At 36.7% G+C, this 72089-nt stretch overlaps 4 protein-coding genes across 14 annotated transcripts; 2 read left to right on the forward strand and 2 right to left on the reverse strand.

The window, feature by feature from the left end:
• Positions 1-23631: 23631 nt before the first annotated feature.
• On the forward strand, positions 23632-29655 carry LOC132616908 (uncharacterized). Of its 2 annotated transcripts, none has more exons than XM_060331664.1 (5): positions 23632-23787; positions 25159-25330; positions 25509-25708; positions 28073-28302; positions 29154-29655. In XM_060331664.1, exons 2-5 carry the CDS (start codon positions 25239-25241, stop codon positions 29430-29432), a joined length of 801 nt encoding a protein of 266 aa, XP_060187647.1. In that variant the 5' UTR covers positions 23632-23787; positions 25159-25238; the 3' UTR covers positions 29433-29655. The 2 variants fall into 2 exon arrangements, with proteins under 2 accessions (XP_060187647.1, XP_060187649.1); XM_060331666.1 differs by lacking the exon at positions 23632-23787 and adding an exon at positions 23790-23928.
• A 1490-nt stretch (positions 29656-31145) lies between these two features.
• LOC132616906 (F-box/kelch-repeat protein At3g23880-like) lies at positions 31146-34320 on the reverse strand. 9 transcript variants are annotated; one of them, XR_009573477.1, is made up of 4 exons: positions 32765-34320; positions 32165-32221; positions 31972-32069; positions 31146-31763 (listed from the first exon to the last, which is right to left on the reverse strand). XR_009573477.1 is itself a non-coding variant. In XM_060331663.1 (2 exons), the coding sequence occupies exon 1, from the start codon at positions 34127-34129 to the stop codon at positions 32777-32779; it is 1353 nt and encodes a 450-aa protein (XP_060187646.1). In that variant the 5' UTR covers positions 34130-34319; the 3' UTR covers positions 31146-32221; positions 32765-32776. The 9 variants fall into 9 exon arrangements, 1 of the variants encoding a protein (XP_060187646.1); XR_009573476.1 differs by having other exon boundaries at positions 31950-32069; XR_009573475.1 differs by having other exon boundaries at positions 31972-32072.
• A 10676-nt stretch (positions 34321-44996) lies between these two features.
• Positions 44997-47103, forward strand: LOC132619575 (uncharacterized). Its single transcript, XM_060334434.1, has 2 exons — positions 44997-45833; positions 45904-47103. Exons 1-2 carry the CDS (start codon positions 44997-44999, stop codon positions 47101-47103), a joined length of 2037 nt encoding a protein of 678 aa, XP_060190417.1.
• An 11876-nt stretch (positions 47104-58979) lies between these two features.
• Positions 58980-69911, reverse strand: LOC132618716 (histidine kinase 2). Of its 2 annotated transcripts, XM_060333717.1 has the most exons (15): positions 68787-69911; positions 67702-67734; positions 67343-67615; positions 66474-66968; positions 65721-65996; positions 64498-64667; positions 64164-64376; positions 63895-64081; positions 63657-63708; positions 63306-63535; positions 63061-63159; positions 61606-62249; positions 60720-61217; positions 60027-60500; positions 58980-59599 (listed from the first exon to the last, which is right to left on the reverse strand). In XM_060333717.1, exons 1-14 carry the CDS (start codon positions 69177-69179, stop codon positions 60251-60253), a joined length of 3813 nt encoding a protein of 1270 aa, XP_060189700.1. In that variant the 5' UTR covers positions 69180-69911; the 3' UTR covers positions 58980-59599; positions 60027-60250. The 2 variants fall into 2 exon arrangements, with proteins under 2 accessions (XP_060189700.1, XP_060189701.1); XM_060333718.1 differs by lacking the exon at positions 67702-67734 and having other exon boundaries at positions 68787-69907.
• Between the last annotated feature and the right edge of the window lie 2178 nt (positions 69912-72089).

Consider the following 72089-nt stretch of genomic DNA (forward strand, 5'->3'; position numbering starts at 1 on the left):
TTCCCTTGTTAAAGCCAGGTGACCAATTTCCTCCTAAAACCTTTCCTGAAGGTATATTTTCTATGACTTTGAATATCTTGCTCACAAGTGATCCTAAGGTGACTGATGTGATTGATATCGAGAATGGAATTGAATTAAAGAACTATGTGAATGGCTTTAGTATGAAGATAATGCAGAGTGTGACTGTATTTTCTGATGAGACAAATGATGATATGGATAAGAATTACTCTGTTGAATTTGAAGAAACAGATTGTGAGGAAGAGTTTGCATTAATTATTAGGCAACCATCATTAAGAGATATTCAACTTACAGTTTGGGGTTACAGAAGAATAAGTGACTATCATAAATTATCTTATAAGACATTAGACAATCCGGTTCAGTTTGGAAATTGTTTCTACCTTCCTTATATTATTATAACAAGAACAGATGGTCGCATTGTAGCTCTTATTTCTGGGAAAGGGCTCTTTGTTATGATTCATGTTGATTTATTCTTGCACAACAATATTGCGGCCATGTTACTTATGTTATTTCAGTTCCTATTTGGTATGATTGGCTCGACTTTGCATAAATGTGCAAAGGATATGTTGATATTGTCGGAAGAAAAGGCGGAAATAGTGCTGAGGGCTTGTCATGAAGGTTTTCTAATATGGCCAGACACCAGAAAACATAAGGAGCTATTTAAGGATACTTTTGTTAAAAGCTTGTTCCCTGTTGATGATTGCTATTGTGCTCATGACTTTCAGTACAGGCGAGCTATCTCTCGAGCTCCAGTTGGTGTTCTTTTTGTTCTTGAAGTAGTCTCGTGGCGGAGAAGTGTTCTACTTTGGCAGACATATATTTATGAACATGGAAAAGGAAAAGAAGTTATACATTGCTTAGTGATAATGCAAGATGCAAATGGGGTCAATCCAAATATAGCAACCTTAAGTACAGTTCTGCATGTTTGTAGCCATTCAAGTATGGTTAGTCCGATTGGAAATCTTAATGATGTAGACTAACTGGTACAATATAATCATGTAGATAGAATTTATGTTGCCTGCTTCAAATATAGTTCATGTGTTGCTTGTTACTTGTGGGCGGCATCTTTTCTTAGTCAAGAAAATTCAAGTGGCGCAATGGTGCAGTGGTCACATAACGCAACAAAAACATATCAAGTACTGTCAAAAGATATGGATATGAATTTGTCACAATTGACGATAAGTAGATTCATGTCGAATCGATTGAAATGGATTATGGAGGCGGGGGGTCACTGTTTGTTAAGTTGAAAAGGTTATGTGAACTACAACTATCAAGGGAGAGAATAATGTATGTTCTAATGACCTTCCGACACAATTGGAGGAGCATTGCTGAAATTGGGCTTAACCATTTGTTGATAATGCTTGAGAATTTCCAGAATTCATTTTGTCCAACTGAGTGTGGTAAGTGGATTAAAATATTAGGAGATGCAGCAGTGAAGATTCTTGAACACTTTAGAAGCATTGAGGAGGCACATCAATTTGCAGTATTCATTAGACTAGGATATTTGCTTGTTGTTGGGGTTGCTAGGGAATATATTACTCCAATTACAAGAATTCCGGGAATTGTTGATTCCATTTTTATTCCCAGTAGATTTGAACCTTGTGGTTTCATGCCCTCACATTCCATGACATATGTGGCAGTGTTTGATCCTGGAGGATCTATCCATGAGTTTGCATTGAAGACTTGTGTTGAAGGTGTATATGTTAATCATTCGAGACAGAACTTTAGTGTCTTTGAGGCTAGTGCTTCTACTGATGCCACTGGAAAGGGTTACACGAATTTTGAGGAAATTAACTTGAAGTGTAGACTTGCCCCTGCAGAGCACTTCTATGGAGACCACGGCTATCCTTTGTCACTAGTTCGGCAGTCACTATCTCGTTTCCTAGACAACCACGACAGGCCATTTATTTTAGTGACAGGTCATGAAATACAACGGTTTGCTTTCAATTTTTCTCTATCTTTCAACCTATGGGCTTATGAAAGTGTGGTCACTCATGGTGAAACTTTTGATATGCTGATTCAACTTCCCAAGGACATTATTTTCACATTATCACACCCTTGAGGACAAGGGTGTTTTTTAGGAAGGAGATCTGATACGATATGGAAATGGGTTGAAAGTGAGCTTCTTGAGAAGGTTGTATAGGAGGTTGTCAAGGCTTATACTGTTGTAGTTAGTTGTTAATTTCAGAACTTACAAATAAGTCCCTATAATTTAAAATACTGGTTTGGTTATTTACATATTTTCCCCAATTGTAAATTCTTATTTTCAGTTTAGTCTTCTCCTTGAGAGGGCTATTTGTAGTCACTTTCAGCTCATTCGGAGCTTATGAATGAAATTGCCCTTATTTTCCTTAGCTTAGCTTAGCATTACTTCTTCAGTTCTTAGTTCAAATTCTTTACGTAATCATATACATACTCTATACATATTCATATACATATATTCTGTCCGGCATCATAAGCTCGGGGTCTTATTACAGCCCTTCATAGGCACACATACATATAATAGCTCGTAGGCATCTTTACTATTAGCATCATTATCATAATCGTCATCATTATTACCATTATAGTCGTCATCAATATCGTTATCACTATTATCGTCATTCACCACATCTATCTCTATAGGCTTACTCGTCATACGAGGGATTTAGTACAATTGTAGCAAATTAAGAATCGTGAGCTTACAAGCTCGGAAGATCACATCATTTGAAGGATATCATAGTCTCATAGAAGATTTAGACGTTTGGCCAAGGAAACATGCCTTATGAAAGAAGGGTTAGCCTTACATACCTTTTCCGTTCAACTACTCTACACTTGCGCGCTCTCCTCCAATGCTAGCGTTTCTACCTTCATTGAAGTCATACTATCATTAGAATGAATAGCTAGCATATATGACTAAAGCTAGAGAAAATCGGACAACATCTCCTCTATTTATACGACATTCCTCCATAACGTATTTCAACTCCCAAACATCAACAATACATTCACGATCCCATAACAATGGCCATTAATCATTTACCTTAACCACATTATCTAGATTTCTCAATTTGCTCCCAATTCACCCATATTCACGGTCATATCACCCGACTTCGTCCATTCATATACAATTCCCATTTTCATGATCTTATCATCATTTATAACACATTCATATCACAACACAACAAGAATCACAATTCAATTCGAACTATTTCTCAAAATGTCACTATTCATCATTCATGACCCATTTTACCATACCCTTCTACAATACAAGTATTTCAACTCTTAAGTACCTTAAACAACATGGAAATATCATGAATATTACCTTAGATGTTGTAGGAACAAGCCTTGGTTGATAATACTCCACTTGAGCAAAAACCCTAGTTTACCTCCATGAGATTTCTTGACTTGGAATGATCTTTGATGGTTTTCTTACACTTGATTCACTTGGTTTATGTTGTTGATCACCAAATATCCTTGAATTCTCGTGGAATATATGTAGAGAGATGTTTTAGAGAGAAGGGGTGTCAAGGGAAATGAAATGAAATATAACTTGGCCTTTTCATTTATTGAGCCAAAATCTGTCCCGACCAAATATACGGACCAACATACGGTCCGTATAAATTGTACGGGCCGTATGTTTGGTCGTACATTTGGTCCAGAAACTTTTGCCTTGCTGGGCTGGTTATACGGTCCCAAACATACGGACCGTATAAATTATACGGCCAGTATGTTTGGCCGTATAACTCCCAGGGGTTCCGAAGTTCGTTTCGTCGTCTCGCTTGATCTCCAATCCTTATGGAACCTTCTTAACACTTGCTCAACACTTCAATACCAATCTAAGGGACGTTATCACTCTTCTCCAAGACATGCTTAAATCCTTGCTAACTCGTTACTCGTATTTCCTTTCCGATACTTATCAAATACTTTGCCTTCTCTTGGCAATCCTCTTCCCCCATCTCTAACCTCTTTTTTTAAAAAAATCTTATCTAGAGTCGTCGAATGTCATCGCTTACTCATGAACATATCGTATACTCATACCCTTCGCTAGCCCATTCACTTATGCATTAACGGAAGATTTTTCCGAGGTGTAACTGATACTTGCCCACCAAGTATGTGTGGCCACCAAGTTGTTGCCTTATTTCCTTCTATAAATAGGATTTTACTTGTAGAAATTATAGAGACAATAAAAATCTCTCTCTCTCCCAACTTCTTTGGTTATATCTTTTGTGTCGTGTACTTTTAATATTATTTCATAACACGTTATCGGCACGAGTCTCTGCCATCTTGAGCAGATACTTTGAAAGCCTCAAAGGTGCAATTCTTGGAATTACACTGAGTAGAAGTCGTTGCCTTACTGGAGATAAAGTAAAGGACTTACGGTACTTATTTAGTCTAAACAGTCCAGGTAAAAATAATCCAAGCCTTCTTGGTTGCACTACTATGTTTGAAGTGGTAACATGAACATCTGGACTATTAGCCAGGAAAGTATAATGAATTGCAATGATCATATTTTATGGCAGTAACATATGGTTAGTAATAAGGATGGCCCACAAAAAGGATATAGCTATCACGAGTTTGCTACTAATAGTATGACTCGTTGGTTCGTTTGATCCATGGGAACCTAATTGGTTCTGGACCATTTATGCCTCAAAGTGTTCTTGAAGAACAGTATTGTTACAAGGGATTATGGTGTTAATTTTATATCCCTTAAATGACTAAGAATGAGAGTTCACAAGACACTCGAAGTGATAATATTTATTAAATCTCATTATGATTAAATTCATTTATGTCTATAACCACCAGAAGTGGGATTATTTTTATGGGCTTATTGTTGGGACTAAATATGTATGCCTCAATTTGCTCCTGCAGTAACAATATCTTAAAAGAGGTTATAAGCTATCACGATTTGATATGCTTAAGGCACGTTCAGATAATTATATTTTATTCCTGAAGAATGAAAACTTTTGATAAATGTTACAAATACAGATCCATTCTCTGAAGTGAATGTGATAGTATGCAGTAAAACCTATAAATATGAATGTGCATTTGATTGTGAAAATATCATGATTCATCTCCACAAGAGGTAGAAATTCTGAATATTGTACTAAACTCATAAATTTGCTTCTCGAGTAGCAAACTTTGAACTCTACTCCCGAAGTAGTAGAACATTGAGCTCTACTCACAAAATAGTAAGACTCTGAATTCTACTCCAGAAGTAGTAAGACTATGAATTTTACTCCTGAAGTAGTAAGGCTTTATATTCTACTCCCGAAGTAGTACGACTCTGAAATTGTAGTACAACTCTGAAATCTACTCCCGAAGTAGTAGAATTCTGAAATTTACTCCACAATTAGTAAATCTTTCTCTCGAAGTGATAAAACTTGAAACTTTACTCTCGAAGCAGTAAAACTCTGCAACTTTACTCCTGAAGCAGAAAGAATTAGCAAAATATCTGAGAAATACTCTGAAGCAATGTCTTCTTGTGTTTGAGCAAAATAACGAGCTATTGATGAGCGTTGTATTTCAAGCACATTTAAATAATTAGGTTTCGTTCCCTGAAGTGAATGAACAAATACCACAACTTATCTCCTGGAGAGATAAAATACAAGGAATATACATGTTATTTTTGTGGTATGAAATTAAGACATAGCAACACGTACCTGTCGTACGCAGAAACATCTTTAATAATTTTAGCATAGTATCTTTTTAAGAAAAAAGAAAGCAAAATAGAATGTTTCTAGTATAACCACATTGATACATTATGGTTAGTTGTTATTGATTTCCTTGAAGGAAATAACAATTAATGTATCTCTTTATGAAGGATGTGATTATTATGTGGTTGACGCTTAGATACAAAATATTCAGTTAATGATGAATCACCCTGAAAGAGATGTTTGAAATAATGAAGTTTAGAATTCAATGTTTATTTCGTGACACCAGTAGTGTTGAAATTTGCTTTCATGGTACCAGAAGTATTTAAGAAATATTTGGTAATAGAAATTAATGATCAAAGGCTCCAGAAGAGCTAATTATTTATTTAGAAGTATCATGACACTAGCAGTGTCCAAATAATATTTGATTATGATAAATAAATTGAAGTCTCTTGAAGATGTTATATATGATAATACCATTCATCGTAGATCGTAATTGGTACGATCGGAACACTGTAGTAGACCTGAAGTTTACTAATAATAAAAATGGTTATCATATTAAGATTACAAATGATCGGAATATTATATATCTTCAAGTTACTACGGGTAAGAAATATACATGTGAAATGTTACCCGAGCATGATGAGATCACATACCACGATAAATCAGAAGTTTATTGATATACAATTTCATGCAATAGTAAACCAGAAGTTTATTAAAATAAATAGCACTCGTCTTGGTAAACTTGAAGTGTACGGGTACAGATAATTTTATCAGTTGATAAGACCATTTTGATCGTCCTGATTTAAATCTGATGTGCTAATTGAGTATTAAAAACATATTGAAGAACTAGAAGATTCTTCAAAAATTTATTTGTGTTTCTTGTTCTCATGATAAGTTGATTACACCAGCTAATGTTGGGATTGAATCCCCAAAATTCTAGAAAATATAAAAGGTGAATGTGGGCCCCTTCACCTGCAATATTGTTATATCCCGTAAGTTTGCGTAGTCGTAAAGATTTGAAATAAACTTGACTTATGAGAAATGAGGCCATTTCTTGGTTCTAGCCAATATGTGTGTGCAACTCATGGAAAATATTGGTGCAGGAGTATGGAGGATGGCCAAGGGCCAATTTGGGATTTTGGAAATTTATTTCGGGAATTACTAAACGAGATTTTTAACGAATTGGGCTCAACAAAAATAAAAGGAAATTGAGGCCCAACTCACTAAGGTGGCCGGCCATGGCCCAATTTAATGGCCCAAATCTTGAATTAAGAAGTCATGTGATTTACATGTGACAAAATATTAAAGGGGGCAATATTATATATATGCAAGCTTATCTTTAGAAGGTTCAAGAAAATCAAATAAAGCACAAAAATTGAAGAACCCCCATTGAAGGAGCTCTCGGTCGAGCATCAAGGGGAGGAGAAAAATAATTTTCCAAGCTTTGTTTCCAACTTAAAAATCCTGTTCTTCTTGTATTCATGATGTATACAAGACGCTCTCCGACGTGATACAATTAGTTCGGCGTAAGAGCGACGTTTGCGGCAAGTCGGAACTTTAAGAAAAAGGTGAGATTTTCATGTTTTTATGTTATGAAATGGATATGTATGTGTTAGTGATTAGAGTTGTATGAAGATTTCGGAATTTGTGTTGTGTTTGGATGTAGCCGTGTAGGTGTGTGAAGTAGTGTTTGGCCGTGAGCCATGGATAGTGAAGGGGAGGCGAAATGAAGTTCATTTAGTTGAGTAGTTGCGTCGTTGTGGTATGTATGACGTAAATGAAAGTTTAACGAGTTGAATTGGCATTGAAATTGGTTGTATGTCATTATGGGAAATTATGCGATTTTATATAGTTTTTATATAATTGTGAAAGTAAGATCATAGGATGTAAATTGATGTTGTTGTTAGTGAATTTGGAAGGAAACGATGTGAGTTAGTATGTTCGTCGTGGTCGTAGACGCTTCGGATGGAATATGGAAAGCGACAAATCATTCGAACTCATTTATATTGTTTGGAACATTGTTGGAATGTGTTTGAATAATCTTGAATGGGTAAATGAATATGATAATGTTGATGTTAGTTTGACATTGTAAAGTTTGTATGAAAGTTGTCATCTTATGTAGAAAGAAGGTCATTGATGTTAGAACCTATTTCGTTGTGAACTTGACGTCGTTTGGTATTGTTGGCTTGTTGTTGTTGATGTTGTGAGCCGAGCTAAGCCTCGGGGGTGTTATATATATAGGGGAAGTGCTGCCGAAATTTCGGTAGACAAATATGAAGTTAAATGAATTCTTAAAAGTCTTGCAATTCCTAATTGGTAACTTTGACCATTTGTAGATTTTGAGCGAAACGGGATTTGATTTTGCGCGAGCATAAGCCGCGACAAAGGTATGTAAGGCTACCCTATTTCTTCTTTTGGCATGTCCTAGGAAGTCTAGGTCGATACTTGAGCCTCGGGGGCAATTCTGTTCATAGAAATCCGAAATTGAATTTGAGCAATATTCATTCAATCTAATTGAACTATAAATCTCACGTTTTGGTCGGAAGGAAATCAAACGTCCGAAACTTTTGTAAATGTGATCAAGTCGACTCGAAACTTCCTTGGATGACTCTATAGCCCTTAATGTCCATGATTCATGTCCGTCGCCTCGACTTGATCCGAGGTGGACCCACTACTCCCGAATCTTCCCCTATTGTTCTATTTGGCTTAATTCTGTACTATAATTAAAGGAAACTCTCGGCTATCGTTCCGATTACTAAATGATAGAAGTATACCTGACATGACCCATTTCACGACATGATCGAGTAACGAAATAAGTATAAAGAATTTGTGTCGGAAAGAATGTTATGAGTCATATTGTCCCCAACTTTCGTGAAGCATGTTTTAAAGAAAATTTTGTAAGAATGATAACACGAATGATGGTTTCACCGAAGCTTGATATATTACGATACGTACACATGATTTCGAAAGTTTATTTGATTTCATACATATGAAGTTGGCACGATACCTAAAGACCTATTTGATATATTCCTTAGTTGTTAATAAAGAAAACAAGTGATATAATTAATACCTTGATATGTAGTGGTGTGTGTGCGTATGAATCTAAGTTGTACTTAATTTGCTATATACGTCATCCGAAAGATAGCTGATATGACTAATACTTTGGTTTTGCGAAGATTGACTTCCGAAACATTTATGGAGCGTTCCGTACTTCGAACGCTCGTATCTTTCGTATACTAGTTCCGATCGACCCGAAACTTGTTTCTGGCCCTCCAGACATCGATATTGTGTTTGCATATAAGTATGTTTGTATCTCGGGTCTTGATTGAGTGCACGTGGTTTCGCACTACTCTGTTCGTGCAAGCGTTGATTTGGATTTCACTGAGCCCGGGCCAGGACATGTTCTCGTGCGTATTTCTCTGCATTATTCACCGCGTCCCTCTCACTTGTGGGCCGGGGCATGTTACGTATGATATGATGACATTATGATATGATGACGGGGTGGTGGCCAGGATGGCACATTCACCGCGTCCCGCAAAAGAGGGTCGGGGCACGTTACATGCATGCATGATACATGACATTGACATACATGAAATATGATTCACCGCGCCCCTCGCTGAGGGCCGGGGTACGTTACTTGCATATATGTTACATGACATTGGTATATTTGATATATGTTTCACCGCGTCCCTCATCAAGGGCCGGGGCACGATACATGAATATTTGATATATGATGTTAATATATATGATTCCATATACCGCGTCCCTCACAAAGGGCCGGGGCATGTTATTTGACATATACATATAAAATATACGATCCTGTCATGCACACCCTGAGTTTGGTAGGTAAGCTTTTGGTACACAGGATGATTCACGTATTTATTGTATTTCTTCTGGCCTCCGACATCGACATATGAATATATAGATGACTTGTGTGTGGAAGGTAAACGCTCTGGTATTTTGGATAGCGTACTTGTTTTGGTACCGTTGTTCGGGTCATGTTTCTATTTTCTGTATTCCATGCTTTACATACTCAGTACATATTCCGTACTGACCCCCTTTCTTCGGGGGCTGCGCTTCATGCCACGCAGGTACAGACGCTTATTGTGGTGGTCCGCCAGCCTAGGTACACAGCGGGCTTTTGGGAGTGCTCCTTTGTTCCGGAGCCCACCTTTTTGGTACAGATCCTTCAGTTGTACATATTATTGTGTTTATGATTATTCTGGGGTACGGCGGGGCCCTGTCTCGCCATATAATTCTGTTGTCTGTATTAGGGGCCTGTAGACATGTATGTGGGTTACGGGTCATGTTTGCTCAGAAATGTGTACTTGGTTTCTGTTTGATTCTCCCCTGCACTATGCTAACATAATCGGGTCACGTGTATGTTATAAGTATCGGGTTAAAGGATATGTTTATAATTTGTACGCACGAGGTTCGAGGAAAAGAAATGTAAGTGTAAGCGTGATTCGGTTGGTAAGTTTGTACGGGTGCCCATATCGGGCACTAGTCACGGCCCACGGGGTTGGGTGGTGACAAATATGATGTCTTAAATAGATGCATCTATGAGACGGTCACATGTATGTTTATTGTCAACTGCAGTTTGACATTTACAAAGTTGCTTGCTCAAAATAATTGAGTTGGAAGCACAATTTTCAGAATATGTAATCAAGACAATCATCTTGATAAAGCTGGTTTATATCTAAGCTGGTTTGGCATTAGATGCCTCCATAATACAACTAAACCATTTCTTATGAGAACAAAGCTTCAGATGTTGGTCTGAGATATGATATATTGCATACAACAACACTTGTATGCTTCAGATCAATAAATTTTGATAAATTCTCCCCTCATATTTGGTTCAAGGTCAGGAACTAGATATTTCCATCTTATAGCATTTGATGTGCGGTATATTATTAATGGATATACCATGATGCACACAGATGGATTTTCCCAAAGAAAATGGGGACATATGTCACTAAAATAAGGGGAAGAGAATAAGCAGCTAAGAAATATATTGTGAATTATCATCAGTATGATCCTCATATAATTCAAGTCAAATGCTGGAAGCATTTGCTGACCCAACTATTTCATATTTCATCTGCAAAATGCTCTTAATGTCCCTGAAGGATAGATTCTACAGCATGCATGGAGCATGGTATATTAATCGGTTCCAAATATAATAATCCTTGAAAAAAGAAGGAGAAAATTATCATAATAAGGAGGCAATGTGCTCTTGAAGAGCTACGACATAACACTTCATAAACCTTATGAGAGGTTCAGGTACCTGAAAATAATGAAGTGATGAGATCTCAGTAAGTTATGTCGAATTGCGAACCGATACGAGATGATATCTCATCGACGATATCTTTGATACGGTATGGCACGCAATATTGTATAAGATTGTGAGGATATGAGTTCTACGTCTCTTAAAGCATGCTGACGTAAAAATAATTACCAAGTGATATGATGCATCTTGGTAAGCGATTAGACATGTAGTCCAGACATTAGAAGATGTCACAATTTATAATGATAGAAGTAGTCACAGCCTATATAGCTTACTTGACAAAATTTATACGAAATTTTTTTAAGGATCCAAAATGCTTGAAGCATATACAAATTCTTGGGAAACTAGTTTATAATCCTTAAATGGATTAAATGAATCAAGGTTGACATACTGAAATCGCCTTAATGTATATTCATTGACGAATGGTACAAATATACTATGTTTACCCTTGTCTCTTTATGATAGTCAGAAACTTTCATATGAATATTATTGGAGCTCTTGAAGAGTTTACAAAAGCAGTACATTATCTGCTGAAAGAAGTTTAAATAAGAAAATTGAAGTACCATATCTTTATGCAATTGATGCACTTATATATCTTGCTATAACTACGAGCATGATATAATTTACTCCGATATGGAGATATTGAAATACGATCAATTGCATACTGCTAATGAAAGTATGGCATGAATGTGTTTATCCTAACAAATATTGTCAAGTGTTTTGGATATACAGGGCATTCATTTGATCGACATAAGAGTTCGATCCAAATATGTTATCTCTTTCCATGAAGGATTTCTATCCAACCATGTTATTATACATGACAGTCAAGCCATAGAATGATAACATCAGATAGATTATGAAGCAAGTCAAGAATGTACTTGAAGTGATTTTAACAATATTATATGGTGATGAATGATGATGCAACTCTATCTAAGGAATGAAGATACAGATTATCAGCCAGGTCTTTTGACAGATCTGATTACAAACACAGTACCAACCTCAAGATATGATAAGTTAGTATATACAAAATCGGAGTACATCATCTTCAAGAATTATGTGTACTATCATCAGGGGGAGTTAAATATGCGTTGTACTCTTTTTCCCTTAACCAAGGTTTTGTCCCATTTGGATTTTCTTGGTAAGGTTTTAATGAGGCAGGTCTCAAAGCGTATTACTAGATATGTGTATGCTTTTTCCTTCATTTAGGACTTTTTCCCACATAATTGTTTCCTAAATAAGGTTTTAACGAGGCACATCATCTAATTAGTGGACATCCAAGGGGGAGTGTCGTAAAGTGGATGCCCATCACATGAACTTGGGCACCAAGGATACTTGCCCACCAAGTATGCGTGGCCACCAAGTTGTTGCCTTATTTCCTCCTATAAATAGGAGTTTACTTGTAGAAATTATAGAGACAATAAAAATCTCTCTCTCTCTCTCTCTCTCTCTCTCTCCCAACTTCTTTGGCTATATCTCTTATGTCGTGTACTTTTAATATTATTTCATAACATGATTGACTTTTCATGCTTTATTTATAAGTTTGCTACGTAGGTCTTTTGGTTTGATTTTTGTGCCAAAAACGGAAGAATAGTTTTTTCTCCAAGTGGATTGCAGAAAGGTACTTTTGTTTCCGATTATCATCTCTTTAAAGTTGCATTTATCCCCACAAACCTCACCAAGTCCAGCTTTTTTTCTTTGTTTTTTTTTTAAATGAAAAATAGGGCTCTGAAGTTCCAGCAAGCCATTAAGTGACAATTAATCAACTACCTGGGAATATAGGAGTCCGCAACTTAAATAATTCAAAAAGTGTCAAAAGACACCAAAATACTCCACTAAAAAAAAAGTAACCAAACTGCCTTTTGCACACTAATTTAGTGCGCAATAGGGGTTTACTAAAAACCCCACTCGTCTTTCCCCACCCGACACAGTTCCCACCATTTTCATTAAAAAAATAACGACGTTGAATTTCATTTTCAGTGGTCTCCACATTAAAAAAAAAACAAAACATCGTTTTCGTGTTATTTTTTAACCCAAAAGTCCATATTCTTGGTATATTCAAGGCAAAGAACAAGTTTCAAAGCTTTGATTTTGGAATAAAGCGGTGTAAAACTCTATTTCAAAAACTAAAAACCACCTTCATTCTAGGTATTTCACTACAAACTTTGTATTACATTGTTAAATATATTACTATCATAAGCATGATTGTTGTGTAATGGTTGTGGATTACGATAAAAAAAAAATATTGCACACTTTTTGTGTGTGCAAATGGGCAGTCCACTGCCCTTTTTTCGTTTTGTTAAAAAAAAAAAATTAATTAATTGTTAATTGTTTGTTAGGTAATTGTTTATTTGTTGATTATTTATTTCGTATTTCTTAATTGTCGTATTAACTAATTGTTTATGTGTTAATTATTTATTAATTAGTTATTAAATATTTGTTAATAGTTTCATTAATTAATTGTTTATTTGTTAATAATTTGCTAGCTAATTGTTAATTGTATGATAATTAATTGTTATTCTTTATATTTTTTAAGATACTATTTGTTAGTTAATTGTTAATCTTTATATTGTTAATCCTTAAGATAATATTTGTTAGTTAATTATATTTAATCCTTAGGTTAGGTTTGAACATCCTTAGTTTAAGATTTAAAATAGCATTAATATAATATTAGTTAGTTAATTGTAGTTAGTATAATAATTAATTAACAATTATTAATTCACAAATTTAGATAGTTAATATAATTTCCCGTTAAAGTCTTAGTTAGTTAGTATAATTGAACATCCTTAGTTAAACCTTAATATCCTTAAGATAATATTTGTTAGTTAATTATATTTAATCCATAGGTTGGGTTTGAACATTCTTAGTTTAAGATTTAAAATAGCATTAATATAATATTAGTTAGTTAATTGTAGTTAGTATAATAATTAATTAACAATTATTAATTCGCAAATTTAGATAGTTAATATAATTTTCCGTTAAAGTCTTAGTTAGTTAGTATAATTGAACATCCTTAGTTCAACCTTGATATCCTTAAGATAGTATTTGTTAGTTAATTTTATTTAATCCTTAGGTTAGGTTTGAACATCCTTAGTTTAAGATTTAAAATAGCATTAATATAATATTAGTTAGTTTATTGTAGTTAGTATAATAATTAATTAACAATTATTAATTCGCAAATTTAGATAGTTAGTATAATTTCCCGTTAAAGTCTTAGTTAGTTAGTATAATTGAACATCCTTAGTTAAACCTTAATATCCTTATGATAATATTTGTTAGTTAGTTATATTTAATCCTTAGGTTAGGGTTGATCGTCCTTAGTTTAAGATTTAAAATAGCGTTAATATAATATTAGTTAGTTAATTGTAGTTAGTATAATAATTAATTACATAATTAATATTACATGTTAATGATTAATTACAAATGCGTAAAACATATACGACACCTCTATAGATCCCGCCCCCTTCATCCGGGGCCCCTCTAGCCAGAGGTCCTTCACCTACAGCAGCAGCATAGGTCCCAGCTAGTATGGGATACATATGTAGATCTCACCCGCTTGGTCCGTCCCAAGTTTATGGAGCAAGCATGGGATATTTTAGCAGCTCAGCCCCCACATCCTCTCGTCTTAGATACTATATCAGGGCGGTATCTACCGTTGCGTCGCTACTGATCGTGTACAGCATGACAGGGCTCTTATGACGGCCATGATTGAGCAACAGAGACCGGAGACCCATACATGTCATCTCCGCACTAGTGAGGCCACAATCACCCTTCAGGACATGGAGATCCTTTACGGTCTCCAGGTCGATGGACGCGCTTTGTATATTGCGGAGCCTCAGCAGATAGCGTCGTATCGGCAGGAGTTGACTAGGCTCACTGCTTTCGTGCCGGAGCCGCATCATATATGGGGATAGAGTCGGTTGTCGATGCATTCCATCTTCGAGCACTTGCGCCTCATATACATGCAACATCCGATACAGAGGACCTCAGGTTGATGTTGACCGACGTGCTCATTTGTACCTTCTTGTTATATTCAGGGGCATCCTGTTCTCGAACACATTGGGTTCCCACATGAGCTTGAGATATTTGCTTTTTCTGGAGCATCTTGGCGAGTTGGGATGTTACAGTTAGGGCGCTATTGTTCTGGAATTCATGTATCGCGGATTCTGTAGAGCGTCTATAGGCGCAAGGACCGATGTCGCTGCATTTTTCCCTCTCCTCCAGGTATTATATTTAAGTGTGTGTAATTTTATTCTAAATATAGCTTTTTGAAACGACGACTGATAAAATATTTTTTTTTAATGACCCTTTCAGATATGGATGTGGACTAGGATGAGACTTTTTCAGCCCAGAGCTGCTGACCCTCCGCTCGACTATATTGATGAGGCGATGCCATACACGCGGAGATGGACAAGAGGAGGCATTATTCGAGATGTGGATACGCACCGCAATATTCTCCCGTTCAGGGATCAGCTGGATCGTATGACGTCAGACACAGTAAGTGTTTTTTATTTAAAATTAGTATGTTATTTTTTTATTTTTTATTTTTACTATTTTAGTCTTTTATTGTTAACTAATTCAATTCTCTTTACAGGCTTTTATATGGACGTCGTATGATCAGATTTTGGATCAGCTGCCGGTATTTTGTAGGGCTGGTGAGCCCTCATAGAGGTCGTGGGGTCCATTGATACATATGGACATCGTTGAGGAGCACGCGCCCGATCGCGTCTTACGACAGTTCGACCATGTACAGAATTTACCTGAGCAGGCTGCTTTTGAGCATGACCATTATACGCGGGACGAGCGTATGACCGTCACTAATGCATGGCGGGCCTTTATGCAGCTCCAGGTCCACTGTTGGGATCAGAGGGTGGGAACACTAGCGGTGGTCGGACATGTGACTCATGTCCAGACATACATGCAATGGTACACGCGGATCACTCGCAGCTTGATTGGCAACCTCGCGAGGCCTCGTGCAGATGGTCGAGGATATGCAGCTCTCGCAGGACAGTATGAGACGTTGGTACGTTTTATTAGTCTTAAACGTAATTAATCGTTTTATGTATTAAGTTACAAATTTATTCAATCGTTAATATTTGCAAACAAATGCAGCTACGAACTGTACAGATGATGCGCTGGGAGAGCTTGGACCATATGGATGCCCCCGAGATAGCGGGATATGTAGCGCGGATGGTTCAGCTAGCCAAGGGTGATATGCAGCAGGCGCAGGAGCTCGGACGTGTCGACCAGCTTGTTCCAAAGGTCTTGCATCAGGCAGCGGGTGGTCGTGGTCGTGGTCGTGCCGGAGAGGCTGGTGGCTGAGAGGGTAAGGGTAGAGGCGATGGTGGCCGAGGTGGTAGGGCCAGAGAGGCTGGTCATAGATGGGATGGGGCCAGAGGGGGTCGTAGTCTAGTAGATGAGCCTAACGACCATATACTAGTTCCAGCTCCAGCCCAGCAACCTCCGTCGACTTCACAGATTCCGTCGACTTCAGAGATTCCGTCGCCTTCGGAGCGTCCGTTAACACCTGTATATACGTCAGATTTATTTTCAGATCACATATTCTGGCCATCGCCTGCACAACCACCAGTTCGTCATCCATAGGTGAGCGACCAGCTCGTGATCTACAGGGCGGCACGGTGCTGAACTTCAATTTCTTATTCGAGGAGTTTGGCATGTCTCCGGCTCCAGGGCCCGCTTAGGCGACCGCTGAGGAGCCATCTCAGGAGCCCTCTAACCAGCCATCTCGGGAGCCCGTCGACACACAGGTTTGATTTTTTACAATTAAATAATGTATTAAATTAATTGTTTATATGTTATTTTATGTTTAGTTTAGCATAAAACTAAACTATATTGTTTATATGTTATTTCAGGTTCATTTTTCAGCACCTGTGGACCCGTCTCCTACTCCGGCACCATTTACATCTCCGGCTGCGGGCCCTACTCAGGACACCGCTAAGGAGCCAGCTCATGAGCCCTCTAAGGAGCCCGTCGATACACATGTTTGATTTTTTATAATAAATAATGTATTTATTAATTGTTTATATGTTATTCCATGTTTAGTTTAGCATAAATCTAAACTAAATTGTTTATATGTTATTTCAGGTTCATTCTTCTGCGCCTGTGGACCCATCTCCTACTCCGGTACCATTTACATCTCCGGCTGCGGGCCCCACTCAGGACACCGCTAAGGAGCCAGCTCATGAGCCCTCTAAGGAGCCCGTCGACACACATGTTTGATTTTTTATAATAAATAATGTATTTATTAATTGTTTATATGTTATTCCATGTTTAGTTTAGCATAAATCTAAACTAAATTGTTTATATGTTATTTCAGGTTCATTCTTCTGCGCCTGTGGACCCATCTCCTGTTGAGATTGATTCATCTCCTGAGGCTCACATTTCGGCCACCGTCGTCTCCCATAGGAAGCATGTTTTGAACAAGCCCCCCTAGGAAGGGAACGCAAGATGATCACGCCATAGAGCGTGTACAAATTAAGAGGAAAAGGGGGGATGGAGATGATGGTGAGAGTGGTGGGGGTCGTGGGGTTCGCCTTAGGCCTAAGGTTATTTTAAAGCCCCCCACATGTGGGACCTAGGGGATGGAGATTGTGTATTTGTAAATAAAATGTACATGTTATGTTAATTTTTTTTTTGGTATTATTTTCTTAATGATAATTAGTTATCTTAGTTTTTATTGTCGTTTAATAATAACTCGTGCGACGTCCTAAATTAATCAAAACCCTATAAAATAAAACACTTAAACCTAAAGATAACAAGTTTCCAAACAAACAAAACTTACTTCGGACACTTTACAACCCCTAAAACAACTATCCAAACGTACATGTATACTTGATGCGTTGAGCCTACATTATTGTTCGCAGAAAAAGATATCAGGTTCTATATATAATATTGATATTCCGGCGTTTTTAAACATGACTAATCTTTGGTCAAAGTACGGAAAAAACATGAATTTCAAAACTATTTTTTTGAATAAAGGGCTGGGGTTTTTAGTAAACACCTATTGCGCACTAAATTAGTGCGCAAAAGGTAGTTTGGTTACTTTTTTTTTCAGTGGGGTATTTTGGTGCCTTTTAACACTTTTTGGGTTAAAAAAGTTGCGGACTCGGGAATATAGATTAAATAACGGGCGAATAACAAATCTACGTTAGGAGTTAGTTTTGTTCTGCCCTTTTCAATATATGCTTTGTTTGGCATAGCTCTCCTTAACCTAATTTATTTATGGTAATTATGAGATCCTAATTAGGTTTTAACGAATTTCCTGTTTCCTTCTTTGTTTTGGTGAAACTAACCAACTAAAAAGAAAGAGGCCAACTGATGGTTATTTGTTTAATTAGGATCTTCTTCCTAAAGTAGCACTTTTGCTGAGAGAATTAATCTATAAAAGATTCAATAGACTACAACAAAAAGTAATTAAGAAAAATACTAAAGTCACTATCTTATTTATTAAAATCTATATGAAAAAATTATGTTTCTATCTCAAATAAATCTGTAAAGAATAAATTTTAAATTTATTAAAATTCTGATATATGGGAGTTTAGACAATAAAGTTGGTGAAAATATGCAATAGCTAATCATGGCTTTGAAGAAAAAACTGTTGTACAAATACATATCATGTATATATTGATTTGGCGTAAATACCCTATTAATTGTCGGGAAAAGGACATATATGGCCGGTCTGCCATAAATAATCCCACCCTCTAACCCAATTTTTTTCAAACCCAAATTATACCCACCAAACTAATTTCATCCATTAGCCAAAACTTAAATAAGACAATTTTCAAACAAAAACCCAAAGACAAAAATGTTTGAGGCAATTTTTATATATAATATGTGTCATTTATGTATAAAATTTGTATCAGTACCTATCTGAAATGTATAGAAACTGTATAAAATATGAATCGCTAAGGTATGTATCATTTTTGTATATAATATGTATCATTTGTGTATATAATGTGTATCAGCACAGTGCAACTGCCCTGTATGGGATAGAAAATTGTATCATTTTTGTATATAATATGTGTCATTTTTTGTATAGAAAGTGTATATATAATTCGAGCATGTGTATATAAACTGTATCAGTCTTGTATAGAAAGTGTACCATACGTATAAAAAAAGTATAATAGAAATCGTATCATTGTGGTATATAATATGTATGTATATGTAAAAAAAAATATCATATCATTATTGTAAAAAATATCATATCATTATTGCATAATATGTGTATAATAAATGTATGATTAACGTATAATTTATGTAAAATAAATGTATGATTAATTCCAGCATATGTATATAAGATGTATAATTCTTGTATGTAAAGTGTATATATAATCCAACATATGTATATATGCTGTAGCAGCCTGGGCTGTTGAGCCAGCCAGCCTTGACATTATTTTGGGCCGACCGGCCATTTTTTGAGATTTTTTTGAGCCGAGCGGACTCCTGAGAGTATTAGGCCCAAATATTGGTCAAATGTGGCATTACTTTGGCCCATTAGACACATAGTATCTTTTTCCCTTAATTGTACTCCTTAGCTTTTCATTAATGAGCTATCAATTTTCAGTCCGCCACCTTAGTAGCTTGAATTAAAATTGAGAGACGGAATTTAAGTTAGGTAAACGGATAAACAATGAGAAACCATATTAACTAGTTGAGTTTTGAAATAGGGGCGGAGGGAGGAAGGGCCAAGGGGTTCATCCGAACACCCTTCAGTGAAAAATTACATCGTTTATATATGGTTTGAATTATTTTTTATGTGTATGTAGTAGACGTTGAACTCCCTTTGACTTCTTCGTGTGTTTACTTTCATATTTTGAACCCCCTTAGTGAAAATTTTAGCTCCGCCACTGTTTTGAAATAAACAATCATACACATAGTCATTAGTGTGGCTGTGTGGGTGATATGATATTTGGCTTTATTTCGTTGGGAAAGTATAATTGAGATGAAATAGCTAGTAATTGAAAAATTATAGTAGAAAAATAAAATTACAGTGCTACTGTGACAAACGATTTGATTAATAACAAGGCACTAAGTGGGATTGAATATGAACGTGTTAATTAATCATAACTACTATAGGAAAAATCATTACCCTAGGTATTTAATGATTTAATCCTATAAAATCCAAACATTTGCTTCGAACAGTAGGTAATTAGTTAACTTGTGTTCATTTAGTGATCTAGTCCCATAAAATCCAAACATTTGCTTAGAACAGTAGGTAATTAGTTAACTTGCATTCATTTTAATATTATATTAGAATTAGTCCATGGTCCAAACAATAGCATGTTAGATCAAGCTTTTGAGAAGTCAAGGTTATTTTACATAATTTTTAAAAGTATTTATTTTATAAAATTGAGGTGTTTGATCGAGTTTTACAAATAAAAATGAATATTTTAAGTAATAGCTGAAGCTGGGAAAAGTATATTTTTTCCTCAAAAATACTTTTGGCACCCTGATCAAACATAAATTATTATTTTAATATTGACAAAAACGCTTCTTAAATTGATTAATCAAACACAAACAACTACTCTACAATTTTTTATTTTTTTTTACAAAGCAATAAATATACTTTTCAAAATAAATAAATTTTAGAAGATTGACCAATCATACTATAATTTGGAAAAGTTGGGCCTAACAAAGTTGACAAATTCTCGCTAGCAATTTACACCATTGCTCTCAATGGAATTTATTTCGAGCTCTAAAGCCAAATTATATTTGCAACGATCATTTAAAGTTGTTAGAACTTTAAAAGCACATCGTAAATTGATGGTCCAACAATAGTAGTACTAGTCTACTACGTACTAGTGGGCCACTGCATTTAATTCAATGCACCTATAACCTAACTGGATGCTATCTCAATCCGTCAGAGCTTAGATAATTCAATTTTTCATTCTAAATTCAGCAATTACTACCCCCTCCGTCTCAAAATAGGTGTGCTTTAACTTATTTCACGTCCATTAGAAATTAATAAGTACTATTTCATTTACTAAATTAATCATATTTATGAGGTGTTTATGGAGAATTGAACACTACTTGAAAGTGGGCATAGTTTGAGCCAACCTGAAATCCAAACATTTTTGAATATTTGGTTTGGATTTTTGCATGGATTTCCCTTAAAAGACGCTGGTCTTTAATTCTTGCCCCTCAAATTTCTGATCTTTAATTTTTGTCCTTCGCTTTAAAAAATATCCCAAGGTTCTGGGTTCGAACCCTCGCTCAGTCAAAAAAAAAAAAATCGCAAGGCAAGACTTTCCCGAAATTTATGCCTTAAGGCCTAACTTTTGCTCAAAGTTAGGCCTATCGGGGCCAAAATTAGGCCTTAAGGTAGAGGTTTACCTCAAGGCAAACTTTTGCCCAAAATTAGGCCTTAAGGCAAACCTCTGCCTGAAGGCCTAACATTTGCCGAATAGGCCTAATTTTGGGCAAATGTTAGGCCCTAAGACAGAGGTTTTCCTTAAGGCCTAATTTGGGCAAATAGGCCTAATTCTACTACAAAACTCTGCCTTGTGATTTTTTTTTTTTTGGACTGAGCGGGGGTTCAAACCCAGAAACTCGGGGTATTAGCTGAAGGGCAAAAATTAAAGACCAGCTATTTGAGGGGCAAAAATTCACCCCCCCCCCCCCCCCCCCAAATAAGGGAAATCGTGCAAATTGTCCTTATGAATTAGACTTTAAATTTTATGAATTTCGGGTTGGATATCGAATTTTGTTCTACGGATTTTCGAGTATTAAAATTTTTATGCCTTATATTTAACCCTACTCATATCACATGCGTCCAATACTAATAAATTTAATTTCCATAGGGCCAATAGATTAGTACTCGAGGACCCTACCCAATATAGTATTAAGTCTAATCTGGAATTACACTGTATGAGCGGCAGGTAACCTCAATCTTTGTTAACTATAGAAAATTACATTCTAAGGAGCAAACTATTAAGTGAATTGAGGCTGTTAATTGTTATGGCATGTCTTAAAGATTCAAAAGTTAAAACCGAAAATTTGAAATATCCAAATCGATTAATCCAAAACCGAACTTAAAAATCCAATCAAATTCGAACTTACTTTGATTGGATTTGGATCGTAATTTCTTCAATCCGAAAACTAAATATCCAAATTAAAATTTTCATATCCAATTCGTACATCCTGAACGCTTACCCCTAGCACTACTATGGAGAAGTAGTTCTTTATTGTGAAAGTATAGTTGGAAACAACTACTAATTTTTCTCTTGAATTCCTAAAGCACTGAGATAATGTTTTTTAACTAATACGTCACTCGTTTTAGGAAGAAGGGAGTACTACATTGGTTCAAACTTTAAAACGAACTGATTAATTCAATTAGAGGTCGTTTGGTAGGAGGGTTAAGTTATCCCATGTAGATGGGATTGGGTGAGATAAGATGGACAACTTATCCCACCTTTTATGGGATACCAAAGGAGTTATTGTATTGAGCTAAATTCGTACAATACAGTTGGACCAGTATTGTTATCCCACATGGCTTAAAGGATAAGTTAAAAATGAGTCAGCATTGAGTGGCACCGGAGGAAATGCCATTGCATCGGAGGAACCTCAACGGGCTGCCGTTACGAATCAAGTTGAATGTTATATACTGGTGTTATTAGGCTTAATGGTCCTCTTTATTGCTTATTATTATTACCCAATTAATACTCATTATGGGCTGGGGCGTCATACATGGAATGTGTGTCCGTAGCTCCTAGTATCAATAGAGATTATCATTCCCATTGTAAGGACACGAAATTCAAGAGGAATACACTATTCTTATACGCAATTGCTTCGTTTCTTAAGTTCTTTATCGTTTTGTTAAGTGCTTAATCACAAACTTAGCCGGAGACATTAACACCGGGCTCGATCGAGGCTCAGGCTATTCTCAACTTTTCTTTGCATTATTTCGTTTCCATTCGATTTACTTGCATATTATATTGATTTACTGGTCATTTTGATCTACGTGTCCTTGACCACGAATACAAATTCAACTGAACCGTTTTCCAGGTAAACAGTTATCCCACCAACCAAACATGGGATAATTCCAATTCCATGGGACTAATAATCCCATCTCATCCTATCCATCCTACCAAACGATCCCTTGGTTTATAAGTACCACCAAAGGATGTGGTGCAACAGATGAAATTGCTCCTCCCTTAATCAGAGGTCTGGGGTTCGAGTCTTGAATATGAAAAAATCCTTGGTAGGGAGCGCTTTCCCCTAATGAGACTCCACGCAGTGTGAATTCGAGTATAATCGGACTCCAATGCGGGTACCGGATGAAAATAAAAATAAAAAAATTTATAAGTACTATAATATTTAGGGACCTCATAGGTCCAAATTGGAGGCAGCCCAAAAAGGACGTCGTTACTCCAAACAACTACTGCGCGACACACGTGAAAGACCGAAGACGTTGTCTTGTCTTCAACGAACCTATTTTTGTTTTTTTTTTATGGTTGATCCTAAAGTCTAATTTGGTGAGCTACCTAATTAGTATTTCATGGTTAAAAAAGAATGTTCATTTGATCATTTGCAGCTTTTTAAGAAAATATTAATATTTAATTAAGTAAGCAGTAAAATTTTTTCACTTAACAAGAACAAATCTGAAAAATGAGATTAATTATTTCTTAATTTGGGTAAGTGAAGGCTTTTTTGAAGGAAAAAAAAAGGGAGAAGTCTAATTACCTCTCTTTTTCGTGTATAGTTGATTATTAAACGGGCCTACCCACTTCACACTTATTTGGTCTACATTTATAGTGTACTTTCTTGACTATTTCCCAACAAACTTCCTACTTGTACAACTTTCAGTTCAGGTTAAGCTGTAGATCGCTGGAGCAACTGGTAAACAATTCATCTTTCGTTTTTCTTCTTTCAATTCAAGATTCTTACTCTGAATTTTATGTTCTATTTAGTGAAACAAAGGGGAAAAAAGAACTGCCAACCAACATGCTTCAATTTGCTTCTTTTGAAACGACTTGATAGGTGTTTTTTTTTTTTTTGGTGATTGATCTGTGTGTCTTTTTTATTTTTAAAGGAATTTGATGGGTGTTTTATGATGTGGGTCAGTGTTTTTGGTGTGTATGCCTGCAAGACTACCAATTATTATTATTTTAATTGGCGTTCGAGCCAGTTTTAAACAGCCTCTCTACCTCCACGAGTTAGGGGTAAGGTCTGCGTAGACTCTGCCCTCCCCGGACCCCACATGTTCTTGTTGTTGTTGGCATTCGAGCCAGTTTGCTTGCAACTCGACTATTCCACCTAGTATTTGTTACCTCCTACTGGCATAGGTTACCGGATAACTCTACTCACTAATTTGTTGGGATGTTGAACCCTGGTCTCCATGGTTTTCGTTCACTTTATTGATCACTAGGTCACATCGTTGGGTGCATGCTAGACTGCCAATTACACTAGATGACAAGAAATTTGTTTTGCTAGAGATTGTTTAATTAGCGTCTAAGAAGGAGGTAATGCATTAAGTAGATATTAGTTTTAGTTGGTCACGCGGCGCCTGTTTATATAAGTGATCTCTTTGTATATGCAATAGCTTTTTGAGTTTCTGAAGGGAGAGGAGATTTACTGGGAATGGATGTGACTGAACCATAATTAAACCCACTGGTGCATATAGGTATATGTCATGGATTCTTGTGTATCTTTGGCTTTGTATTGAAAGGGGATTCTATTGACAAAGAATATTAGTACAGTGTATTTGTTAATATATTATTGCCGAGCATATGAGCTTTGTTTAAAACTCCAAGACCTCAAGATTGACTAGTTGATTTTAGTGGTTTACTCCAATGTTCCCTTGAATTATGGTGAATGTCTTCTGTACCAACATTGTTGAAGGTTATTTTCTATGGTTGTTGAAATCTGGAACTTTCTGTTTTTTTTTTTAGGCGGTTGCCCCTTTTGATCAGTATAGTGATCTTATGTATTTCCACCACATTAATCATGGGTCAAATAGGTCAGAAATAAAGCTTTGCTTTCTCATAACAGCAGTAGCTATTCCCATACTATGAATTAAAGACTTTTTTGTCAATTTGAAGACTAAATCACCCAACATTCTTAGTGAAATCACACTTTTAACATGACCCACCATGAAGATTGCTTTTCTTTAGTGTGTCTAAAATTTTCCATTTTAATCATGTTTATAGAATCTAACATTCAGTGATCTTCCCTAATCTTTTCCTTGCTGTATGTATTGTCCCTTTTCAGGAAAATCTGTTAGCTTGGAAGTTATTGTTCTTTGCCTGAGCTACTATAGTCGGGTGCCTTCTTCTTAATTTGGCTTGAGAATGGCAAATCCTGGAAAGAAGGTGTTGCTCACTTCCAATGGTGATGAGATTTGCAATAACATTGCTTACCATTTAGCTCAGAGGGGTTGCCAGTATGTACTTTCCCTGTCTTAAATATGCATAGAAGTCATGCTCTCATTCACACACACATACGCATGCACACACTCACAAAATTTCAGCAGTCTGATACTCACATTTCATAGGCACAATTGCTCCATAAATGGCATAGCATAAACTCTACTTAATCCTTTTGTTGCTTCTACCACTTAGATTGGTTTTGATGGGAAATGAGAGCCGACTGAAGAGTGTAGCGGAGAAGATAAAACAATCTCTAGAGGGCAGCGTTGCAGTGGAAGTTGTGGGATTGGATATGACGGAGGATAGAGAAACTGCTTTTGATGAAGCTGTGGACAAGGCATGGAAGATATTTGGAAAGTTGGATGCTTTGGTACACTGCTATTCTTATGAAGGTACAACCTGACCTTTATTTCAAACAAATATTGTTATTCTTTAGATACAGAAGGATTTAAAATGACAATGGAATTGGTATTGTCTACCGATAAAACAAGTGGTATTTGTCTGTTCCGTCCAGTATATGGTGAAGTGAAAATAATTATCTGTGAATGGCTAACTAATTTTGTGAACTTAATAAAACAATAAAAGGTTTGGCAAATCATAGAAGATTAGGATTTGATTAGATCAGCGATTATATTGATAGAAGGTATCCTTATATTATGAATAACTATTTATCCACGTGAGTAGTTGACCTACAATCTCGGTTAATTAATCGGTTTCATGTCTTCTCGGAGGTTTTGGCCAGAGAATGTAAGTCATTGGGTCCTTATCAAACTGACTGCCATCTATTTTTGGCCGTGACCCGTTAGAGCAGCTTCTACTTCTAATAGGCTATGAATTAGATTAGAATCATCTACTGTAGCTTGGAAAAGACATAAAGTTATCTCAGGAGAAGCTATTATAAAATTAAAGAATTTATTTTGACATGAAGTGGATATATCTGTACATCTTAATCAAAAAAATGTGAGATGATAAAATGTGGCAGACGCTATACTGAAATTTAGTTTGTATCACAAAGGATGTAAAGAAAGTTAGAAAGATCAAAAAAGCGGATTCAAACTAATTGAATATTCATGCCCTTATCCCGCATTCATTTGTTAGCTGATCCTTTTGGTGTTAAATACATTTGTTGGTTTGCTATAGGGAATGCCATTTGTTAAACCGCATAGTTCGAAAATTTTGAATTTGTTAAATTGACTAATTACCTGTTCTGCATTTGGTAAATACCCTCCTTATAAAAAACTATCTTGGAGTGTCCATGTTGTGCAATTCTAAACGCATGCGTCCTGCTAACTAACTTGGTTGAATCAAAAATTGAAAATCTATCAGATTGAAGTAATTGTAAATAGTACTTGAAAATCTCTGATTCGTGAAATTTGTTCTCCATGGATTTGAGATTAATATACTTTGAATGTCAAGTTTCTTCTGTCTGTGGGTGTAAATAATGTATGACATTGTTCATTCGTGTTCTGAGATTATTAAGTTGTTACAAAGTGAAGATGTAACTTGGTTCTGAACTCTGGAAGTAGCCAAACTATTAAGAATAGATTGGTTTTCAGTATTCAAAGTCAATAGCTGCTATCATGGTTGTGGGAATTATTAGGTGTTTTAAATTTCTTGTATACTTGAACCTGTACCAATAGATTGTGATGTAAGGTAGATGACCTTTCTTCCCCATAAAAAAGACCATTTCTGTGGTTGTGCATTATTTGTCGCCACAATATTACTTGCTGAATCTGTTGCATATTTATTGAAGATCAGAAAAATATTTTGGATTTGCAAATATATCAAACAAAAAGATTTCTCTGTCCTTGTAATGTGTTAATATGAATGAAGGAAGTATATATTCTATTATCTTGAAAATTACAGTAAACAGCAGGTTCTGGATTTGGGTTTGTATGTTCTACTAATTTTAGACCTGCTGGACTATGAAGTTCTTTTCTTTCAAAGAGTTAAACGACCTACCGTGACAATAGTAAATCTTATTTTACCTTCCTAGACTTAGAAGTTTATCTCACTTCCAGTTTCATGAAAAGAGAAAAATAAATATTTGGGTAATCCCCTGTTTCATGTGTTTTATGCCGCTCCTTTCACTTAATCACTTGCTGAATGAATTTCCACCCTTCTCTTTTTATCTCTCTGATATCCCAATGTTAGCTAGTGGAGATATTAACTCTTCCGGGAACCCATAACGCGTAAACCATGTCAAACCAAGACCAATCAATATCCGAACGGATTCGAACTTCTCCGATTCGGGCAGAGGAAGATTGATTTAGAGGGGTAGGTATTCCCGTCCGCCCTTAGTATACCAATGGTGGACTAAACTTTGTCCATTAAGGGCAGTGTTAGTGAAGTGTGTAAAGAACACTTATTATGTGTGGCTAGAAAATACAAGTTGCAATCCCTATATCTTAAGCTAGGAAAAGCACTCAGGGACTGTATTGAATAAAAAGTTAGTTGGCAAGAAAATTTATCTTAGATATATTAGATTGAGTGGGTCCAAAAGCTTATTAACTGATACTGTCTCATACAGTTGACCCCATAAGCAAAACTAACTACTAAGCATGTTGCCACCCGAAGAACTCCTTGTTTCATGTAGTTAATATATGATTCTTTTTAGTATTATGTTACTAATTGCTTTGGTGCTTGCTGGTCTTTTCATACGGACACGTTAGTTTATAGAAGCGTCATTGGGCCTTTGTTGAGAGGTGCAGCATGTTTGACATAAGCTTCTTAATACCTGTCATGCAATGAAACAGGGAAAATGCAAGATCCGCTGCAGCTAATTGAAGACGAGCTCAAAAAGATTGTCAAAATAAATTTTATGGCGGGATGGTACCTGTTGAAATGTATTGGTAAAAGAATGCGAGATAGTAAAGCCGGAGGATCCATTGTATTTATGACCTCAATCATTGGTGCTGAGAGAGGACTATATTCAGGAGCTGCTGCTTATGGTTCATGTTCGGCTGGAATTCAGCAGCTGGTTAGGGTAAGTACCTTTTTAAATTCTCCTGTATGTTTGGGATGCATGATCAGACCATGTTACATGGGACAAGAGATTACACCTCTTCATAAACATTTTCCCTTTATTGTTTCTCCTCTTGATCACCAGTCTTTTCCGTCTAATTACTAATTTATTCTGTTTGCTATGGGAGGTCGTCAGGACATGTGTTATATTATCTTGTATTGCTTCATGCCTTTGAGGTTGTTTGGGCCATTTACCTATTGTGTGGAAGAATAGTCAAATTGGGACAACTAATGTGGTCTAATATGGTATATAAGTTTCTCTAAGTTTACTATCCTTTACTCAAGCACTTGAAGTAGAACACACACCATGACATGTCTTCAGATGATGTAATATGTGCTTATGGCCCTTTTTCCTTGGGTGAATGGGAAGTCTGATTGCCATGTGGGATATTCTATTTTTTGTATGTTTGTCGTTACTGCTTGTCTTAATTTAGATATAGCCATTTTTTATTTTTATTTTTGTGAGGGGGTGGTAGGAGTTGACTATGCGACGTCCAAGGTAATTGGAAATTCGAGGATCATCCATTTAACTCTGTAGTCCCTAGATAGAGAGGTTTGTGAATGATAGGGGAAACTTCAATTTCCATGGTATCTTTTGAATTATTCTTTGATAAAGCAATTCTTATACTAGTTCTCTTGTTTTCCTTTTTCCTGAATTATTTTTACATTAGTCTTATACGCTTGTTGGAATAATCAACTCAAATTCTACCATTAGCTGCTTTAACTTCGGAACTATGCCCTCCATTATATTACCATTTCTCGTCTCGTTGTGCTTATTTTGATAATAATAATAATAATAATATCTGTACTCAGATATCTGCAATGGAGATGGGGAAGCACCAAATTAGGGTGAATGGCATATCGCGTGGCTTGCACCTCGAGGATGAGTATCCTATATCAGTGGGAAGGGAGAGAGCAGAGAAGCTGACCAAGGAAGCAGCGCCTCTAAATCGCTGGCTTGACGTCAAGAAGGATCTTGCTTCCACTGTCATCTATTTAATCAGTGATGATTCAAGATACATGACTGGAACCTCCATCTTTGTTGATGGCGCCCAGTCTCTAGTAAGGCCGCGAATGCGCTCATACATGTGAAGTTTCTATACATGTATATAATTGAATTATATACATTAATGGAGCCATAGACACTGGAATTATATATGGTCCAATGGGACATTGTATTGTTGTGCAAAAGCGTACCCATTGGTGCAAGTACTTTTAAATGTTAGTCTGTTAAGGTGGAATTGCTACTGTAGACTTTTGTTCGTGTTTTTAAAAACTTAGCAAATATAACTCCAATCGCAGATCTCCTTCCTGATATGATTTAGTCAAATTTTAATGTATTTAAAGTGAGAATTTGCTACTAAATTTTAATGTGTTTAAAGTGAGAATTTGCTGCAGTGTTCTTCTTCCTGTTGTGATTCAACTCAAACGTTAATCTATTTCAAGTGAAAATTTACTACGTATCTCCTTGATTGTTGTTTCTCACTCCTTAGCCCAATAGTAACACCGCAATTTTTTTTTTTTTTTTTTTTTTTTTTTGTTGTGTTAGTTTTTTACTGTCAAATTGAAATCTTGCTCTCCTTTCTGCCATTTGTTAGTAGTGGAATAGCAGCTAATCAACTTCTCCTTGTTTTTTTTTTCTCTTAGTAGCGAATATGAATAACCTCCTTATAGTTTTAAAAGATCGGAGATTATTCCTTGTGGTTAAATCAATGACACAACTTCTCTTTTAATAGTTACCTTCAAAAAGGTTTGACACCCTTTGAAGGGTGTTCAAAGGAAGAAAACAAGAAAAAATGGGAACTTACAGAGAGAAACAGCAGCAAAAAAAAAATCACTTCCAAGTAGTTGTGCCATGGCCATCCATTCACGTCTTCTCAGTCCTCAAATGATTCAAGAAATGTAGTGCTTTTTTTTTTTTAATTGCAACTAGAGCGCTTGACTAAAGTCAAACTGATATTATTGAACTAGAAGAGACAGCTCTGGATGAATGTTCGGGTAAGAAAGCCGGGAGTGAGAAGTGAGGGTCTACAAAAAAAGGATGTCATTATATGGCATTGAGAGTTACATCTCGTACTAAAGTTAATAATATACTACTTGGACGAATAGCTTGTAATGTTACATCTCTTCCTAGACCATTTATCATAGAGCAAAAGAATAACAATTTATTCCTATAATTTATCCTATATAAAATCTAGTAACAAAAAGATTTAATCGAAAATATTGACTAATTCTTGTGGAGTCCCCAAAAATGACTGTAAACTAGAACAAATAAACTCCCCACTAGTCAATATTCAGAAGTCGCATACTTACTAATCGTAAGAGCTGTATCGTCTAATTTCAATAAATAAAAAAATTAAACTTAAGCTACAGAAATGGCACCATAAATTTAACCGGCAAACATTCAACAACACTCTTTTGTAGGAATGGCCAAAACCGCACTGCACAAATTTAAGCCGCAAAGATTCAACAACTCTATTTTGTGGGAATGGTCAAAAATACTCTTTAACATTATACATACAAATAGTTGTACTTAGATTAAAGAGAACTTGTGAAGCTTGGCTTCAGCAGAGAGCAACGTAACCTTCTGTACATCTTCTTTTATAAGCTGGTTAGTTATTCATTACTAACTCCTCATTTCTTGATCTTTTATCCGTTTTAATTCAAGTTCATTTTTATGCTGTAATGGTGACTTTTGACATGATAACGCCTTTAGGATCATGTTCCAAAAAATCTTGCGAGCTCTAGTTTTGCAACAAAGTTATTCTGTTTTAGATAGGTAATAAGAAAACCAAAGTCATACACTCAAAATCGAAATCTTTCTCGTCTATGTTATCCAAGGAACTATGTCAAAAAACAAGTACTCATTGACATTAAGAAAACAAAAGGAAGCATTGGGAAGTAAAAGATAGAAAACAGTATGCACTCACTGTTATCCAACCATACATTTTTTTGTTTGGCAAGTATAGGTACCCCACCCCTCTAAACACCTTCTCCTTTGAGGAGTACAGACTTTCTCCAACCGCACTCCTTGAGCGTCCAACAAGAGAGATTTTTGTCAATGTCATGAGACAGGATAAGACCCTTGCCAAGGAAAACAAGCATAGGCATAATAACACACGAACAAGGACTGCAAGTGGAGAAGGATATAGTTGGCTTGTCAAGATACTGATTAGGCAGTAGCCCCTACTTATCTTGAATTTCTTTATATTTATGAGGGCCAGAGGCTTATAGAAAATCTCAACTGAGATATTAGTTCTTTGCACACGATCCTCCAATTCCTGAAGGGCTTGTAATCTGAGCAACACTGCTTCCGTCAACATCTCCCCTAACTTCACACCAGTCTCTTCAGCTTCGTTTACCCTTCCGCTCAATGAGGGATTGGACACAGCAGTATGCTGCAGAGGCGCAGGAAGAAAGCTTCTGCAATGGAGTTTCAGGGAAGAGGAGGTCATGATACATGACAGGTTACTTAGAGAGGTGGGGCAGAAAAGGCAGATGGATGAAGTGTGACAGGGCATCCTGATGTACGTTGAATCGCCACCCAAAAGGGAAAAGACAAAAAGAAAACAAGAAAAGACTGAGATAAAAACAATTGGTACATTTTACCCTTAGGATAATGTGCACCAACCTCCGGTTCTATGCCTCTTCAGAAACTATCTCAAACTCCTGAGTTTTTGGATCACTACTGCCTCCTTAGATTAAAGACCGAAGTGTCCTTTATGTAACCTGCTGCAATTGTTTGAAGCCACATGAGAACTGCAATAAGTTCCGTGATGTGAAGTCACCAAAAGTATAATTTACTATATGAACCATTGATTTACATGCATTTTAAAGGTTCCCCCCAGTATGCGTGCACCTTCTCCCTATACAAAGAGGATCTGTAGAACAAAAAGATATAAGTCATTCTTCAACCTTGAAAGATCATTAGATCATTTCACGCTAATAATAAATAAATAACAAAAAGATAATAAGTCATTTTCAGCCTTGAAAGATCACTTCACACTAATAATAAGTAAATACGCATACACCAGATAATATCATAATCATTTGCACAACCAAAGAAGCAAATATGCCAATGTCTGGCAGCTATGGGTTGGATAAAATATAATTTTCGATCGTCGAATGCCCATTGGCCATTACTAGACTATCTTCCTCTTAGGTAGCCCACAATGGTAGAGATGGGCATGGACTATCCCTACAAACCATGACAAATTCCACGAACTGTCTAATCTAACCTTATGACCGCTATTAAAGTTAACATCTACAGGAAAACATGAGTATTTTCATATAAACTTCCTCTTATAGGAAGTCCACATTGTACGAGATGGCATAAACAACACCTCTACAAAATCATCAAGTGATCTAGAAAATGTTTCATTAAGGCCATTTTACTCTTTGATATCACTATGAACATTGTTTACCTGGATCAACTATTACGTATGTTCCTGAGTTCCATCTTCACCATTATCCAGTACAGATCCAACTTCTTGAACAACATTTGTAGTCGAATCTGCCTGCTGCACAAATCTATCTTCTTTACCAACTAAAGCCAGGCTCTCGAAAAAAGGCTCACCGTGAAATGAGCGATTGGTTCCATGGATTCCAAGATAGCTTATGTTTCTCTTCTTGGGGTTGTATGAAACCATCCCTACCATTCTGGCAGAAATCAATAACTCACCGTGACTCCTAAATCCCACAATATTCCTAAACCCTCCTCTCAAATCAATGTTATGCAGTCTACTCCAAGACTTCACCTCACCATACTCTTTCATCACCCATACCCAACAATAATCACTCTGCCAAAACTTTTCATATTCAATTAGCGCAAGCGACGGGCCCGTAACCATCACATCCAACTTCATTACATTTCTCTCAGCAACACTCTCCGGCAAACTTATTTCACTAAAAATTTCAGTCCCCACATCAAACGCTACAATAAAGCTACCGTCTTTACTATTACCGCTGCTACTAGTACTACTACTATCATCATTGCTACTATCCACATTATCATCATCACCCGAATTAGACGCAATCCAATGAATACCCCCATTTAAATAAGTCGAAACAGAATGATTTTGATGCAAAATATACGACGGACAAACACCCGAAACACTCCTCCAAGCCCCACTACTCAATGAATAAACCTCAACACCAGGTGGAACCAAAAACTTAACAGCCCTTAATTTATCAAGAAACTCAACAGTAGGTGGAAACTGCAATTTATAGTCTTCAGTAGCAGTACTATTATAAACAACTCTAACAACTTTATAATCACATTTCACAACATCAAATCCAAATCCATAAATACAAGAACCACGTCCATTATACCTCAAATTAGGCCTAGGCAAATTCAAATGTTTTCTAACTATAGGGTTCCACAAAACAACAGTATCAGTATACTTATCATAATCATCAGATAAACAAACAACACCCTTACAACAACCCACAATCCTTAAAAACTCGCTACGAGTTGTTTCAGGACATTTAAGGTCTAAATATTCATCGAACGAGTCACCATCAGATTCCGACTCTACTACTCCTTCTTCTTCATCGTCAAAGTGTAAAGCGTAACGTTCGACTTTATCGAACATGTTGTAATGACGAATGAAGAGTAAAGGACGGCGATTAGGGTTGTTGTTAAGGATGTTGTGATGGAACGATATGAAATTCGGGTTTGTTATTATGGAATACCAGGTTTTGCATACTGTGGTGAATTGAATTAGGGGTTTTAATGGGAGTTTTGATAGGATTTCTCCAAGAACATCTTTTGGAAGATAATCAGACATTTTTTTTTTTTTTTTTTTTTTGAGCTTGGAAGAAATGTTTGAGTGGGGTACATGTGTTATAGGAGTTATCTTTTAGGGGTAGCAAATGAGTGAATTACAAGTAAAGGGCTGGTTGCTGGGAAATTGTTATCTTCATTAATCAGCTGTAATCTTATCCTCCACCCACTTTCTCATTATCAGTACTATTACCGCGTTTTTCTGGTAACTTTTGTTATCACTTGTGCTTCTTATGCTTTGATATTCCATTATCTTATTGTTACTGTTCTTTCTTCTAAATGTTATGTATTTGTTAAAATCGAGACATGGATGAGAAATTAGAGACACAAGAATAATGAAAGAATTCTTTCGATCTTGTATTTATCATAATGACCTCCTTATATAGAAGTAAGGTTTTCCTTCTTTTAGTCTAACAAGGTAATCCTGTTCTAATAGAACTATAATTCTTATATTACCATAATTATAATTGTACTATAAATAAACTATTATATACTCTCAATACCCCCTCAAGTTGGAGCATGAGGGTCCCGAATGCCCAACTTGCCAAGCAAATATTGATGTTGTGATTTGCCCAAAAACTTCGTAAACACATTGGTCAATTGCTTACTGATGGACACGTGACTGGGAAGTATTAGACCGGATTGGAGTGCGTCCCGGACGTAGTGACAGTCAACTTCAATGTGTTTAGTCCGTTCATGAAACACCAGATTGCGTGCAATAGATAATGCCGCTTGACTATCACAATACATTTTCACCGGAGATTTATGGTCAACGCCCAAACTATGCAAGATTCCCTTTAGCCATTTCAATTCACAGACTGTCATTGCCAGTGACCTGTATTCCGCCTCCGCTGACAAGTGAGAGACAATGTGTTGCTTCATGATTTTCCATAATATGGGTGAATTCCCGAGGGAAATAAACAAACCGGTAAGTGATTTTCGAGTCAACGAACATCTGGCCCAGTCCGAATCACACCATCCGTACAACTGGAGATCACAATCTTTTCTCATCACAATACCTTGTCCGGAATTCTTCTTCAAGTAGCGCACCACACAAAGAGCTGCGTTCCAGTGTGCTTCCTTCGGTTTCTGCATGAATTGGGACAAAACATGCACGCATACGACAACTCAGGTCTCATAAAACTGAGGTATATGAGTCTACCGACCAGACGTCAGTATGGTTCCGGATCTCCCAAAGGGGCTCCTTTGGTCAACACCAAACTGTCATTCTGCTCCATAGGAGTAATGATTAGTTTAGCTCCCAGTAAACCGGACTCAAAGATTATATCCAAGGCATATTTTCGTTGACAAAGAAATAGCCCAGTTGGTTCGCTTGCAACTTCAACTCCGAGAAAATACTTCAGAGGGCCCAAATCCTTCATGTGAAAACATGTGCGGAGATAGTCTTTGAATCGTTTAATGATACTATGGTCGTTTCCGGAGATAATCAAGCCATCCACATAGACTAAAACGTTAAGCTGCATACCTCCCTAGTGCATAATGAATAGAAATAATCTGAGTACGACTGTTTGAACCCATATTTCATCAAAGCACTTGACAATTTCGCAAACCAACACCTCGGAGCTTGCTTCAAACCATACAAAGATTTCCGGAGTCGACATACTTGCCCCCGGATTAGGAACACAGAATCCCGGTGGCAAGTTCATATAAACCTCCTTCGCAAGGTCACCGTGCAAGAAGGCATTATGCACATCCATCTGATGCAACTCCCAATTTCGCGCAGCCGCAACTGCCAGGATGTCCGAACGGTTACTACCTTAGCAACCGGAGTAAAAGTTTCGTTGTAGTTAATTTCTTCCTCCTGTTTATTTTCGAAGATGACCAAACGAGCTTTATATCCCTCGATTGTGCCGTCAGAGTTGTACTTGATTTTGTACACCCATTTACATTCGAGTGCTTTCGGTGGCAAAGTTTCTAGTGTCCATGTTCCATTATCCTCCAACGCTTGGATCTCTTACTGCATGACTATTTTTCAATGTTCATTTTTCATTAGCTCCGAAAAGGTTTTTGGTTCGGTTCCTGTGGTAATTGCTTCAAGGAACCATTAGTGTTGCGAGGAAAAAATTATCACAGGATACATAGTTAGCTAAAGGGTAAGATTGTTACACCCCGGAAAATTTCGCGTTATCAAACTGTAGACGGCTTAGCATGGGCCAAAAGAAGAGTAAAGTTACGCCAGGATTAAGGAGGTTAAACTTCCGAGGCTTTGAAAGAAAGTTAGGCAAGGACTGACACGAAAATTTTGGTCTAAATGGAAGAAATGATATGTTTTAGTATATTAAGAGTTTTGGGGTAAAACAAAAGTTTAAAGTGAATTTCGGAAAGTCTAGTTTCCAACGGAACAAGCGGCTCCTCAATCGGACATCGGGGTAAGGAGATATGGACATTACAAGTTGGATGGGCAAGCCAGGAAAATGGTCTGCGCGAACGCTCCAGCGAGTGGCGCGAACGTGCAGAAGGCCAAAGGGCCGATACAGCGCGAACGCGCTGAACAAGAAATTTGAGAATCAAGTTCGGAATGAAGGTTGTGTTATAAGAAGGTAATAATAACATATATATGACATTTGGAGACCATATGGTGTGAATTAGTTCATATGTTATTTGACGAAAAGCCCTTGCCGCTGCGAGCTAAGTGGGACCCACATGTTGGAGTCTTATAAAAGACGTGTGAAGAGACATATGAATAGTATATGGAAAGTTGAGCAAGTCCTAAGAAGGACCCTTAAGCCAAAAATGGGCATAAGCCCTCCAAAAGGACGATTTAAGGAAACATTTTCGGATGATCTGACTTCGAGGGGAAAAAACGGCATTATAAGTTTGGAATTTGGGAAAACTCCCAGAAATAAAAGTTGTAGATAAGTGAAAGAGCTTTCCAACCATATATCGTGGGCCCTCACACGATGTCAGGATCAAGAGTTATGACCGTTTTACTGAACGAAGGTGCAGTCAGAAAAACTGAAGCTGCGCGAACGCGCCCAAAGGGGGGGGCGAACGCGCAGAAGGAATTTAATGTCGGTTCCAGCCGAACTGAAACGATTATAAAAAGGGGGAGACCCCCTCATTTTCAGCCAAAACACACAAAAAACACCCCAAATATTCCAGAAAATTCCCCAACTTTCCACCACCAAATTTTATCCCAAACCAGGTATAATTTTCCAATTCCAGTCCGGATAGCGTATAGTTTTGCTGCAAAATCCCATACAACAATAATATGGGATTATTTACGAAGAAAGCGTGATTAAATGATTGTATACTGAGTTAATTAGTTGTAAAAGTTGGAAAACAGCGTGTGGGTTGTTTTATGAGATATTTTGGAGTTGGAAACATTATAATTGATGTTGGTATTGTTGTTGTTGTTGTTGGTTGCTGAATTGAGAATTCGGGCTAGGCATATAAACAGGGGAGGTGCTGCCCGATTTTCGGCAGAATATAAAATAGTATAATTTGAAATGTGGTACAGATGTACGATGAAAAGGCTAACATTAGTGTGAATCATCTTAAATGTAGACTTACGAGCTCGGACACATAAGCATAGCCAATAGGAGGTGGAACAGGTATGTAAGGCTTACCCTTTCTTTCTTTGGCATGTCCTAGAGCCACATAAGGTATGATATGATATGCACTTTGGGGAAATTCTACTCTTGAATTCTGAGTTTTGTCCCTAAAGAGTTCTGTATGCGTAAATGTTCAAAGTTTTGTTTGATATGTTTCTTAATGGCATTCGAAAGACAATTGGTACGATTAACATTTTGATTTTCAAATGATAGTACGTTTAACTATTCCATTGAGTCTTTAATATATTTTGATATGTACATATGATTCTAAGGGTTATATTTGATTTGATCCATATGATATTCGGAAGAGATTTGTTTCTGAAGTTCTATTTAATATGTTTCCGAGTCTGCCTATGATTCTGATTCACTTCTGATATAAGTATGTCTGATATGATCCAGTTTGTTATACGATTGAGTAACGAGATAAGTATAAAGAGTTTTGTTTATGAAAGAATTTAGTGAGTCATAATGTCCCTAACCTTCGGAAAAGATCTCAGATTTGCTCTAAAATGCTTATAGAACGCTCTGTACTTCAAACGTTTGTACCTTTCTCATACGAAGTCGGATTGACCTGAAACTTGTTCTGAGCCTTCAGATGTCAGTAAGTGTACGTATCTATTGAGTCTTGATTTATGTGCATATGGTTTCGCACTACTCTGTTCGTGCAAGCTTCAGTTTGGATTTCACTGAGCCCGGGCCAGGATATGTTCTCGTGCGTATTCCATTGCATTGTTCACCGAGACCCACCAGTAGAGGGCCGGGACACGTTACATGCATACATGATATTTGGTGTGACATGCATGATTTTATTTACCGAGTCCCTCGTTCGAGGGCCGGGACACGTTATGCATATGTGATATACGATGTTGACATACATGATTCTATTCACCGAGTCCCTCACTCGAGGGCCGGGACACGTTATTTGCACATGTGATATGTTATATGGATCGGGCTGCACGTTCCGTAGCGATATATATGTATATATATGTAGGGATCGGGCCGTACGTTCCGCGGCATTATTATATTACGTATGACATTGGCATCCATGTTTTGTGTCTGGAAAAAGAAACAAGCATCTTGATATTCTGGTGTTTTGGTATTTTGGGTCTGTACTTCTTCTGATACATGATTCGCGTTTGGAAATTAAGTATTTGGTGTTCTGGGTAATGTACATACCTTTTGTACTGTTTGTTTCGATTATGGTTCCGTTTTCTGTACCTTATGCCTTACATACTCAGTACATATTACGTACTGACCCCTTTTCTTCGGGGGCTGTGTTTCATGCCACGCAGGTACCTACGGATGAATAGAAGAATTGTCAGAAGATGTTTCAGCAGGATTGGCGAGCTCCATTTGCTTCTGGAGCGTTGCCGAGTCAGAGTATATGTATGTTCTGATTTCTGGACTGATGTTAGAGACTTTGCAGACAGCGTCGTGGGTATTGGTTGTCAGTCTGTAAGCGGCTCCATCAGCCGATATGTCGATCTGTGTTATGTAATAAATTTTGTATAATTACAGATTTTGTTAAGTTTTGAGAACGATAAAAGAAAGATTTCGAAAGCTTAATATGTATTTTACTTTTATTTGATTTTCAGAGTCCGAAGAAATTATGTGCGTAATAAGAATCTGTGGGTTCGCTCGGCTCCGGATATGGGGTCGGGTGCCCATCACACCCTAGGGGCATTAGGGTGTGACAAAGATGCATCTTAGAGTTGTTGAGGATCAGGCGGACGCGTTGATGGACCTTCTTTCTGGATGTTTCAGTGACATAGTCGCTCAACCGAATCGATTCATGCTTCTGACGTTTATCCCGACCCAACTATTCCTCCGGTGGCATTTCGCTGGTCCGGATACCTTCAGTCTGTACTTCACCCATGCTTTCACCATTTGGACCGATATCTGTCCGGTCTAATTCTGGCTAATCCGTAGGTTCGGTATCTGGTGTTCGTACTTCTTCCATTCGAGTTTCGTTCGTACCTACATTATCAGTCTGGTCTTCTTCAAAATCATGTTGGTTTCTTTGTTTCTCAGTTTCATCCGAGATCACTTCTATGTTGTCGACTAAGTTAGCTGATCCTTCGGCAAAGGGGAACTAAGTCTTGTAGAACTCCACATCTCTTGAGACTAAATATTTATCGTTCTCTAAGTCATACAATCTCCAACCCTTCTGTCTGTAGGGGTTTCCCAAGAAGACACACCTACGACTCCGACTCTCAAACTTGTCCCTCTTTCTTCCTTTTGTGTGTGACTAGTAGAGTGACCCTATTGCCTTTAAGTGATCATACCGGGGCGCATTCCCGTATAAAATTTCATAGGGGGGTTTTCCATTCAAAACTGAAGACGACGTTCTATTGATCATATACCCCGCAGTCAAAACACATTCTCCCAAGAATTTGATCGGAAGATGACCCTGAAATCTCAATGCTTGCGCCACATTAAGAATGTGACGGTGTTTTCTTTCGACTCTTCCATTCTACTGAGGTGTTCCTGTGCAAGATGTTTGAAATAGAATTCCATGTTCGAAGAAGTAAGTCTTCATACACGTGAACTCAGTTTCGTTATCACTTCTAACCATCTTCATCTTTTTTTCCGAACTGCCTCACCACAAAAGCGAAGAAATTCTTCAAGGTTTGGGACACTTCTTTCTTATCAACTAAGAGAAAGATCCACACGGCTCATGAACGGTTATCCACAATAGTAAAAAAATATGAAGCACCTCAAAAGGAAGGGGTTCTATATGGTCCCTATAAATCGCAATAAATCATCTCAAAAGTATCCGAAGCAATATTATCACTTAAAGAAAAAACACTTCTCGTTTGCTTTGCCCGTTGACATACATCACATTCTCTATCCAATCTATCACCACTCTCCTTTAAGCCTAATGTCGTAATAGACTTCGTTACTTGTGCTGAAGGATGATCTAACCGTTTGTGCCAAAGATCGAACCAATCAACTGCCTATGCCTTCATAACTCGTATCAGCAGCACATTCTGAAAATAGTAAAGTCCACCTCGACGCTCACCCTTTCTAATCAGCTTCCTCGTGGTGGAGTCCAGTATAGAACACATAATTCTATTAAATGTCACATCACAATCTAAATAATTAACTAGTTGTGATACATAAATTAAATCGCATGTTAATTCCGGAACATAAAGGACATTCTTCAACCATATCCTATCATTCAACCTCGTTGTTCCGTCTTTTGTAGCCACTGAGCTACTTCCGTCCGAAAGAACAACAGGACACTTAGAAATGTCTCGCTTATTTCTCAGTTCCTCCGAATTACCTGTCACATGGTTGGTAGCTCCAGAGTCTATGATCCAGGATGAATATTCGGTCTTATTATTGATCTTCCGATTCGGGTTTATTTTCTTAGAATTCAACATGTGAATCACAGTTTTATGAATCTCATCGCTCAAATTGTGTAGTTCTGTGCCGCCTGTGTTCATCGTTTCTGTCTCCGCCTGAGTTCCTTCTGTGACAACCACGGTGTTAGCTCGATAATTGCCTCTTCTACAACTGGATCCGGTCTACCACTATGTTGTTGTTGCTGTCCTCGTTTTCTTCCTCCGATTTTCTCGTCTCCTTTTTTATTTCCTGGTCACCAATCCAGATTACTAATGAGTCGAAAACATCCATCCGCAATGTGTCCGGATCTCTTGCAATGTGTGCAGAATGCACCATTGTTTTTTCCTTTACCTTGGTCACGGTAAAGGTTTCTTCCTTATACGGCAAATGCCATAGTTTCACTCCGGTCTTCTATTTTTCGTGTGATTCCTCTCACACTCTGTTCTTGCACCATTTTCGAATAAACCTTGTTTATAGATGGCAACAGTTCCTGGGCCAGTATGTTTGACCTCACCGTTCCATACGTTCCCCCATCCAATCCAATGAGAAAAAGATTGCGCTTTTCCTTCTTCTCTTTTGGCTTCTAGGACCGTTCCTAGATTGTACATGAAATTTTCGCACCTACAAGTTGGGATTTGTTTATAATTCGTCAATTCCTCCCACAGCTTAGTGAGTTTTCCATAGTAATCTACTATGGTATTTCCCTTTTGCTTGCACTCCGCGAGTTCCGCCTTTATTTGTTGCATTCGAGGGCCGTTAATAATGGCGAACCGCTCTCGGATGTTTGTCCATAATTCTTTCACTTCCACTTTATGTGTAATCGCTGAGCGAAGCGTCAGTTCTATGGTGTTGCGAATCCGCGACACCAACAATGAGTTTATAGTCCACCAATCTTCTAATTCTGGCGACTCTTCTTCTGGCGTCTTGATTGTACGATCAACGAAGTCGAATTTCTTCCTTGCTCTTAGGGATGTCCTCATGGATCTAGCCCATTCTTCATAATTTTCATCCTTCAATTGGACTTGTGTCACCACAATTCCAGGGTTTTCAACAATTCTAGGGTTATCATTCGACGTAATGTTGCAGGGAGAGATTATTTTTCTTTGGTTTTGTTTTCTTCACAGGCGATTCCTTTGCTGGTATTGCCGGTTTCTTTATCGTCACCCGCCATGGTTTTAGAGGTTTTGTGTTATTTTCAACATGGCTTTATTACCATGTAAAATCGAGACAGAGACAAGAATAATGGGAGAATTCTTTCTACCTTGTATTCATCATAATGACCTTCTCATATAGAAGTAAGGTCTTCCTTCTTCTAGTCTAACAAGGTAACCCTATTCTAATAAAATTATAATTCCTATATTACCATAATTATAATTGTACCATAAATAAACTATTATACTCTCAATATGTATTGCTTTCCATTTTGCATTAGTTATTATTACTGCTTTCATTTCAGTACTCTCTTTTTTCAAAAAAATTGTGCAATGTTTTACTTGAGCCGAGGGATAAGGGTGTATCGAAAACAACATCTCTATCTCTATGAGATAGGAGTAAGATTCGCACATACTCTATCTTCCTCAGTTCCACTTGTAGAACACGAGGTATATTGTTGTTGTTGAATAATAGCATTTTGGTTCCTAAGTTATTAGTAAACTCGCTTCGATCCTTGTGTTATAGGATTCAACATAGTTAATCTTTAATTAATAAAAATATATATTTTTGGTCCTTTTTTTTTGGTAACTAACGAACTTGTATTAATCACCAAGTGAACCATTACAAAGCTAAAGCTGATTAACACCACCGGTTATCTCATATCGAACAAAACCATCAACTTAGACTACATCCTTCTAGGCAAAATACAATCTAAAACATACACTGTCTCAGCAAGGTACTATTATCAGGAGTTGCTATCACATTACTAGTATACGCAATCTCCTTGGCTAGAGTATCAACATTTCTCTCAACTTTCTCAAGATTCTGTCATTCTTCTCGATTCAGACTGATTAGACAAAGTATGTGTATATTAACTTAATCCCTTTAGCAGCAATGATTGTGTAATACAAATGTTCATCCCATGAGGTGTGTTGCACTGTTGGTTTCCTGAGCCATTGCTTAATTCTCTGCCATAGAGCCCTGGTGTAAACACGTTTGATAAATAAGTGATTTCTTGATTCATCTTCATTGTGACACAGAGAGCAAATTTTATCCACATACATAGCCCATTTTCTCAATCGATCAGCAATACGCACATTCTCATGCATCAACAGCCAAAGAGTAAACCTAGCCTTTGGCCTAGCTGCATTTTATACGTTTTGGGTCCTTTCATGTAGAAAATATGTAATGGAGCGAAGTCAAATATAAAGCAACAAAACAAATTTAACATATCACATGAGTAATTGAGTGTTGAAACGGTTAATAATTATGTTAAATTTATGAATATTCATAAGCAAGGGGACTAAAATTGCACAACTCAATTAATTAGAATTTAATGTGTTTAGTCGGATATTATAAAGATGGAAACCAAAATCTTTCAATAAATAAGGGATCAAAAATGTTATTAACCAAAAGATAATGGAGAAAGTTTTAGTCAGAAAAAAATAGCATTATCCAGTGTTGGTTATCTTAAATTTTGTAAAAACAATTTTTTCGTCTTTGTTGTGTGAATTTTACTTTAAAATTTAAAGTATCATCAACGTATTTGCTTTCCGTAATAGAACACCTTTCATCAATTTACTAAGTGGACGAAATTGAGAGCAGTTGCCAAACCGATTACCACAGTAAAGAAAAGTCGTAAAACTTAATATGTGTTTCAATTGATATTGATGTGTATAATTGAAGAAGGAAACATAGTAATTAATTTCTTTACGTAATAGACGAAATACTTATATGAGTTAGAAGTTTTTAATAGGAATATTTTATCATATGTTCATGTGTTTAATTGAAACAAATCATAATTTAATTATCTAAATAAAATTTACTAATAAGTTTAAGAGATTGTTAATGTATTAAGTCATAATTTTAGATAAACTATTTTTTATCAAAAGCATATCTAGATTCTAGAGTATACCATGCACAACTACTAGAATAAGAAATATAATAGATAATGGCCTTTCAAAAATAACAAGTAAAGAATCAGATGCCAAGCTGAAGGGCAGATCCAATCGGAAGTCAGCTTTCCACATCCCAATTCATGTGCTAAAGTTAAAGGTAATAACGCGTATTGTGTTATCCTTTGTGACCAAAACAAAAACAAAAAAATCCTAACAACCGCGTTGAGCAGTGATAGTTTGAAAACAACGCGTATATCTACCGACGAGGGTTTGTGGTGTAGTTGCTTGTACTACTTCATTCTTAACCAAGAGATTTTCGGTTCAAGATCCCTTGGGTACGGATTCACCCTTGTTATGATCTATATTAGTACTTAGTATATTAGTACTTAGTAGTTTTCTAATTGTGTTGCTGCCGGGGTTCGAAGCTGAATCTCGCACAGAGGAGTATTAGTTAAATTGCCCAGATGGACGGCTTAGATTAAAAGCTCATTAATGAGCTTGGGTGGCAGAGATGAAGCCACGTCACTTGGTGGTTATATAACCAACTTCTAGAGAGAGAAAGGGCAACAAAAATCTGGTAAATTTTCCTCCTTCTTCATGCTCCTCGTCTGATCTCTTCCTCTTTCTAATTCTTATTCTCTCTCCTCCAAATTCTAATTCTTCTCTCATCTTAAATCTCAAGTGCCAATGGCTGTGGCGAATCACTCCCAATCTATCTAGTTTAGTTTTATTCAGTTTAATTTCCTTTTGTATTTGCATTCCATTTCAAATATATAAAAACCAGAAAATTGTCCCAAAGGTGCTCGATTCTATTTCAATCTAATAGATAATTTCATATCCGTGTTCAGATCCTTACACTTGGTATCAGAGCTTTGATTCTGCGACTTGTGTGGTGGATATGGCAGAGGGAACTCGTTGGAAAGTAACGGATGATAAGCTTGCTAAACATGATGAAGTGTTGACTGAGTTGTTGAACAGTCAACAAGAGATGCGTGCTACTCAGACTGGGATTCAAGGAACCCTAGAACTGATTCTCGAAAGGTTGCTAGCTTTGGAAAGGGCACCTGCAGCTCAAAATGGAGGTGGAGGTTTACTTCCACTTCCAGTGCAAGAAAACAGACAGAATAGGAACCAGACACCACCACCTAAGTGGGAACTACCCAGTTTTGAAGGCCATGAACCCAAGGTATGGATTAGAAAATGTGAAAGGTACTTTAACTTGTATAGAACACCTGAGGATCAGAAAGTAGAGGCTGCTGCTCTGTACTTAAATGGGATAGCTGAAGTATGGTACCATTCCTTAGTATTGAGTAGGAGCACCTTGAACTGGACCGAATTTCAAGAGGAGTTGATCAGTAGGTTTGCAGAAGTACTAGCTGAGGATATAGTAGAGGAATTTAATAAGCTGTCACAAGATGGGACTGTAGATGAGTTCCTAGGGAAGTTTGAGGACCTCAAGGCTCAAATGTTGGTCAGGAACCCTTTACTAGATGAATCTCATTTCATATCTAGTTTCATAGGTGCACTTAAGGAAGAAATCAAATTTGGTGTTAAGATGTTCAAACCTGACACATTGAAGTTTGCCATTGAACAAGCTAGGATGCAGGAAAAGGCTATTGAAGCTGCTCTCAAGAGAGAGCAAGCTGAGGCCAAGAACAAGCCCACAGTGAGTAATACCTTGGCTGTTAGGAAACCTCCTACAATTAGAACAAATGCTTTTAGGCTGAGTCCTGAGGTTTATGAATACAGGAAGAACAACAAATTGTGCTACAGGTGTGGTGAGAAGTTTGTTGTGGGGGCATCAGTGCCAAAGGAAACAGTTAAATTACCTCTTAGGAGAGTTGACTCCTGAACAGCAAACAGAAGGAAATGAGATTATTAAAGTACCCACTGGACTGATAATTGAAGGAGGGCTAGAACAAGAAGTACAGGAAGCTATTTGCATGAATGCCTTTTCTGGTAACAACAGGGGTGAAAATACCATATTAGTGGGTAGAACTGTGAAAAAAAGGCAAATTATATTGATGATTAACTCAGGAAGCACTCATAGCTTCATAGATGAGCACACTATGAAGGAAACTGGCTACCAAGCTACTTATTGTGCCCCAGTAAGGGTAACAGTAGCTGATGGGAACTATGTAATGTGCACCTCACATTGTAAGGGGTTCACATGGAAAATGCATGGCAGATCATTCCAGGAGGATTTACTTCTCATACCAATTGGAGGATGTGATTTGGTATTAGGAAACAACTGGATGAAAAAGCACAATCCCACTAAGTTTGACCATGAAAAGAAGTGTGTTACTATTGGTAGGAAGGGTAACAAGCTGGTGCTGCAAGGCATTACTGAAGAGGGGAGATTAAGCATGATGATTAGCAAGTCTATAAGCAAGGTTTTGAAGAAAGGTCATACTCTCATAGCTCATTTGTTTATGATGAGTGTGGAAGTACAGCAAGGACAAGAACAAATTGAAGAAGTCATTCAAGATGTGATCAGCCAGTATCCAGATGTCTTTGCAGAACCTAAAACACTACCACCTATAAGGACCTTAGACCATTGCATACCTCTTAAACCTGGTGCTATGCCAGTTAGTTTAAGACCTTATAGATATAATTTTCACCAAAAGGATGAACTGGAGAAACAGGTTGAAGAAATGTTGGGAAGTGGCATCATCCAACCCAGTCAATCTCCTTTCTCCTCACCTGCTTTGCTAGTCAAGAAAAAGGATGGAACCTGGAGGTTCTGTGTGGATTACAGAGGCCTTAATGACATTACTATTAAAGACAAGTATCCAATTCCCATAGTGGATGACTTGTTGGATGAATTACATGGTTCAACAATTTTTTCTAAAGTGGATCTCAGGGCTGGATACCACCAAATCAGAATGAAAATGGAAGATGTTTTCAAAACTGCTTTTAGGACTCACATGGGCCATTATGAGTTTAGAGTTATGCCTTTTGGACTTACAAATGCACCTGCCACATTTCAAGCACTCCTGAACTAGGTTTTTCAACCTTATCTTAGAAAATTTGTATTAGTTTTCTTTGATGACATTCTTATCTATAGTTTGACCCTAGAAGACCATGTTAAACATCTGATAGTTGTATTTGACACCTTGAGAGAACACACCTTGTTTTCGAAGAAGTCTAAATGCTCTTTTGGGCAAGTACAAGTAGAATACTTAGGACATGTTATCAATCATGAGGGAGTCTCAACTGATCCTAATAAGATTCAAGCAATGGTAGACTGGCCTACCCCAAATTCACTTAGGGCTCTGAGGGGATTTCTTGGTCTAACTGGATATTACAGAAAGTATGTTGCCAATTATGGCACCATCTGTTGACACTTAATTTTGGCTCGACGTGCTTAAAATTAACGTTTTGGGGGGCCCTAAATCGTTAAAGAGCACGAAATACATTTTTCACACATTTTTTACATTTTTTGATGATTGTCCTTATTTTGGGAATTTTATTAATTTATTATCATTTTTTCAAGAGTCATTATTGTGCATAGGTATAGCGTAATATTACCATTTTCGTGAAAATTAATAATTGTTTCTTAACTTTATAGCAATATATTTTTTTATCCTATACATTACTATTTATATTTTATACTTACATTATTATTTATATATGTATTAATCAACTATATTTTAGTACAGCTCGACAGTGCAGAGAAAATCGGAGTAATTAATTTTTAAACGCAGAGTAAAATTTGGTGAGGTCAAGATCTCATCACTTCTTTTTTTTAAAAAAAAAAAAAGAGTTAATTGAGATGATGGGTTAGGGACAAAGGGGTATGGCTTCATTATTTTTGGGCATAAAAAGGGGTGTTTGTTTATATTATAAGAAAAGGGGGGGTTAATTTAATGATGGGATCCAATGCATATTGGCACAACACACACTTACACTTGTCAGATTTTTTCTTTCTTTCTTTCCCCTCATTATTCTCCATACCTAAAACATATCAGATTTTTCTCTCTCTCTCTCTAAAAAAACCTAAACATTTTCCCCCCCATTTCTCTCCTAGCCGCCGCCGACCATCACCCTCACTGCCGCCGACCACCACTCCGGCGAACACCACCTTCAGCGTGCACACCAACCTACCCAATCACAGCGCCAGCCACGACTCCTAACCAAACGACACCAAAACAGTCCCCACTTCATCTTCTTCGCTACTCCGTCGAGGAGCTTCAAGCTCCGATGAACCGGAGCAGCCAGCGAGCAACCACACCTCCTTCTTCGTCTCCCAATCACACCAAATAGCCATGAAACCAGCCATGCGACCACCAACGCTTCCCTTCCCCCTCTTCTCCCCACTGTTATCCCATCACGAAAACACTAAAAAAAAAAAATCCGGTCACCATGAGCTCGTTACCATCGAAGCAACGCGGTTTGAACGGAAAAGAAACTCCGGCGTACTACGCCGGAAAATAAATGGTTGACAATCTACGGTATGCCCATGAATTCGTTTTGCTCTAATCAACAACCCCTTTTAGCTGAAAAATGAACAAGGGACTATATAGGCTCTTTAATTTATCTGCTTCTGCATACTACTAAATTTGATATTTGCAAATAGTACTTTCATGTCCCTTTATATTACAAGGTGGAAATGACACAATAAGATTGCTGCTTTTTAAGAGTTCTGAACCTTAGTGTTTTATTGATGTTGATTGATCTGAAAAAATGGGCTGCGCTTGCTGTATATATATTTACCAATATGTCCTTGTTTGGCCATAACACTTGGGAAGGTTGGGATTGCTTGTTTCTTGTTGCTTTTATTCAGCAAAGCCCGTGGAAGTTGGGATTTGTTGGCTCTCTCCAGTGTATAAGAAATCAGAATGACCTTATTAAGCACTGAGTGTGGTTACTATTTCAAATTGTTATTTAAGTATGCCTTTTGTTTACCACTTTATGCCTTGGATTTTCATGGTGCTTAATATTATTTCTAGTTAATTAATTAAAGTCTTTGTATGACTAGAGTTAGTGTTAAGTTCGGTTCAACAGTATGCGTTAAATTGGCCGATGAAGAAATCTCCGTCGATTTCCAAGGCCTTCCATGTACAAAGACGGATTTTTATTTTAAGTTTATTTATTATTTTTTAATTCATCCGATAATTATTTATTTTCTGACTAACATTTTTTATTAAGTCTCATGCAGGTATCTGAAGTTATTTTTTGGAAGATGGCACTCAAAGAAGTTCAAATAGCTTCTTAAATTCTTTGTTTATATATATATATATATATATATATATATATATATATATATATATATATATATATATTTTACATTCTTAAATTATGCAAGCATAAAATATAGTGAAACTTTACTTTTTAGGGTGTAGGCTAGTGGTATTTATTTATGATCTGCTTATGTGATTTAAATTTTATGTGTTTTAGATAAATTAATATTAGACAGTTATTATTTTTGTAGTTAATATTCTGATAGTTATCATGTTTCGCTAGAGTTTTAATTCAATAGCTTAGCACACTTAAGTGAATAAATAGGGTGATTTGCCTCAATATTTAGGCTTTAGAATGTACTCTCATAATTAATTGATTAGGCGTACATACTTAACTAGTTAAATTAGTTAACTCACTTCGAGTGCAAAATAATTTCATGTCCATTTTCTTTTTATACCTTTGTCACATACCCAAGTTTCTAAGTTGCACATAACTTTTTTTTTAAAAAGTAATTATTATATCACATATGTAAAAAATACATATTGCACGATTATTTATGTGAATAGTCATATTAGTTATTCTTTAGTCTAAATTCTACTAATTTTTGTAAGTAATAATCAAGCCTTTTTACACATCCCTCGAATAGTTAAATTGGTCCAGCCGGGAACCACATTTGTGGATTCTGAAGGATGCCTAACACCTTCCCTTCGGAATAATTTGAACCCTTACCTAGAATCTCACTTATTTTCGTAGACCATGTTAAGCTGCATATATTAATAATTTATAGGTACCCTAGTATACCTTAAATGCTAGGTGGCGACTCTGTACATAATTAATTATTTTCGAGTTCCATAAGTTGTGCTTTGTTTAGCCTTGGTAAGAATGAGGTGCAACACCATCTGCAGACCACTCACTGATTTACTAAAGAAAGATGTATTCAAATGGAATCCAGAGGCTGATCTGGCTTTTGCAGCACTCAAAACTGCTATGGCTTCTACACCAGTCTTAGTATTGTCTGATTACACTCAAGAGTTTGTGGTGGAGATTGATGCAGTCATGGTGGTATAGGTGCAGTCCTTATGCAAAGGGGCAAACCAATAGCTTATTTCAGCAAGGTATTGGCTCCAAAGCACAGAGGGAGATCTATATATGAGAAGGAATACATGGCACTATTGAGTGCAGTTGACAAGTGGAGACATTATTTACAGTTCAAACATTTCATAGTAAGGACTGATCATCATAGCTTTGAAGTACCTCTTAGAACAAAAGGTTACTTCAGCTATACAACAGAAGGGATTGACCAAGTTGCTTAGTCTAGATTATGAAGTACAGTTCAAAAAAGGGGCAGAAAATAGGGTTGTTGATGCCCTTTCTAGACAATTTGAAGGCAGGAATGATCAGACTGATTCTGATAATGGTCATTTCTATGCTATCAGTGCTTCTGTTCCTACATGGATGCAGGAAATAGTTACAAGCTATGAAGGAGATGTCCAAGTACAAGAGTTGCTTCTGCAACTATCTATAGACTTACAGGGCCCTAGTATTTGGCACTACTCATCTGGAATTCTCAGAAAAAAGGGAAAGATTTATATTGAAGGTAATGGTAACTTGAGGCAACAACTACTTGCTTCTTTCCATGACTCTCCAACAGGTGGGCACTCTGGTCAACTAGGTACCCTTAAGAGGTTGGCTCAACTGTTCACTTGGCCTGGGATGAAACAAATGGTGATGGATTATGTGGCAAGCTGTGACATATGCCACAGGAGTAAGAGTGATAATGCAGCATATCCTGGGCTACTCCAACCTCTTCCCATACCAAATCAGGCTTGGAGCCATATTAGCATGGATTTTGTGGAAGGGTTACCTAAATCTAGGAACAAAGATGTGATACTAGTAGTAGTTGACAGGCTCACAAAATATGCCCATTTTATTGCATTAAATCATCCCTATCCCGCAGCAACAGTTGCTGAGGTGTTTTGGAAAAGAATTCACAGTCTTCATGGTATTCCTGAAACTATAGTTACTGATAGGGACAGGATATTCTTAAGCAATTTCTGGCAAGGATTATTCAAGTTGTTAGGTACTCAACTGCATTATAGCACAGGCTATCACCCCCAAAGTGATGGCCAGACTGAGAGAGTCAACAGGTGTCTTGAGAATTATCTCAGGTGTATGACTGCAAACAGACCTACTCAATGGAAGCAGTGGTTACCAGCTGCTGAATGGTGGTATAATTCAAACTTTCACACTAGCCTACAATGTACTCCTTTTGAAGCACTGTATGGTTACACTCCTCCTCAACTATCTATTGGTCCTTTACTTGAAACTATTGTTCCTGCTGCTGAGGATGCTGTGATGAGAAGACAACAGATGATGCAACTCTTGAAGGATAATTTGGGAAAAGCTCAAGAGAGGATGAATTTTTTTGCTGATAATAGAAGAACTGACAGAGAGTTCATGGTTGGAGATTTAGTCTATTTGAAGTTGCAGACATCCATTGCATTAAGAAGAAATTTGAAACTCAGCTCTAAGTATTATGGACCTTACAAAATCCTGGCTAGGATTGGTGTTGTTGCCTACAAGTTAGAGTTGCCTCCAACCTCTAAAGTGCACCCTGTGCTTCATGTTTCACTGCTCAAAAAGAAGGTGGGAGATAGAGTGGTAGTACAAACTGATCTTCCCATCACTGGTGAGGATGGACAGTTCACAGTCAAGCCCATTGCAATTCTTCAAAGACAGCTGGTCAAGAAGAACAACATAGCTGCTGTCAAGGTCTTAGTTCAGTGGTCTAATCTTCCTCCTGAAGATGCTACTTGGGAGAACTATCAAGATCTACAGTCCAAGTTTCCAGGCTTTGATTCTAATCCTTGAGGTCAAGGATTGTTTGAAGGAGTGGAGTATGTTATGATCTATATTAGTACTTAGTAGTTTTCTAATTGTGTTGCTGCCGGGGTTCGAAGCTGAATCTCACACAGAGGAGTATTAGGTAAATTTCCCAGATGGACGACTTAGATTAAAAGCTCATTAATGAGCTTGGGTGGCAGAGATGAAGCCACGTCACTTAGTGGTTATATAACCAACTTCTGGAGAGATAAAGGGCAACAAAAATCTGGTAAATTTTCCTCCTTCTTCATGCTCCTCGTCTGATCTCTTCCTCTTTCTAATTCTTATTCTCTCTCCTCCAAATTCTAATTCTTCTCTCATCTTAAATCTTAGGTGCCAATGGCTGTGGCGAATCACTCCCAATCTATCTAGTTTAGTTTTATTCAGTTTAATTTCCTTTTGTATTTGCATTCCATTTCAAATATATAAAAACCAGAAAATTGTCCCAAAGGTGCTCGATTCTATTTCAATCTAATAGATAATTTCAGATCTGTGTTCAGATCCTTACAACCCTTGATAGGGAGTGTTTTGCCCCCGAATGTGGGACTCCTCGGCATGAATCCGGATTTAATCGGGTCCCAATGCGGGTACCGGATGGGAAATAAAAAAAACCGCGTATATCTAGGCTGGGCATAATTACCGAACCAAATCTAGAATTTTAGTAATTCGGTACGGTATTCGGGAGTAGAATTTTAGAATTACGGGATTCGAATTTGGGTTTGGTATGAAATATTAATACCATTTGGTATACGGTATTTCCTTAATACCGAATTATTTATCATTTTTTTGCTCGGATTGCCCTTCAAAGGCACTATCTCTAATTTTTGCCCCTCAAATTGGTGGTCTTTAATTTTTGCCCTTTGCCTAATACCCCGAGGTTTTTGGTTCGAACCCTAGCTCAGTAAAAAAAAAATCGCAAGACAAAGGTTTGTAGCAAAGTTAGAACTATTCCGGCAAAATTTAGGCCTTAAGGCAAACTTTTACCCAAAATTAGGCCTATTCGGGCAAAAGTTAGGTTTTAAGGCAGAGATTTGTAAAATGGGAAAGCTACATATATATATGTTAAGGAGAAATATTTACGAAACGTGACGATAGTTTTCCTTATTTACAAAACATAACGATATATTAAGAAACATGACGGATTTTCATATATTTTTCGTTTTTTAATTTTTTTTTTCCAGAAAATATATTTCTTTTAAAAAAAAATTAAAATTATTTTTAAAAAAAAAAAAATTATATATATTGTTTTTTAGTTTTTGCTCAAGGGCTTAAAGAATTACCTCAAATTTTTATGTATGAAAGTTGTATGAAAAATGTATGAAATGTGTATGTATGAGCGAAATTTTTAATATAATTTTCATACACAAAATTGTGAGCGAAAACTTTAATCCTTGAATATTGCATGAAAGTTGTTACAATGTTGTTGTAATTGTATTAATTTTTCAGAAACCTAATATGAATATTATATACGAAAAATGTGAATGAAATTCTAAGTCTTGAGCGAGATATACACATTTCATACCATTCTCATGCATAAAATTTTGAGTGTAATGTTTAAGCCTTGATCGAGATATACACACTTCATACATTCTTCATATATAAAATTTGAGCGAACTTTTTAAGTCTTCAGTAATATATACACATTTCATACACAAAAATTTGAGCGATTATTTTAAGTCTTGAATGTTGTATACAATGTTGTTGTAGTTGTATTAATTTTACAGAAATCTAACGTGAACTTTATACACAAAATGTGAGCGAAATTTTAAGACTTGAGCGAGATACAAATTTCATATTGTTTTCATACACACAATTTTGAGCGGATTTTTAAAGCCTTGAATGAGATATACACATTTCATACATTTTTCATACACTAAATTTTGAGCGAACTTTTTAAGCCTCGAGCGAGATATACACATTTCATACAACTTTCATACATAAAATTTTGAGCGAAAAAAATAAAAAATATATTTACAAAAAAATATATATATATTTTAAGAAAATATTTTGTTAAAAATAAAAAAACATTTTTTAATTTTTTTTTTTAAAAGCATGTTTTGTATAGGGTTTGTAATGTTATGTTTTGTAAATATAAAACTATCGTCACGTTTCGTAAATATTTCTCCTTAAGATGTATATATACGTAGTTGTCCCATTTAAAATTCCAACTAAGTTAAAAAAAACAAAAACCAGAGGTGGAGTTTGAAACTCTGCCTAAGGTAGAGTTTTGCATACAAAGGTCTAACTTGCGATTTTTTTTTAATGTTTGACTGAGCGAGAATTCGAACCCGAAACCAAAATATTTTTAGCGAAGGCTCGTGCAAATGACCCATTATTTATTGAATAAAGGTCCGCCCTTAATTATAACTCATATATCTAACACTAACAAGCCCATCAATAGACAATGGTCATCCTAAAGAGTCCTTAGTCCCAAAGATCGATTACCACAGTACCCTCAAGAAGTTGAGTTTTTGGTATTATGATAAGGTGGATGGTATTTGGTGGAAAATGCTTCTTTTGTGGATAAACCAGAGGAAGAAGGCACAAAATTGGTACATTCAGGGGATTCTTCATTGAGAATTAAATTGAAAGAGTAAAGAAGATAGATTAAAGTTACAGTTTTGCGAAGGTTGCTGAGGCCAAATGTTGGTCGTTGAGAAGAAGCAGAAGTCATTAATATTGTTATAAAATTATGTATACAAAGATGAGTCATCAAGTTTAATTTGTGTTTTTGAGTTTCTTAGCGTTATGGTGGTGCATGCCATGTTTCCAGAGTACATCACGCTTTAACTATTCTTTTTAAGATTATATATTGACGGAAAAATATGAAATTTGTGTTTACAAGCTATGTTGTCCAACTTCAATACAGTATTACGGAATATTGTACCGAATTGAAGTTTCATGTACCGATTACCGAATTACTGAACCGAACTTTTTCGGTTCGGTATTTGGTATCTACTTTCAGTTACCGATTATCGGATTATCAAATCCGGAATTTGAAAATACCGAACCGAACGCCGAATGCCGAACGCCGACCCCTACGTATATCCCATTAAACTTAGGATTATTTTATCTCACCTCTTACATGGAATAATTTAGTCAGCGTACCAAACGGCTCCTGAAATTCGGTGGGTTGATGGTTTCTTTTTTCGTCTTAGGGTCGATGGTTATATTTTGTCGATTAATTTTTAAAAAAATATTATCCGTTTGTTTAAATTATCTTTGATATTGACATAACTCGATTAATTTAGGGCAATTTATTTGTCAAAGATCTGATAATTGGATAAATCGTAAAAATTTCATCGGGTACCCTGTTTTGGGCGAGCTATTTAAGTAATACCCCTTTTTTTTTTTTTCACAAGTACTCAATGCTTCTTCTCGCCCTTCTTGCTCAGGCGCACATTTCTGAAATTTTGGCTCATTTTAGATGTAGTTCATGCATGAATGCATGACTGAAGTGCAAGCATACTTGAAAATTAAATGGGCTTGTTAGAATTGTTGTGTTTTTGACAAACTAACGATTGGGGTTTGTTTCAAATTTGAGCTTATTAGGAGTAGATTTGGGTGTTGAATCGCGTGTTGGATTGTTGCAATTCAAAGAACAAATTATTATTTTCTGTTCAAGCGCACATGTATGAAATTTCAGTCGGTTTTTACATGTATTTCAATCATGTATGACTAGGGTGCAGACATAAATGAAAAAAATATTTTTGACGAAAAAATTTTAGACACACATGACTGAAATTTTAGTCTATTTTTACATGTGCTTCAGTCATAAAGATCAGAATACATGAAAAAAAAACAGACATACATGACTGAAATTTGAATCAATTTTTACACGCACCTCAGTAAAAAATATCCGAACTTTACCTTGGCAAGTCATATCAAACATCAGGTGAATACGTCGGATGTTTGGCCTTCACAAGGCCATCACTTTCAGACGCGAATGTGTGAAGTTGCCAAGCTTCAGGCACGAAGTGCGTACTCGTGCAAAAAAATAAAAACATAAGGCGGATATTACTTAAATGGAGCGACCAAAATAGGGTATTTGTGCACTTCTCCAGGATTAATCGATTTGATCTATTTTCAAAGAGCCATTGATACAAGTAGAACTCGTTTGGTATAAGTGATGCGATAGACAAGAATATTCGTGGGATAATCTATCTAATCTTCTATATGAAATAGCTAATCTCACCATTTTCGTACATTCCATATGAGTGTTATCTCTTATCCCGCCAACCAAACGGGTAACAAAATAATCCCGCATTTTATTTCGAGACTGTTATGCTTTATCCCACCAATCAAACCACCCCTTTAGTAATACGATGTTCAAAGCACAATCCGGAAGTTTTTCTTAATTTCTGTTATTGTTAACTCTCTTTTAAATTTAAAAGGAATTCCAAACATTGAAACATATTTTTAAAATTATTTTTGGAATAATTCATCTATCCCTAGTTAAATAATCACTTATATCAAACTTTATTACAAATAACTTTTACAACATTAAAGGCAAATATTGATATATACCAATTTTAGATTAATACATCACAAGTTCACAACAAGAGTGTCATGCGTGTGACACTAAGATTTTCATGGACGGCACTGTAATATGTGTATGTAACATTGTATATCATGTATATTACACACGTATTTTCATGAATATATGTAGATATATGTAGATATACATAATATATGGGAGATAAAAAGATATGTGGTGTGATATACATTGCGTAATGAGATATACACGGGACATAATGGGGGATTCGCAGATGGAGTCGTCTTCAATCTTGAATTTTCAATTTGAAATTCAGCTCAAATGTGCTTCAAATCGTCTCAAAGAAACTCCAAAACTGGTATTCAAGCTTTTTAAAATGTTCTAGCAAAACCAATAGCACTCAGTCGTAACAAAACCAATAACTCATAATTGGTTGCTCAAATTTTAGATACCGAACTACCATACCAATTCTTGATACCACAGATTTCGCTATTACAGTATGTGGTATGCATTTTTTATTTTTTTTGGTATTCGTTACAATATTTGGTATTTATAAAAAAATATTAATATATCGAATTGTACCGAAGTATTTAGTTACATATACAATCCATATATATTATGTTATTACTAACAAACGTATAAATAGTATTTGTACAGAACTACATATCACATCTCAATTAATACTGCACATCGATTACATTTCTTTTGAGTCGAGGGTCTATCGGAAACAACCTCTCTATCCTATAAAGGTAGGAATAAGCTTTGCGTGCATCATATCCTCTCCAGACCCCACTTGTGGGATTACACTGGGTATGTTGTTATTGTTATTGTTGTTGTATATAATAGAGGATTGACTAATATTGTTAAGACTCTAGAAGTTTGACTACCCTATCTTGATTGAAATGTCCTTTTTGCAATTAATTAACAAAGGAATTTGCTTGTACTTTCCAATATTTTTACATGTGCAAAGTGTTTGTTTAATATAATTGAGACGTTTCTTGAAGAGCTGGATGTTGGGCTAAAATGGCCTAAAGATACTCTTAACATGATGTGAATTTGTCCTCTTTGGGCCAAGCTCGCATGGTTTCCTAATAAACCTCACACCATTAACAGTATTCAACACCTTATAAGTAGTTCCTTTTTCCTTTCAGCTACCATTGTGGGACTTTGTTCGCACACCTAACAATCTCCCCCTCAAACTAAGTTCCACATGACTCATCAAGAGTTAGAGACTCAACGTGTCTTAGTGTCACCCACATCGTCAAAGTATTTATGGTCATCGAAGCCCAAAAACTATGTACACGTCTTCAAAGCTATGGGTAAATGTTGTAAACCAGCCCATAGACAGGCAAAGGCACTAAGTCGGGCCCCACGCCACACTCCGCCATCTTCATACTTGTCCCGCCAAACCATTGGCTCTGATACCAGTTGTTAGGCTAAAACGGTCTAAAGATATTCTTAACATGACTTGATATTGTCCGCTTTGGGCCAAGCTCATATTGTTCGCACACCCAACAATCTCCCCCTCGAACTAAGTTCCACATGACTCATCACGGGTTAGAGATTTAACGTGTCTTTGTGTCACCCACATCGTCAAAATATTTACGGTCAGCGAAGCCCAAAGGCTATGTATACGTCTTCAAAGCTATGGGTAAATGTTGTAAACCAGCTCTGATACCGGTTGTTGGGCTAAAACGGTCCAAAGATATTCTTAACATCGTATGATATTGTCCGCTTTGGGCCAAGCCCACACAGTTTCCCAAAAGACTTCACAACATTAAGAGTATCCAACACCTTATGAGTATATCCTTTCTCTTTTCAGCTACCAATATGGGAGTTTGTTCGCATACCCAACAATTAGAGGCGAAGTTATAATTTTTTATCATATGAGTATATGTAAATCGAAATCGAACAAACTATTGTTATCAATTTACCATACCGTAACATAACTAACCCAAATTTGAAAAATACTTAACCATACCGAATTAATTTGGTACAATAATGACATAGTATTTCAAAAACCGAAAATCAAAATTACTAAACAGAATTTTCAATACCATAACATGCCCACCACTTAAAGTCCTCATATGGTGCCAAATTTCCTTATTCTTCTTACTAGATGTTCGCTCTTTTGATGAATGTAACCCTTTGTTTAGCTCTTCCATTTCTCTTTTCCTTTTATCTCCTTAAAATCTCACATTTTCAACCGTTTTTGGAATGTTGATTGCATCTTCAATAGTCATAATCAATAGCGTGTGGAAATGCTAAACAGACACAAGTCAACAATCAATGATTTAGTCCCAAGCTGGAAGACTGATATAACTCAAAACTCATGGATAATGCAAAGAATTGATATTCACACAAAAGATATGTTACATTTTAGTATTCAACAGTTCAAACTATTTCACTTACAACACCAAGCTCAACCTATTTTCAGCACCTTCATTTACAGAATATTACACAATCTACAGCTTTAAGTATACTTGACTCACTACAGAAACATTTATAAAAGAAGAAAAACTTTCAGTGTAGAGCCTATTCTAATCTGATCTCATCATAGCTAGAATTTATGTCCTAAACTCAACCTCTACTCAGGTGAAATTATAGAAAAATCAGTTCAGAATGAAAAAGCAACTATATTGCACTCTCATGGTTTGCATACCTGAAGCTGCCCTTATCTCAAGACTGCGATGCTATTTACATACTTCTTTTTATATGAGAGCTACTGAAACACAGGATACATCTCGGGACATACAAAGGAACAACATTAGCATTTTGGCACAACCCTGCTTCAAGGGACTTAGGGAACTGGCTTCAATTCTCAGAAACTTGACAGAGAAAAGGTGTAATATACATAGATTAGTCTTCGTCAGTGCTTTTGCAGTCCGGGAGTATCCATGGTTTAATTTTCCAAACCTAGTGGTTGTTAGCCATCGTTCCTGCAAATGAATGGATATCAGTACATGTGCACGTTCACCCACATATACAAGCACACCATCTAACACCCCGTTAAGAACCCAAAAAAAGCAAATTTTTTATTCAAGGTAAGAGCACTTTGATTTCCGAACTTTGATGTTGCTTCATAATCTTTTCTTTTTATTTCTCTCTCATGCAGGTTTGCTTCCCTTCTATAGGTAGCCTGTCTTTTCTTCATGCATTTCCTAAGGAGTTGAAAGCTATTGCATGACAAAATTCCATAAAGAAATGGGGTCCTAAACAGATGTTTGCTATGTATAAAGGTCTACAAATCAATCTTTATGATGTAGAGAAGCTTCAAGAAGGAAGAAAGATTTAACTGGATACAAGTAATGTTGAAAGATGCAAAGAAACTAAGTCTGTCTATCTGAAAGGAGGCAGGTAGTTTACCACAAAAGGAAGGTGGAGGTGTTTTGGACGAGCTACTAAATCATCCAGCAGCAACAGTGGGAGTCAGCTGTCAGACATCTGACTGGCAAAGGTCCGTCCTCTACTACCAACAGAGGAATCCGTTAGATATCCAAATAGCTTAGGCCCTTTATCCCGGAAAAAAGTTAACTAAACCATCAGACTGGACCTCAAAAGACGCTGCTGCACGGTTAATGATGTCCTAATCAACCTGACTCAAAGAAGCGTGCCACTGTTGAATAAAGCTGCCCTTCTTCAAACGGTTTTGATACATAATCATCCATCCCGCACCTCATGCACTCTTCATTTGTTGCTTGAATTACATCTGCTGTCATTGCTAATATTGGAGTGTGCCAATGAGCCACTTTGGCCGATATGCTGGGAAGTAACTCACCACAATCGACTTTTTCATTGTATTTGTTTTCTAAACTGCGTATTTGTCGTGTCGCTTCAAACCTGCATATGGAGATAGAGACCATCAGAGATGTGCTCATCAATTATCTACAGACCCACATATTTTTCGTGCCTCTTTATTAAATTTGGAAAAGCTAAGACAAGGAGCACCTTCACTTTCCTCCCCCCCCCCCCCCCCCCCCCCGGACCGATGTTCACCTACACTCAGCATCTGCATAACTTTGCTAGAAGGAAAAATTAGAAACAGATTAAGTTACTGACCCATCCATTTCAGGCATTTGGAGGTCCATAAAACAAGCATCAAACTTGTGTGGAGGATTAAGATGTGCCAAAGCAGCCTTTCCACTGTCTACACAGGTCACTATCGCCCCGTACTTCTTTAGAGCACCTTCTGCCACTCTTCTGTTTACAACATTATCGTCTACCACCAATATATGCTTTCCTGTCAGCAGACTTCCAAGAGTAGGTTTTCCTCGGGTTACTTGCTTCTTATTTCGGTAGCCAATGGCTTCTTGAAAGCATGCTATCAACCCGCTCAACCGCACAGGCTTTACAAACACTTGGTCCACAATTCCAGCTGATTTGAGCTCATCTCTCTCCGCAGAGCTCATACATAAGAGGCAGATTTTTGGAGGCTTTCCTAAAGCAGTAGCTGAGCCATTTGGTCTGAGCTCTTTCAACATATTACTTAGTGTAAGAGAAGTTTCGTTATCCCAACTATCTTTGTCAACAAAAACCACAGCTAAATGTTCCAATGCACTGCAAAATAAGCAAAAATTCAACTAAATGAATCAATATGCCAACATCATTAAACAACTGTGGCACTTTGAACATCCACACCACTCATTCAGTCAGTTTTGTTACACACCAAAAACACATAAATGAAAATACTCCCTTTCAATGATTTAAACTTTCAGGAATATGTAATCGGAGGTAAAGAACTCAAGATGGGTTTAAGGAAGTGACGATGTTGTAATACAGTGAAGACTGTTTACCAGCGTTCTTCAAAAGGTAGAAAGTTTCTCACAGCATATTAACTGAAATGCACTGATGGAATCTAGAAAGACATGTTAAACAGAAGTTCTACTTTCTATCTACAGATGCATCTTGATACTTCAGACGAAAAGAAATATTAGCATGACATTACCTAGTATTAGAGAGATATGAACATGCGGAACGCATTGTGGAAGTTATGTTGACGCATATTTTGAGTCTTTGCAAATGGTATCTTGTGACCTCTGCCCGAATGCTTTTATCATCAATCACCAATGCTCTTAACCCACTAAATTCCGAAACAGATGGATCATGCTGTTGCCATTTACGCTCTAAAGAACCTTCTTCTCCTCTTGCAAAGGCTGCAGTAAATGAAAATGTACTCCCTGTGCCAGGTTCACTGAAAAAGCCTATTTCTCCCCCCATGAGGTCCACCAACCGTTTGCTAATGCTCAGTCCTATCCCTGTTCCACCATATGTTCGAGATGTTGAACTGTCGGCCTGCATAAAAGGCGTGAATATGCGGCCTTGTGCTTCAAGAGGAATTCCCACACCAGTGTCTTCTATGGTCACTAACAACTTGATCTTTCCCACTTCTTCCTCTGTGCTGCTCAGCCTTTCAAACTTTTGCCAACTTTGCCATCTGTCAACTACAGGAAACCCACTTAAGGTATTATTTGACCTTTCTTGAACAAAGGTTAAGCTTTGTTTCAAGATTTCATCCGTCACATCACGAGGGTTCCTCACTTCATCAGCTAAATGTACTGTGACAAATATGTGCCCTTTGTCATTTGTGAACTGCGATATGAGCAAAACAAGATGTTAGTAAAGTAAAAGTAATAAAAAGAACATACAACCAAATTAAGTAATAAAACAAGCATTTTTTCTGTGAAGAATAAATAACTATAATCACAGAATTCTCAAAACAAGATTTTCTTTCCCTCCTAAATTCATTTTCCTTCACATCTTGTAGGTCCCTCAGTTTGAGACTGGATAATATGCATTCAGAAACAAGATGCAGAAAGGGGCTATTTGATAAAGCTCAAACCAGAAGGCTGAAGTGAATTTTATATAACATATTGAACTTTATATTCAGAGAACTTTAACTTATATCACTGGTTAAATTTAGTTATCTCCTTCAATGAATAGATTATAAATATAAATGCAAACGCTGATGCTTTTTGAATGTTTAGTTTTATCCATTTTTTTAAATCTTTTAAATGTATGAAGAAATTTATATAATTATACTAAGTTATTTTTAAAATATTTGTTAAATACATCTATATAATAGTCCAAAAATGGTATTAACTGATAATTTCAAAATGTTGGCTTTAGCATTCGAGTTTATGGATTATTTGCAAAATGTTAATTGGCATTTGATGGATGGCCATTTTCAGATTCAGCAATAACAGATGATCTTCCTTAAAATCGGTAAAGCATTTAAGTGGTACAGGATGAATAAAGTGATCTTCTGCTTCCTTTATCAAACAAGTATGATTTCTATTTTCTAATCATTTAAAACATTCAATATTAGGTACTGAAAATTGGTGGATTATCAAACAGCCCTACTCTTTCTTGTAGAGTCATTATCAGAAAAAGGTTAACCAACCTTAATTGAGTTTCCAACTAGATTCGTAATTATCTGCCGGAACCGCCCTGGATCTCCGATAACAACTTCCGGGACTAGATCAGAAACATAAACAGCCAACTGTTCCCATGAAAATAACACAAAATACAAGGCATCATGAGCTAGCTAGAGGAATGACAGTAACAAAAGAGAGAGAACACTAGCGAAGGGAGGGAAATTATGTAGTTATGATAGTGCTTATAAGAAAAAAGAGCATGATATTGTACCTCAATCCCTTTTTTATGAGATTTTCCTGAGAAGAGTGATGAAACATTATCAAGTACAGCACGGAGATCAAAAGGAACAGCCTCCAGCTCAAGCCTTCCCGATTCAATCTTAGCCTGATCCAGCACCTCATTAATCAATGATATCAGATCTTTCCCACTAGCATGAGCAGTTTGTGCATAATCCAGTTGCGTAGGGTCAAGGTTTGTGTCCATGAGCATTTGCAGCATCCCTGCACATATTGAAGAACTTCTTATCAATATCTAAGCATATATGTACTTAGAATCTCCCTTTCCCAGCCTCCCTTTCTGTTAATTAAGTGTAAAGTCGTAAAATTAAAGCATGTTAATTACCTAAAACACCATTCATCGGAGTCCTGATTTCATGAGAAACCGTTGCAAGAAACTGTAAAATGAAGGAAGGAAGTGAGTAGAAAAAGAAAGGGTCTTCAGACGATGAACAAAAGAAGCGGATCTATTTTAAGAGACTCGAAAGTTACTACATAACTATATTATCACGAAACGAGTACAGTCAATGAAATGACACCTAGAAGGTAAAACATTATCTGATTCATTAGGTGGATGATCAAACCTGAGATTTTGCTACATCTGCAGCCTCAGCACGATGTTTGAGCTCCATCATTTCCTGATACTGACCCTCAACTTCAACAATTCGGTTGATGGCAGCATGGAAGATATGACCAATAAGCAGAGTGATAACAAGGACTCCACCAGATAGAGTTATTGCTGTCCAGGGTGGAGAAGGTTTATGCTTGAACCTGTGATAAAAGTAAAGATAATTTTAAACTGGAAACGTATTCATGGCATTATTTTACATCGTGGACACTACACTTATTTGACCTGCAATGCATCTCGTGGTTCCGTGTAGGATCCCCAAAATCAAGGCTGCTAACATGCAGTAATCCTGTGTCGTTCTCATCCATGCCATACATTTTAATTGGAGCAAACTTGTTAGTTGTATCATAAACATTTACCACAATAGTTTGCTTGCTCGCAAGCTGATGCAGAAGCTTTTCGACTAATGATGGAACATCGTAAGAAGCACCAATGTACCTTTTCAAAGTAAAAGCAAAAATGAAAACAATCAGAATTTAGGGATTAAAGACCTGAACACCACAGGGACAACATCTAGAAATGTAATAATAAAATCCCAATTTTCTAGCATGGAACTTACCCAACAGTAGCATTGATGCGGTCCATTGGGGTAGCATAAGGAGGGAGATGAGTATTATAGACCGCAAATGTAAGAACAACACCCAGGTGATTGGATTTCAAGAGCTTAAAGGGTGACGTCAAAACCCCCTTGCCAGAAGCCCTTGCTCGCAAAATGTTCTCACGGTCTTCCTATAAACAACAACAATAACATTAATACCAGTCTCAAGAAATAGCAAGGTAAACTTAAGCACATAAGGAAGTTGTCTACAAATTGCAGATTGAGAACATAGGTTTTTACACACAGTTAGACCAGAACGCACGGGAATACTGATACACATGAAACTCGTAAGAAGACAAATGTACCTTGTTCCAGCGGAGACATAGATTTAGGTAAAATCTCAAACAGGCTGTCATATATATCTAAACACTTACACCCTTAATCAAAGACATACAAGTTTGTCTGAAACCATCACTACTAGAAATTTTCCCTTTTCCTAGGGATGGCAATGGGATGGCCTAGGTGGAAACGCCATTGCCAGTGGGGTGCAGGGCAAGGGGCTCAAGAGTTTTTGAAATTCATTGTCTTTTTTTACTTTTGGCATCACTATTTGCTTCCTTAAATGTCGATATTATTTCATACATAATAGTCGATGTTAACTCGTTTCTATTTAATAGACTAAACGTTTACTTTCCTCCAAATGATGGATGAGCACGAGTTGAGGAAAAATTACGACTACACAGTGGAAATATTACAAAAGGTATAATGAAAACTTATTAAAGAAGAAATAATGGGAAAAAGCATTAAGAAAATTAATGAAAAACATTAAAATGGCAAAAGGAGAAGAAAATCTAGCAGAACGGGACATCGGGAGATTGGGTGCGATTGGTAGAAGGTGAAGCTTTCACCGTCTCAAACCCGCCCTGAGCCGTTGCCATCCATATTTATTAACCACACAGCGGAATAATCTATCCAAGCCAGTTTTACTACTAGATTATGATATTCAGTAAATAGTAAAAGAGGAAAAAGAGCTCCGCCTGTGTGAGCTCGCTCACATTGCCGGTCCCAAGCCCGGATAAAGGAGGAGGGTTGCCGAGGGTCAATCGGAAACAGCCTCCCTACCCAGGTAGGGGTAAGGCTGCGTACATCTTACCCTCCCCAGACCCCACTATTGTGGGATTACACTGGGTAGTGACCAAGACCAAGTAAAAGAGGAAAAAGAATTTATAACCAAGAATTCACACCTTTCCAGACATCATATCAATCGAGACGATATGGGAAACCGTTTCTTGTGAAAATATGACAGGTGCATATTCATCGTGATCAGGAGCAGGATCCAAGTTTGCAGGGATATAATCCTGTGTTAAAGTTTGGTCCTCTGATTCCATTTTCTTGATAGTCCACCCATGCAGCTTCTCAAACTCCTCTCTCTGTGAGTGACGAACCCTTAAAGCATAGGCAACACCACTTGTAAGTGGCCTCTCAAAAGCTGTTCTCTCAGTATATTCTTCAAAAGTTTTCTGTAGAGCGCAAGAGAAAACATCATAGTTACATTCAAAGTGCAAAGACAAACTTCTACACTCTTCCAAACTCCCACTTTATCATGTTTTAACCTTTCTCTCATTTTTTTTTCTTCATCTTTTGGCGGTGGGGGAGAGGGTGGTATAAAAACTTTGTCTAAATAATAGTTTCTGTTGTTAATTTCATTTATGAGAACTGCAAGTTGCAGCTATTAGTATTACTAATCCAGTTCAATCATTTAGTACGAGTTCTTGAATCGGATAAACAGCATACCATATTGCTAGAAAAAAGCTTACACCCTGCTCCTACCAAAAAGGGAGGGGGGAGTAAAGATTAAAGGGACTGATATCTGATATCTAAATGGACAACTAATAATGATAGAATTTAAAGTGAAGTCCACGAACTATGAAGCATACAACCAAAATATGAAGAACATTTATAACAAGAGTCAAAGTTAATGAAAGCTATAATAGTACCTGGTCTATTGCGGAAGGTTGCTTTCCATGGTGAAATGTGGAAATGAGAATAGCCAATGCATGAACATGGTTCATGCTTACATTGAACTGGTCCTGCAACATTCGCGCTCGTTCGTCACACATGCTTGTCAGTGTTTCTTTCCTCCTCAATGCAATGTCTGCACTCAGGTACATATACAACCAGATGGCCAGGATCACCCCACCCAAGACAAACATTACAAGAAGCTTTTTCCTCCACTTCCCACCAGTTCGAGAGGAAATCCGAGCTTGCTGCTGCTGCAACTGCTGTAGTGGATGAAGTTGATGAGACTGTAGTGTTTGCGGCTGAATGAAGTTGTGCTGTTGATTTTCCCCGCATTTTGTCCATAACTGAAGTATCTTCCAGCTGACCACAACCCCGAGAAGGACCCACCAGCATAGTTTTGTGACACAAAAGGCATTACTATCAAAATGATCTGGGTTATGATTCCCAATTTCTCTTATTTCTGATGCTTTCTGATAAAAATGAACCACAAAAACGGTGTGAGCAATCTAGATTATCACAGGGTTTAGCAATTGAACTTCTTGCCGTATACATATTGGAAGTAGTTAGAGTGCACGTGTACATGCAAATGTGTGCACTAGAGCCACTTCGGATAATTACAATCAGCTCAAAGGCAAATCCGCATTTAATGATACAATTACTTCCTGGCCATAAAGTTCAATGTACAGAGAAGTAAAAAAAAAACAATATACAGAGCCCCAACTGGCTAAACTACTAGTTTGTGCAAAGACTTCATGAACATAACCAACTAAAATCGTGATGGGCTTTTCCTCGGTTGCAAGGCGAAGATAGTAAGATCAGTTTCTAACCATTCACAAGGGCTCACCTTTTCAAAGAACTGAGGATCTGTTGAGACTAGTGAAGATAAGCGATGCAAAACAAATGGTAACGACTTGTCATCTAGTGAAACGTCACTATTTCTCAGTGCCTCCTCATCTGGAACTGGGCACTGGCCTTTTGCTTCAATATTCTCTACAAGCATCTCATATTGCTGCTCGTATTTCAGACTCTCTGAACCTAGCACCTTGAGAAGGCAAGTAATGGTAGTACTCATAGGCATTTCATGCCCATCACCTTTGGAGCATTTCAAGAATGAAATCTACACAGTTGAGATCACTGGAGTCAATTACTATAAACAGAGATATCTGATCTTTAAGCATAAGAGGAACAGTAGCAAAAGATGACCTCTTTTTTTCTTTTCCCTTCAACAACAATTTTCTGTTTGACAATTCAGAAACCAAAATTTAGCAAAGCCTCTAAGGTGAGTGCGCTTATGAGTTCCAAATTGACTCAACAAACTAGCTAACTTTAATGATAACTAGAGGAAGTTCTCAAAGATAATACCTTCTGAAGGTGTTTGAAATATTCAATTTTCAATTTTCTCTATAGCACTAATACAGCATGGGGGTAGCAGATACTATAGGGAAAATTCTGGTGACATTTTTTTGTGACATGTTGGAATAAGCAAACAATAGGTGGCTCCAGAAGGCAATGCAACAGTTGCAACAAATTTTGGTAGATCATTAAGCATATGTATTACCGAAGACCGAATTTTGGTTTTTCACCTTTTAAGGAAAATTTGCAAAAATGGGAATATAACCAGAAGAGCCACATCATTACTCATTAGTACTGCAGGCCGAGCAACTTGCGGCTGCATACTGATTTACAGAAGAAACTAGTACATAATAGGCAAATTTCTTCAATGATTGGAAGGCATATAATTGGAGTAAATCTTTTACAGAGTATCAAATACTTCCAACCAAGTTCAAACATTCACCTAGCCTATGCTGATAAGTGAAATACAAGGAAGAAAAGAGAGAGCGTCTACTTAACTCTACGAAAACAGTAACAAACAAAAGGCAAGAAGAAGGAACAAACTGTTGGAAGGGAAATGCTGGATGCCCACATCCACGATTATACTGGGAGAACTTAGGAACTCTTCTCCCATTGGAAACCGGCTCCTTACAGATATGAACAGGTTGCAAATCAAGCATGGGTTTGCTTAGAATGCCATAAACTTTCACTCAGATGAAAGGTTTCAATGTGATTCAAGAAAGACTATCAGCAGTTTTGATCAAACACGGAAGTCTGCAACTTAACCCCATAAAGTTAATTCTTTTAAATGTGATTGAATTAGCTGTAACTACCCCCTTACTACATCTGCAATCTCCTAAATTTCCTTAAAAATTTACTATTTGTGAGAGAACAGAATATAAAAAATAGCAGCAACTATTTAAACGTCAAAAGCATTCAAAGTAACTGCAGGATACCTGATCTTTTTCAAAGAATAAGGTAGCTAAAGCTTGAATTTGCTCATTGCTGACATTGAAACGTTCAAGAAGAAAATAAGATTCATCTTCATTTGGTTCTGAAGCTTCCTGCTTCCAACTATAAACCACACCATTTAAGCTAATAACCAACCAAAAAAATCCAATTCCAAAGAAAATGAGCCATAAAAACAAAAGCTTTGTTTGCCATCTCCACCCACAATTTGGTCCTTGCAAAGACTCTCTGGCCTTTTTCAGCCTAAAACTTGAAGAGAAGCTTCCATTCATGCCAACCAATTTGCAGTTTAAGGACATCTTTAATAGAATCCACCTACATATCTTCAAAAAATGCCTTGATAGCTTAAGAGCAAACCCACTCAGAGCAGAAAATCTCATTAAAAGTCAACACTATCTTCAATAATTGACCTGAATTTCACTCAATTTTCAAGCAAACACAGCTCATAATTCCAACACAAAGCTCAAATTAACTATTTTCAAGATTCTGCTGCAAACCCACCTCTAAAAACTCCTAATCAAACCCTTCACTGCAAATTCTTGAGCAAAAATGTCTCCAATTACTCACTGCAACCATGTAACTATGGCTAAAGATTCAAGTTTTGCTCCAATTTTTGTTATTTTCTTGGTTCTTGATGGCTAAAGATTGAATCTTTGCTCACTTAAAAGCAATAAAATCCCATCAAGAAAAGCTTACTTGTCATAAAAGAACACATAGGAAGGACAATTATACCAAGACAACAAGTGGTTAAAACAAAAACCCCAGATGTTAATTTGGCAAACTGTAATGGAACAGAAAAAAGAAGTGGTTTTCTTTTGCTATATCCAGTTAAGCTCCTATTTCACCCCACAAGTACAGAAAATAGAAAAGAAAGAAGCATCAAAGATCAAAACTTTATCTTACAAAATCTCATGATGGGTAGAAATGAAGTGAATCCCAGTTGGTTTCACTGCAAAACCAACTGGAATGAATGATCAGAATGTGGGATAAAAAAGGAAGTACCTTTCTTTTCCTTTTCTGAAACACTTCTTTCTCTCTCTCTTTAGTTGTTTTTGGTGTTGAGCATATGCTGTTGAGTGTTGAGGTTGGGGTACATCATTATCTCATCATCCCAAGTGGGGAAGGTTGAGAAAAAAAAAAAAAAAATCAAAATCATAGGAGTACCATATTTATCATTTGCAATAAATGTAATCATAAACTTAAGTGTTACACTTCACAATATCCAAAATTTGTTCTGCATTTCTTGTCTATATAGTAGTAATTTCTTTGCTTTTTATGTTGTTTCATTTGTTCACTGTCACTTTCCAGTTACAATAATAATGTGAAAAGTTATAAGTATATGGTAGTATAGTAAATATAGAGTCGGAAAGGAAAAAAGGAAAAAGAAAATCAAAATCATACCATATTTATCATTTGCAATAAATTTTAATCATAAGATTAAGTATTTCTTAGTTCTTTCGAGCCGGGGTATATCAGAAACAGTCTCGAGCAAGGGTATATCATAAACAGTCTTCCTAATCAATAAAGGTAGTGGTAACGTTGCATATATCATACCCTCTTCATACTCTACTTGTAGGACTACACTGGGCATGTTATTGTTGTTGTATTAAGTATTTCTCAGATTTTACGCTGCGTATTATTCAAAATTTGTTACTGCATTTCTTGTCTATATAGTGTAATTTCTTTGCTTTTTATGTTAGTTTCATTTGTTCACTGTCGTTTTCTAGTTACAATAATAATGTGAAAAAAATATAAATATATGCTAGTATAGTAGTTATATAGAGTGGGGGGAAAAAGAAAAAAGGACGGTTGTGGGAAGAGTTAGCCAGTTGTATTTGTTCAGTTCACATGGAGAAGAGAACCAAAAAAAAAATGAAAAATGAAAATAGTATTAAAAAAGAATTGAAAATAAAAAAAGAAAGCATCTATGCTTTTTGGTAATACGGCCTACAAACCAGAAAGATCGCCAATTAATCAGCTTAAAATTAAAAGTAAGGCTCGATACTAAAATGCGCCACCTACTTGAGATGCTTATCCTACACTTTATTCTTGGAAGACAATTGATGATGTGGGCATCCCATTAGTTGTATAAAGTAGGCTGGCTATGCAACCTCATCTCTCCAACCCCATCTCTTCCCTAATACCCTTGTGTTTAAAATTAAAAAATAAAAAGGGAATGATATTTAAATGTTGAAATTATGAGTGGATGGTATATTGAATAGTGTTGGATAAAACTAATCACTTATATTAAATGGCATGATTAGTTTGACTATCATTGGACGATTTCTTGTGATTTTGAACAACTATTGTGTACTTAATAAATACTAGTACTACACAAATATTATTGCATGGTCTGTGTATTAGGCATAGGTGAGTTTTCTTTATCATATGTAAATCCTTGAATGAGTCAATTGTAGTAGTAATTGTTATGGATTGTTTATTAAAACTTGGTAGGATAGTTGATGAATGTCTTTAAATAATTATAGCTTTCCATTAAAGACACATTGGAATATGAATAAAGAAGTTGATATCAACTCCCATTTAAAATTATAAATGGAGAGGAAGAGATGATGTAAGAAACTTATCTAGCTAAAATACTACCTTGGACATTAAGGTGAAAGTGACAAGGAAATTAGAACAATCAATAAAAAATATTCAAAGTTGCAGCTTATTGTAAATTTTGAAGATCTGTTCAAAAATTATTTGGTGATTTTTTTTATCTGTCCAAACATTGATGAATAGAGTTATTCGCTACATGTAATTGTGAAGACAACAGGTATCCGATAGAATAGTTTAAGTGACCCAAGCTAATCTCTGATATCACTGATATAGTAAGAAAAACAATCAACTAATAGCAAATTCTCAAGATCTTGATAAATTTAATATTCTCAAATGGGGAGTTTGGGGGAGTAATTACAGAGAAGCACAATTTCATTTCAAAATACATTTATCCTTGCTATTATTATGTATTCAAGGAAAGTCACTACTTTATACTCCTTTCACTTTTATGATACTTGCAATGAGACGGGAGATATATAAAGAAGCAATTAATGACGTCTGCCAGTATTACTCTATTAGTAGTAAAATCATGTTAAAAATGCTACGAAACTAAACTATATAAATGGAGCATTTTTTCTTTCTTTCTTTAAAAGGAAATGACAAAAGAAGATGGGCGGGACATCCCAATATCATGACATATTTGGATGGCAATTGGTGTGGTTTTTGTTTTTTCTCATGTTCGCCAATTATGATTATAAAAGTTAGGCTAATTTTTCCAAGCGAACAACCAT

The sequence above is a fragment of the Lycium barbarum genome, chromosome 11, assembly GCF_019175385.1.
Source record: "Lycium barbarum isolate Lr01 chromosome 11, ASM1917538v2, whole genome shotgun sequence".
NCBI classification, from domain to species: Eukaryota; Viridiplantae; Streptophyta; class Magnoliopsida; order Solanales; family Solanaceae; genus Lycium; species Lycium barbarum.

What these genes read in the sequence shown, in the direction of transcription:
- LOC132618716 (XM_060333717.1), bottom strand. Translation starts at nt 69,179, where the DNA reads ATGAGATTTTCTGCTCTGAGTGGGTTTGCTCTTAAGCTATCAAGGCAT. An exon ending in TATTCTTTGAAAAAGATCAG is followed by an intron (nt 67,735 to 68,786) that starts GTATCCTGCAGT and finishes ATTGTCAAACAG; the next exon opens with AAAATTGTTGTTGAAGGGAA. An exon ending in AAGGGAAAAGAAAAAAAGAG is followed by an intron (nt 67,616 to 67,701) that starts GTCATCTTTTGC and finishes TCAACTGTGTAG; the next exon opens with ATTTCATTCTTGAAATGCTC.
- LOC132619575 (XM_060334434.1), top strand. Translation starts at nt 44,997, where the DNA reads ATGGCAGAGGGAACTCGTTGGAAAGTAACGGATGATAAGCTTGCTAAA. An exon ending in CTTTTAGGCTGAGTCCTGAG is followed by an intron (nt 45,834 to 45,903) that starts GTTTATGAATAC and finishes TGGGGGCATCAG; the next exon opens with TGCCAAAGGAAACAGTTAAA.
- LOC132616908 (XM_060331664.1), top strand. Translation starts at nt 25,239, where the DNA reads ATGGCAAATCCTGGAAAGAAGGTGTTGCTCACTTCCAATGGTGATGAG. An exon ending in ACACTGCTATTCTTATGAAG is followed by an intron (nt 25,709 to 28,072) that starts GTACAACCTGAC and finishes GCAATGAAACAG; the next exon opens with GGAAAATGCAAGATCCGCTG. An exon ending in GAATTCAGCAGCTGGTTAGG is followed by an intron (nt 28,303 to 29,153) that starts GTAAGTACCTTT and finishes ATCTGTACTCAG; the next exon opens with ATATCTGCAATGGAGATGGG.
- LOC132616906 (XM_060331663.1), bottom strand. Translation starts at nt 34,129, where the DNA reads ATGTCTGATTATCTTCCAAAAGATGTTCTTGGAGAAATCCTATCAAAA.